This window comes from Zingiber officinale, chromosome 9B, assembly GCF_018446385.1.
Source record: "Zingiber officinale cultivar Zhangliang chromosome 9B, Zo_v1.1, whole genome shotgun sequence".
Lineage (NCBI taxonomy): Eukaryota > Viridiplantae > Streptophyta > Magnoliopsida > Zingiberales > Zingiberaceae > Zingiber > Zingiber officinale.
The window spans coordinates 52,613,763-52,685,851 of NC_056003.1; the positions used below are offsets into that span (position 1 = coordinate 52,613,763).

Consider the following 72,089-nt stretch of genomic DNA (forward strand, 5'->3'; position numbering starts at 1 on the left):
ATGTCTTTATGCTCGGGCGAGCCTTGCCCGGTTGAGCATATATGAACATGTGGATTCTCACTCGGCCTGCGGTCGGTTGGTTATGTGCTGAGGATCTTATATAGGGTCAAATTCCTTTATGCTCGAGCGAGCTTTGCCCAACCGAGCATATATGAGCACGTGGGTTCTTGCTCGACCTGATGTCGGTCGGTAAGATGTTGAGAATTATATATAAAGCTAAATGCTTTTACACTCGGGTGGGCTTTGTCCGGTCGAGCATATACGAGCACTTGGGTACTCGCTCGGCCTGGGCTCAGTTGGCTATATGATGAGAGTTTTATATAAGGTTAAATACCTTTAAACTTGGGCGGGCCTTGCCCGGCTGAGTCATATATGAGTGCGTGGGTGCTCACTCGCCTATGGTCGACCAGCAATATGCTGAGAGTTATATACAAGGCTAAATGCCTTTATGTTCGGGCGGGCTTTGCCCGACCGAGCATATATGAGCACATGGGCGCTCACTCGACCTGCGCTCGGCTGATAATATGCTTAGGATTTCATATAAGGGTAAATGTCTTTATGCTCGGGCGAGCTTTGCCCGGCCAAGCATACATGAGCACGTGGGTGCTCGCTCGGCCTCTATTCGACTGGCGATATACCTTTCCTATCTTTCTGGATTTGAATCCCTCCTTCGCTTACTCGATTCATTTAACATAACCCGTATCAGGAGGTATTGGAATTAGAGATACGCACTCCTCTGTCAGATTCTCTATTTCATTTGCCGCAAGCTAATTTATATTATCATCATTCATCTCATCTGATTAAACCTAGGAGGCTTTGAAACTTTCCCACCTTTCCCATAATCTATCTTCCAAGGTGTGGGAAAAAATTTCTATATCTTATTCCTCAAGCTCATATTCATGTATAATACTCATCTTAGGGTCCTCCCAAGTTGAGAGTAGATCCGAAGGCCTCTCATGATGGAAGTTTCATTCCTTTGTTTTATAGGCATCCATCCTACTCTATCGGACCCGCACGAGGTTCTAATCCCTATTCTCTCTCGATTGGATTCCACCAATCGGACAGGCTCTCTACGAACCCCACTCCAGGCTCTACCAGACCCACATTGGGCTCTCTACTGATGTGTATAAATTATATATATTTTTGGGCATTGTTTGACGCACATCTACTTATATTTTATGAATATAATCTATATTTATTGCACCTTATTTCATTATTATGTTATACTTCTACTCTTTTATTCGGAGATATATTCTTTCTTGTTTTAATTAATAGGATGCAAATTGGAGCAAAAATAGAGTGAAAATGCACATTAAAGCAACTTTAAAAGATCAAAAATAGAGGTTGTGCCAAGAGACATGGTTGTGTACCCCCTCCAGAGTAGACCCAGGGGCAGGTCGTGCCTATCCCCATAGATCCACATGGCAAGGTCATGCCTCTAATTTCTAGACAAAGATGCGGCTTGGTCGTTCCTCTTTCTTCCATCGAGTGCCATGACCTAGTCGTGCCTTCAGGCACGGCCGTGCTGCCCTCCTCCCATAGCTCACACACCATGGTTGTGTCTTTTAACATGGCTATGTGGCAGAGAAAGCAAGGGCCATGTGGCGTGAAGTCGGGATCATGTCATGCAGAAACAAGGTCATGTTGAATCCTAGGCAGACTAGCGACCAAAAGTAAAATGACTATAACTTTGTGCTCGATTGGAGTTACCGGTTGTTTCATATACCAAAATATAGCTAACTTCAATATCTACAACTTTGGTTCAGTCTTCAACATAAGAATCCATGGTCTAGATATGCTAAACGGTATGGTCACATTGTATCCTCTGCTGATACTGCAGACCCAACTTTGAACCATCATAACTTATAGCTCAGTTGGAGTCATGAGTTGATCTAACTATAAGAATATAGATAATTTCAAGAAATACAATTTTGGTTCAGAGTTAAACACAAGAAAAGCATATTTAAGGGGTGAAAAATCTATTTTGATAGAGCCCTATAAACCTGACAGATCTAGACAGTTTGAAGAAGGTATAAAATGGTCAAGAAACACATTCTTTGACTCATCCTTGGTTTGGGGCTTCATCTCCTTCCTTTGGGAAGGGTTTTCCCTCTAGAGGAAACCTATAACCTCCATCTTCGAGTCGTCGATGATCCATCCACATCCGGAGCAAGGAAATGCCTCCAAAGACGACGCGCTTCAAGGATAAACGCTCTTTTCTATCTATTTCCATATATTGAGTTATAGTTTGCTATTTTTTTTGTCCTTTGGTTGTATTCTCTTGTAATGGAGTAGATTCTCCAATTCTTAGGATGTGGAAAGTAGTTATGATGTGATGTTGATGTATGAACTAAGTATATTTCAATTTCCCTATTCTATGATATATTTATGATTGGTCTATGTGTGTTGTGCCCTGTATATATTTGACAAAATATGTATGTGGTGAATGCATGCAAATGTGAGGGATTTGTATTTATATTAAAGTTAACTGGACTAGATAATTGGGGGATCCTTAGTGACAAAGGATATCCATTCAATTGAACATATTAAGCCCTTAGTGATAAAAGGGCATCGATATTATCCCATTTTTTAGAGGCCTTGATATAGGAATCAATCCTTTTCTATAGAAATTCTAATTTGTGATATGATTAGAATCTCTATAAAAGTATAAGCATTGAGATTAAGGATATGAACATATTCTAGGGACATTAACTAGTATCATAGTGAAACTGAAATCCTAGAATCATTCCCCCAACTAACTCTTCTCCCTTGATCACTTTCTTTTTCTCTCTCAAGCTCACTCTCCTTCTCTCCCTCTCTCTCTCTCTCTCTCTCACAACCCTAGTTCTCAAGACATCACCCAACTTTTGACCATCTAAATAATTCACGATGAGAAATCAACTAGTGCTTAATCTACAGTCCCTGTAGATCATATTTTTATAACTTGACGATAAACCATGCACTGTGGATACACATCACTCTCGATTGGCTTTCATCGATCAGACAGTCTCTCTACGAACACCAGTTCCGGTTCTTTCAGACCCACAAGGGGTTCTAATCCTCATTCTCTCTCGATTGGCCTCCACCGATCGGACAGACTCTCTACAAGCCCCACTCCTGGCTCCGCCGGAGCCGCACTAGGCTATACTCCCCCATCCTCTCCCGATTGGCTTCAGCTGATTGGATAAGCTCTCTATGAGCCCCATTCTTAGCTCTACCGGACTCACATAAGGCTCTGCTCCCCATCCTCTCTCAATTAGCTTCTGCCCATCGAACAACCTCTCTATGAGCCCCTCTCCCAGCTCTATTGGATCGACACGGGGTTCTGCTCCCCATGCTCTCCCGATCAACTTCCGTTGATCGAACATACTCTTTACAGGCCACACTCCTAGCTCTGCAAGACCCGCACAGGGCTCTGCTCCCCCGTCCTCTCCCAATTGGCTTCTACCAATCAGACAGGCTCTATATAAGGCCCACTCCCAGCTCTGTCAGACTCGCATGGGGCTCTTCTCCTCATCCTCTCCCGATTGGCTTCCGCTAATTGGACAAACTCTCTCTGAGCCCTACTCCCGGCATTGCCAGACCTACACAGAGATCTACTCCCCATCCTCCCTCGATTGGTTACTGTCGATCAGACAGGCTCTTGACGAGCCCCACATCTAGTTATGTTGGACTTGTACGAGGCTCTGATCCCCGTCCTCTCTTGATTGGATTCCATCAATTAGACAGGCTCTCTACAAGCCTCACTCCCAGCTCTATCAGACCCACATGGGGCTCTGCTCCTTATCCTCTCCCGATTGGCTTCTGCCAATCAAACATGCTCTCTATGAGCCCCACTCCCAGCTCTGCCAGACCCACACGGAGCTCTACTCCCCGTCCTCTCCTGATTAGCTTCCGCTGATCAAATAGGTTATATATGAGCCCCACTCTCAGCTCTCTAGACCTGCACAGGGCTCTGCTCCTCATCCTCGCTCGATTAGCTTTCGTCGATCAAACAAACTCTGTATGAACCCCACTCGCGGCTCTGTCAGACCTACAAGGGGCTCTAATCCTCGTCCTCTCTCGATTGGCTTCCATTGATCAGATAGGCTCTCTATAAGCTCCACTCCTGACTCTGCTAGACTCATTGATATGCGTTGATTATATATGTTATTTTGTACTATTTGACGTATAGCTATTTATATTTCATGTTTATGATCTACATATTCTGCACCCTTTTTTCTACCATATTTCAGCATAATTATCATTTTGCGTCCAAAGATCTTCTTGGTGTCTGTTTTCATTTTCAAGAGTATTTATAGCAGTAAAGGATTTAGAATAAGCAAAAGGAGACAACATGAAGAAAACTCTGACCTAGCCATGTCTTCCCCTTGGTGTGGGAAGTGAAGGAGTGGAGTGCCCAAGTCAAGGAGTGCAACCAACAACCATTTCATAAACAAATTAGACCTAGCCATACCTTGAGGCACAGCCAGGAGAAGCTGCAGGAGTTGGCTATGTCAAATGGCATGGCCAAGGAACAAGTAGGTCATGCCAAATAGCATGGCAAGGAAGCAGACCCAGCATAAGTGAAGACATGGTCGTGCCTTAGAGCACAGCTAAGAGCCTGCCCTTGCTGATCTCCAAAGAAGAAATGGACTAAGTCATGCCTTGGGGCACGGTCATGCTTCCAAGAGTCAGAAAATTGTAGGATTAAAGAACTGGCCATGCCAAATGGCACGGCCCAGATAGAGAAAACAAAGTAGTCTCTATTTTGGTCGTGCTATTTAGCACAGCCAGACACCAAAGACAACGTTGACCGTGCCATATGGTGCGGCCTGGTGCCCAGAACTAGAGCCAATTTGGTTCTAGCCATGCCAAATGGCACGGCTAGATGCACAGATAGCGACTTGGTCGTGCCTCTAGGCATAGTCATCCCTTGCCTCACCTCTATATAAGGAGCACTTCATCTCCTTCAAAGGGGAGAAGAATCCTAGTCGAGAATGGGTGATAGAGGTCAAATCCTTGCACTCGAAGGCGTCATCTGGGCGATCCGAGACTGTCTTACTATTCCATCCTCATCGGTACTCCAAGATCTTCATCCAAGGGCTTCACTCGACATCAAAAATAAGTTTTCCTTCCCCTTCTTTAGGTTTCTCGAAATTCTTATGAATTTGAGTCTTTGGATTGTAGATCTTCTAATTATGGAGTAGATTTTTATTATTCTAGGACATAGAAATAATTATAATGTGTGAATGTTGTAAACTCTATTGAATTATCGATTTCCTTATTTGATGAAGCTTATATGACACTTGTTCTGTTTGATAAAATACTAGCAATTAGGCTTTCTTTATTAACATGAATTTATCTATCTAGATTGTATTTCTGTATACCTAAATCTAATTTCTGAGTTAGTTACATTGTTGTGTGTCTATGTCTTGGATGTGAACCTGAATTTTCATTAAATTGATGCATAAATTGTTGCCTCTTTTGAGTGTACGTTCTGATATAACTTGGCATAACCTTAGGATACTTCGTTAACATAGAGTATTTAAGGTAACTATCCTTCTATATGGACCGTAACCTCCTAAGGGAGAACAATTCTATGTATGGATAAGTCTATCACTTGACTTAATGGGATTCCCATAATCATATGCTATGCAAGTGACCTACATAATCTAGAGATGTACACCCAAGGAGACCTTGTGACAGGAGGTACTCTACTAAAAATCTAGACTCTCTATGTTACTTCTTCATTTGATGGCATACCTGATTATTGGCAAAGGAAATACTCCGATACACTGTCACAGGATGGTATTCGGTAGTAATTTAGATTATCCTGCAAACATACAAGTGGAAAACTAGGAAAGGACGAATTCATAGCACATCATTTACCATTACAATGAAACCCACGGCCTAGAATATTCTCTGAACTAAGGACTTCCTCAGTTATCTTCTTTTTCTATTATTTTTCACGTCTTAGTTAAAAACCCAAAACAAATGATTATCAATTGTTGTCTAGCTTAATTCGAAGTGTAAAATCAATTAGCATTTAATCCTCAGTTTTCGTGAGATCGACTATAAATGTTATTATTTAACGACGACCGTGCGCTTGTGGTTACGTACATCACACGCAAGAGGCTTTACTCCCCATCCTCTCTCGTTTGGATTTCACTGATTGGGCAAGCACTCTACGAACCCCACTCTTGGCTCTATCAGACTCACACAGGGCTCTGTTTCCCGTCCTCTCTCGATCGGCTTCCACCGATCGGACAAACTCTCTATGATCCCCACTCTCGGCTCTACCAGACTAACACAGGGCTCTGCTCCTTGTGCTCTCCCAATCGACTTTCGCCAATCCGATAGGCTCTGTATGGGCCCCACTTTTGGCTCTGCTAAACCCCCACGAGGCTCTGCTTCTCGTCCTCTCCAGATTGACTTTCGCCAATCAAACAGGCTCTATAGGAGCCTCACTCCAAGCATTGTCGAACCCCCATGGGGCTCACCTCCCCGTCCTCTACTGATTGACTTCCGCTGATCGAACAAGCTCTCTACGAGCCCTACTTCCGGCATTGTTTGACCCGCAAGGGGCTTTGCTCCCGGTCCTCTCCCAATTGGCTTCTGCCGATCGAGCAGACACTCTACCAGCCCCACTCCCAACTCTGCTGAACTCACACGGAGCTCTACTCCTCGTCCTCTCCCGGTTGGTTTCCACCGATCGGACAGGCTCTCTACAGGCCCCACTCCCGACTTTGCCGGATCCACACGGAGCTTGGCTTCCTATTTTCTCTCGATCGATTCCTGCCAAGCAAACTGATTGTAAAAGAACCAACACTAGCTTACTGGGTCGCGCATAGAACTCTACTCCCTCTCCTCTAGGGATATCAACACAGCCCATTTAGGCCTCATAAAAGAGTGGGCTCTCTACAAGGTGCTCATCCTTTAGCTAACAGCCCAATAGGCCTCCCGGCCCGTGACCCCATTTCATCGTTAATATAGCACATGAGTTTGTCAAAGAGACAAAAGATAGTATTGTCTACAGATACACAATATACCCTCCCAATACTAGCAATGTGACTATCGGATACCGTGTAAACATGATGATGAGAGAAGTTGACTGATAATAGGATAATGTCTTATTAAATATGGAAATTATGAGAGACATTATAAAAGGAGGTCATTCTCTGTTGGTACAAGTACGTGCACATATAGTGAGGCATTCTCTTACTTTTTTTATTTTGTACCACTACTTTGCTATCATTATTTTCTGACTTAGATCATCAGAATAGCTACACCAAATAGCCTTCTAGTCCGCCCACTGACTATTTTTCGTCTCCCCTTTGTAGTATTCAGAGATGATTACTGAAGTTCTTTAGCTTAAAGTTTTCTTCATAGTCAACTTTCACTCAACTCACCGACAGGCCAGGGCTCCCTGCTTCCAAATGGAATCAAGTTATGGCTTATTCAAGGTCAACCAATAGGAGTTCATGCCTAAACTCGACCCTCTTAAGAGGGAGATTAAACATAGATGCATGCCCGATGACATAAAGACAATACACAAATCTAAACTAATTATGGAGGTAGATCTTTTTGTGATATGTATATATTCATAACATAATGTATTTATCTTATTTAAAATTTAATCCTCTTATTATTCTTGTGAAATTAAAAAAAAACACAAATCTGAAATATATATATATATATATATATATATATATATATATCACGTGGCACATGCAGGTTTGGACAGCTAGATAATAAAATAAAATGAATGAAGGAGATGGTTGATACTTGATAGGTTAACAAGGTTTTGTTCCTTGAATAAATCTATGAGAAATGTATTTTACTCCCCCTTTTAAGAGTATAATTTTGATGGAATAAAATGAAAAGTGATAGGACCTGGCTTGATGAACTTGATAATTTATTGTATTTCCTTTTTTAATTTAATTTTTTGATAAAGTATGAGAGATTGCACATTTATAAGGCAAGCCCACCTTTGAGGTTTTTAAACTGGTTTAATAACATAATTGAATTAAGTCAACTTAAAATGAATTAAATATTTAAAATAATTATTTTGACTTAATTTATTTTTTTATGAATTTAAATATTATCAAATTCTTAATTTATATTTAGCTTGAGCTTGATTCGTTTAAATATTATTGAATTCTCAATTCAACTTATTTAATTGTTTAAAATTTTTACTTTAATTGACGATTAAGTTTGATAATTTAAATTTGTTTGTTTATTTTAAAAATAATAATTTTAGTAAATTGATAAGAGTTTTATTAATAAATATTGTTCACAAATATTGTTCCCAAATATTGTTCATAAATATTATTTATAAATATTTTTCATGAATATTAACGAACTAAACACACACACACACACATATATATATATATATATATATATATATATATATATATATATTCAAATTTATTTATTTAGTTTAACAAATTATTTAGTATTATTTATTTAATTGATTTTGTTTATATTGAACGAACAAAAATAAGTTATTATTAAATTGAACACCAAATTTATTCACAAACATTCAATTAATTTACAATTATATTTGAGATGATGCTTATCTCCCTACGGGCATAACCAATTTGATACTCGAATAATAAAATTATCATAGAGAGTAAGATTCAAATCTCATGAAATTCATTCGATAGAGAATAAATTCCACCCATGACCCATTTAGAATTTTAAGTTGTCTCACACATGTCCAAACAATCAGTGCATATCAGGTAATTTTGAGAGCAGGGACAAGGAAAAAGCTGCAATGGGTCATTCATATCCATGGACAAGACATTTTTAAAATAATAATAATAATATTTTTTTTTAATTTGTTTTTACATAGAACAATGATGTATATGACATCTTAGGGCCTTTCTGATTTAAGCTCAACTTTAGAAGCAGTAGGACCTCCATTGGTGTTTTTTCTTATTTTAAATTTTAATTTTATGTTTTTCTTTAAAATTTCTCAAAATTAAATGCAATCTTAAGTTTCATTTTTCCACGTAACAAACCTTGAGTGAAAATATAAACACAAATCAATTTAAAAAATAACTTGTAAAATTAATTGTAAATAAAAATTATGAACTATTCATCAAACTTAAAAATAAATATACAAATAAACAAAAAAAAATCTAAAATATATATATAAGTTTATAATATTAGACACACTAATTAACTAAAATTTCAAACAATTAAAAGCTCAGTAATATCTAGACAAGTCAAGCTAGAATTAAGCTCGAACTCAAAAAAAAAATTATAAATTTAAACAACGTGATTAACATACCAAACAATACAAATCTATTTAATAAATAACATATAAAATTAATTGTAAATGAAAATTATGAAATACTGCTCCATAAGCTCATGAACCATTTCTTATCAATCTTAAAAATAAATATACAAATAAAAAAATCACATAAAAGCAGATAAGTTTGTAATATTAAACACACTAATTAACCAAAGTTTTAAAATGTAAAAACTTCAAACAATAGACACACTCAGATTAAAAGCTCAATAATATCTAAACAAATCAAACTATAGTCAAGCTTGACTCAAAAAAAAAAAAAAAAAAAAAAAGAAATAAAGCAACTTGAACAACCGTTTGGTTTGGTTAATTTTGAACTCAGCTCAACTTAACTTGATTACCATACCAAACAATTGTAATCGACACAAGGCTTAATTTAGCTTAACTAATTTACAGTCATATGGCTTGCCATGGGCACCTATGCCGGTAGCCATCTCTACAACCAAACCAAAGTAACAGTTGAGTCCTAGGGAATCTTAGAAGAAAACATAATATCACAGAATTGAATGGCCATTAGTGCTTAACTCATCTCAACTTGAACAACCGTTTTAGCAACTTAACTTGATTACCATACCAAACAATTCTGATCGACACAAAGCTTAATTTAGCTTAACTAATTTACAATCCTATGGCTTGCATGAAGTAATCTTAGGGTTGTGCTCATGTCAATACCATGGGCGGGTATGACTGTAGCCATCTCTACGACCAAACCAATGTGACAGTTGGGTCCTAGGTAATATTAGAAGAAAACATACATAATTGAATGGCCATTAGTGCTTGGGACATGGAAAACCAATTCTCCAACAACAGAATTACATCTGGATGATTATCGCTTAGACATAAATAAGAACCATAGAAACATATCATAATTTACAGGTGGTCGAAACCAAAATTAGCTCATCAGAAATTTACTGACAAGATAAACAACTAATTTCAATCAACAAGTGTATATCCGCAAAACTCCAGCTAAAGCCACAGACATGGCAATTATCATCTTATAGTAAAAGAATATACAAAAGTGTTTGAGACGACCAACCTGACTGTGTACCCTTGGGAGCTGCTGCTACTTGAGTTCTTCACAGAGCATTACTCCACATTTTGCATTCACCAAACGGATGCATTTAGGGCTCCAAGTTAATGTAAATCAACATCTGTATGTAGTGCCAAGCAATAATCTGCATATTGTCAAAGTTAATTGTCTGATCAAACGTCTGTCCTTTGGAGCTCATCTGTCCTTGGGAGCTCATAATCTTGAGAATATAAGGTGATTGTGGTAGGCGGCAACGTAGACTCATCGGAAAATTATTGTTTTCAACTCATTGTCAGTATGCTGGCAGTGCAACTCTTAATTACCAAACCAATGTAGCTTCAAACTTTATCATGCAATGATAGAGTACACCAAGCAACTTATGGTTCCAGGGACTCAGCACATATCTAACTGCTCGATGCAATGCAGAATAGACACTCGACTCAAAACATATATCAAGTCTTATGCAAATAAACATTCATTCGTCCCCATAGTCCTTTGCAAAGATCTTGATTCTCTGTTTGAGATTCTGCACAAATTCACAAGAGTTTAGGGGCGGAAAACTGTTTTGATCTTAGAGATAGATGGGATGGAGGAACAGAGAATGTCAAATGAACGGATGCCTTAATCAATGGTAAAATCGCACCTTCAGTTCTTCATGAAGCAATGTGAAGACCCTTTTCATCTGTTTGTTCCTCTGAAATATCAAAGGCCAGAACAAATTTAGTGCTAAACCACACCATTTCTAAAGAAAAAAACACATTTATTCCTTGTCGTTACAAACTAGCAAGAGTTACATTAGTAATACAAGGTAGAAAGCTAGATAAAAATCAATAGATCAATTTATATGGACATCCATTAGCCACTCCATATGCAAATAGCAGACTTGAGAAAAAGATCTTAAAGAGCCTTCCATAAGACTAACCAAACCAACAAATGTGCAGCATGACAACAGAATCCCTTCTCCCACAAACAAATTCAAGATTTCATTAAGCATGATACTACAAGATTGGCATAGATTATGTTGGGATTCAATGCTTATTGTGGTTTCTAGCATTCTGTCATCTTGACCAACAACTAAAAGCATTGATTTTTCTTAACTGTTAACAAAGCAAAGATCATGATTAAGCATAATTTCTTTCAGAAATATTTGACAACTTCTCAAATTATACAAACAGGAAATTGACAAAGTACAAGAAATCTACCTCACAATAATGGTGATACATATCTCTCAACTTCTCAACAAGATTATTATATTGCTTTCTATCTTGTTCTTTAGCAAATTCAAGGTCATTGCCAATTTGAAAGAACTGATTCCTGCATTACAAAAAAACACAACATAAAAATGAAAGCATTCATTCCACAGAAGCTTTGCTCATAATGGACAATTAAGAGAATTTCAGGATACTTAAGCAGTTCCTTAGACAAAGTTTACTATGAAGTGGATAGTTATGAACCACAGTACCTAATTTTCTCCAAGTTCTTATACAAGTAGCAGTATACTTCGTATTTCTCTTGGAACTCCTGGACATAAAGCTCATACCTGCTTCAATTTATTAGTCAAGAAAGAAAGAATTTAAAAGCAGCAAATAGATGAGTGCAACCGGGATAAATAAAACTAATATATAAATTATTAAAAGAATGCAACCTCATGTCAAGGTAAATATGATGGAATGCAAAATATTAAAATATTTACTCTAACAAGGACAAGAAGACTGAATTTTCCATCTTTATTTCCTAAATTGGAAAATAACATCAACAGTAACAAAAGATCTTGACTTCAACTATCTTCACATTCCGATGTCAGACACTTCCCATTATTTTAAACACCTAAATGAACATTTTTCCTTAAAAAAAATCATCCTATTTTTAGACATTTATTAGCCACAGAGTAAGCAACCAAACACACTCATATCTATGGAGAATCTGAAACTACACGTAAAATTACTGTGACCCTCATTAAGTCAAGAAACCTGATATCTAAATCAGCTCCAATTTAAGTATAGAGTAAAAATTGTAGCTCTGTAAGTAAGAATTTATGTGGATGAAAGGAAGTATAAATTTTGCATGCATGGAATAAGATGCTGATTTTTTATAGTAGATGTCTATTACTTTCAATTTGCACATACAGCAAATGAGATGCTAATTCTAACATAATTACTATAATTGTTGATTTCATTACTTAAAGCTACAATAGCAAGAACTTACTGTGAAAAGTCCTTTATTGGGCCCTTGAGTTCTGGTTCAACTTTGTCATATTTTGAATAATTTGAATTATCATCGTCAGATGAAGAATCCCTCATATTCCTGTCATCATTCATCATCAGAGCATTTCTCTTACTTTGTTCTGAGGCACTTGATTTCTGCTGTCTCTCACCATTCAAGTGACAAGTCAGGCCACCATTCTTGTTATCAGGCTGTGAGAACATGCTAGCACGAATTTTTTTGGAAGCATTTGTAAAATTTTCCTGATCAATTCTGTGGCCCATTCGCTTTCCATTTCTTGCAGCTGTTTCTGCAGGAACATCCCAGTAAGGAACCTCAGAATCACTGTTATCCAATCTTGGCAATTCATGGTTGAGGATAGTTGCTCGTGGTTGAGGCTTTCCAGACTCAGCTGAATCAGAAAAACGCTCTGTAGGTTCTCTTCTTTGAAGCACACGATTCCCTTGACCTGCACCTTTAGGACTTGGTGATGGCTTCTTTGAACCAGAAAAGGTATTCATCATAGCTCTTCCCTTGTTGATTTCAAAGTCTGAATTAGTCATACCTCTTCCCTTGCTTATTTCTAAATCTGCACCATCATTAGTACTAGCTTTGTTATCCAATGTCTTGAAAGAACCTATTCTATCCAGTTGTCTCTTAACCTCCACAGACTCTTCAGCAAGCCCTGGAATCTCACGAAATTCACCCAATTCCAGATCTGAAATCTCTCTTCTGAGCGAAGGTCCCTTGGTGCCTGAACTTATAAACTTTTCAGCCGCAGAAGTTTGCTTACCAAATTGTCCGTTCGTCACACCTTTTGGAAGGTTTCTCTCCCTTGTATCCTTGACACCACTTCTTGTATCCTTCTGCACTTTTACCTTTAAGTTAGATAGGTTTTCACAGGAATGGAAATTCTTATCCATGTTATCTCTACCAACTTCAACATATCTGTTTCCAATTTTTTCAGTGGCTCTGATAAGTTTTTCTTTTAAATCTGAACCTTTCTTCTTACTGAGTTCTCCAATTTCTTTACCAGGATGATCAACATCTAAAGCAGAAGCAAAATCAGGACTTGGACTCACACTACCCAAGTTTTCAGTTGCAGCAATTCTTCCATAGTTATCTGTATTCTTTCCACCCTGCAAAATATCATCTAACGGCATTGAATTATAACCATTAGGCTTGGAGCCTTCGGGGGATTCATGCTGCATATTATCAAATAAATTAGCAACTTCTAATTTTCTCAAAGACATTGCTTCAGCAGAGCTTGCAGTTTTTGCCCTTTTACCACTTCCTGTTCTCCCTTCAGAGTTTTGTGAATTGATAGTCTTTCTGGTCTTATGTTTGGTAAATTTTCCACTATTGTCTGATAGATCATGATGAGGCCTGTCTTTCATGATGGTTTTCCTGTCATTGTTGCTTGACTTAAGGATTGGGTCATTTACATTATCAAAGGAATAATCACCAAATGACATTTGCTGCTTTTGCAATTGCTTTCCATCATAATGTGAAGTAGAGATTCCTTTAGCAGAGATATGAATATTTTCAGCTGCTTCAGGATTTTCAAAGAGTTCAATGTTCCTATGAGGAGAGCAATCACTAGGATTGACTGCTTCATTCATCTCATCCATTCTATTAAGTTCATTCAAATCAAAAGGTATTGAAACTTCAGCTTCTTGATCAATTCTAATCTCGTTTTTCTCATGATCATCTTCAGTCACTGCTTTATGCACATCCATCTCTCTTTCATTGTCACTAGAAATTATATCAACATCAACATCAGATACCTCCTTGCTGCTGGAATCATCACTGTCACTGTCAGAACTGCTAGCCTTACTTTGACTACCACTGTCACTTCCACTGCCACTGCTCTCACTCTCACTGTCGCTATCACTTCCGCTTTCACTGGAGCTGCATGCTCGACCTTGACTATCATTGTCAGCCTTGACATGTTCGAGAAAGAGCTCCTGAGCACTTCCTACCATGTCAGGATTCCCAATGATATCTAGTTCTTCTTCCAGATTCATATCTGGACTTTGTTGTTCAATTTTCTCATTTGAGAATTTCTCTTCATGGACTACCTCTACGGCCAAGGTCTTGTCATGTGGGGTGTTAGGAGAGCTGCAAATGAATGGGAAATTTTTGGTGTAAGTAGCTAAAAGATAAGAAATTACACAGGATTGCCAAGTGTATTATAAGGGAATTTTCTTGGAGTAACAAAAGAAAAGACAATGAACCGTTATATAGAATAAGTAAGAACGACGTACACCACAAGGTACAAAAGGTCAAGTATGGAGCATAAAATTCTCAATTTAGAGCCTGTATATTGCCACAAACTAGAACCTGTATATCCACAATTATAAAGATTCCCAGAAGATGACTAAGCATACAGTACAACTGCTATTCACAATATGAGACCTGAATATTGCCACAGTGCATGACCGGCATCAGTATGTTTTCCTAGTGTCTCAAAACTCATGATCATAAAGGCATGGACAATCAGGACACAAGGGTGACATGAATAATGAAGGAAATATCGCATGATCTGGTGCGTAGGCAAATGCTTTCTATTGGAAATACATTAAAAAGAAGCACCACTAACCATTTGGAAGAAGGGATCACTGAGAATCATGTTTGAAAAATCAAAACATGAAGGTTACAATAAAGAGTAATCATGACCGCTTAGATTAAAATGTAATGATAACCGTAAAATTAACCATGTTTCGTGGAAAATAATAAGAAAAAGGTTAAATAGCAAAGGTGTTGAGATACAAGTAAGATTACCAGGAGCAACAAAAAAAAATAATATGTAAACATTTGTTAACAATTAGAATTAGGTGTATCCTCTCAATAGAGGATTAATCCAATGAGATAAAATAAGATTAGATGTTGTAAATGTTGATGCAAGAAGTACCAAATCATCGAACCCAAGTTTTGATAAAGGGTTCAAAGTTAAGGGTTATTGTGGTTCTAATAAATCTGAATGAGTGTGCAGGAAAGTCCTAAGTGAGCTTAGGCAAGGTAAAATTCCTAATAAATACTAGGCAGGTGGAAAGCCCTAGTTGCGGCTAGGCAAGAAAGTCCTGGTTCAAGAGATTGGGCAGAAGTCTTAGCAAGTCGAAAACATCAGCCGAAAAATCCTGCTAGTCGAGGACAGTAGGTGAAAAACCTGTAGGTCGTGGACACCAGACAGAAGACTAGATTAGTCGTGGACAGGTCGGGGATTGAACATCTAGCGGAAAGTCTTTAAGTCCAAGATACTGAACAAAAGTCCAAACGATCTGAGGACCGATTTGGCATCAAGTAAACTCTCCTGAGAAGAGTAGGTAAGGATGCGTTCCCAATTGAGGGAACGGTAGGCATCAGATCGACCTACAGTTTCACGGGAAATTCAAAAGTCAGAACTAGACAGTCCCTAAACTGTCAAATTATCTTTATTTTGACTGTACTAACTCTTTGAACAGGAAATATTATTTGTGTTCGACTAACATTGGTTGCAGGAGCAAAATTGAGTTGGCCGAAGCCCTCTGCGTTTGAGGCGCGGAGACACCTCCTGTGTGATGGAGGCGCATCGGCGCAGAGATGCCTCCGCGCAGATCCAATTCGAGGATAGACTCTGCTTCAACACTTGTCGTGTGGACTCGAGGCGCCTCCATCCAAACGGAGGTGCCTCCGATCAGATTAGAACCGGGCTTTTCGACGCTAATCCAGATTAAGCTAGAGACGCCTCCATTTGCTTGGAGGCACCTCAGTTCACCTATATAAGCACACTGTAGAACAGTGTTTGAATGCAACATTTCAAGCGACAACTTCTATGTTCAAACGCCCACCGCGCTACTCTGACTTCTGACTACAACGCTGCGACACTACTCCGACAACTGCGCTCTACATCGAATTTTCATACTGTCGGTATAATTTATATTACGCAAACTTGTAATCATTTTTTATAAGGTCTTTGTAATCATCGAATTATTAGTGAATTACCCAATGAAAGTGATCATCGATCGCGGGCCTTCGACTAGGAATCGTCATAGACTCCGAACCAAGTAAAACCAAAAGTGCTAGTTTTTTCTTATTTCCGCTGCTTTTATTACTCTTGAGTATTTTTATGAAAAATGTGAAAAAGCCACGAGTGTTATTCACCCCCCCTTTAGCGCGCTTTCGATCTTACAATTGTGTATCAGAGCGGGACCGCTCTGAATCGGTGTAATCATCGTTTGAGTAAATTTTTTCGTGGTATTTTTAAGTTTTTCGGAGTCGATCAGAATCGGTGCTATCACCCTTTCCGATCAAAAATTTTTTTAATCGAGTTTTACGTTTCTAGAAGTTGATGTCATACCACTTGAGCCATTTTTCACCTTTTCTTCTCTCACACTACTAATCCAATTGTCTTGGTACATTTGTCATGTCATTTTTTTTTTGTGAGCATTTTTTTTTAAATGGTCCATCAAGAAGGTTATAGTATCGCTTGCCCGCCTCTTTCCTCCAGTGAGGATTTCGGCTACTGGAATATCCGAATGGACTACTACTTGAAGACAAAGTGGAAATGTGGATCATCATTCAAACAAGGTTTGCATTACCACTCGATAGTGAAATGCGAGAACTAGACCCGCATATAATGAAAAAGGTCAAGACCGACGACAAGCCACTCAAACTCTCTAATACGGCCTGACCAAAGAGGAACTGAATTGAGTCGGTCCGTTCATAAGTACAAAGGACCTATGGGAAAAACTAATCAAATTACACGAGGGGACTTCCAATACAAACGTAATTAAACGCTACTTAATTTTAAATAAATTATATAATATTAAAATGTAGGATGATGAATCGGCGAGTCAATTACACACTCGGATCTAAGACTTGCTCAACGGTCTCCACGCGATCGGACAAAAGGTGGAGAACCGCGACATTATAAGGTATGAGTTAAACGCTTTTTCGAGGAATACTTTATGGGCATCGATGGTAGATGCGTACAAAGTTTTCAAGGATCTTTCATTGATTAAATTAGATAATTTATTTTCGGAATTTGAATTACACGAACAGACTAATGCACTTCCGGTGGAAAAAGGTATTACTTTGGTTGCAGGTACAAGTAATACGAAGGAATCAAATAACAAGTACCGAACCGAACCCGAGTCTGAAGGAGAATCGGATTCAGAAGACAACAACGAAATCATTGCCAAGCTCGTGAACCTGGTTCGAAAATTGTACGAAACAAGAAGGGGTTCACCAAACGAGAGATCAAGAAGGTGATTCAAACGAAGACGCAATTGAGTCCAAATACGAGCACAAAGGCCAAGTCAAAAGTCACCTATTACGGATGTAACAAGAAAGGACACCTCAAGTCAAACTGTCTGAATTTGAAGGAAGTCAAGAAGCAATGGAAAAAGAAGGCGCTACAAGCAATATGGGATGAGTCTTCAGAAGACTCCAACGAAGAACACAAGCAAGCAAGCTTCCTCGCACTTCAGGCCCGAGAACGAGTTGCCGAAATCGAGTCCAAAAACAAATCAGAAGCCAAGTCCGAGCAAAGCCACATATCTGTATCCTTTTTCGAATGACCAAAAAACACTGTAAGTTCTCCTCTAGTAGATAAGTTGTATGATTTAATAAATTATTTGATGCACAAGTTAGTCAAATCCAATGTCCGAGTCAAGTCACTCCAAAAGGAGGTAACAACTCTTAAGGAAAAGACTAACCCAAGTCCTTTGAACAAGCCAATTTAAATTGAAACTTCAACTCAAGTCCAACAACTTGCAAAAAAAATTCCAATTCGAAAACTCAAGTTAAAGAACTTAAGGACACGTTGGGACTATTCACTTTGGGTTCCAATAACCTTGATCTAATTCTTGGAAAACAAAAGGTCATATACAACCGATCTGGACTCGAATACAAGGCCAAACATCGATTCAGATCTTGTCTTTAGTAAATCGAACCAATAGAAATCTAGTGCATGGGTCTCCAAGTCTATCTTGGCTAATCAAGTTGGACTTAATCAATATTGGATCTCCAAGGATCAAATATATTACCTTGATAGACCTTATCAAGGGTATGATTCAAGGGGAGTCATAGGGATGTAAATGAACCAAACGGTTCGCGAGCTAGTCGGGGCTCGATTCGATAAAAAACTTGTTCGAGTTCGTTCGTTTATCTTATCGAGTCAAGCTCGATCTCGATTTCAAGCTCGACAGTGTTATCGAGCCAAGCTCGAACTTAAGGATATTCAGCTCGCGAACATATCCGTTTAGAGGCTCGCGAGCTCGGGCTCGAGCTCGACCCGTTTAAAGGGCTTGAGCTCGCTTAAAACGAGCTTGGCTCGCGAACATGTGTTGAGTTTATATTATTTTAGTTGTTAGGTTGGTTAAATCTTCATTCAGATGAGTTTTTGAGCTCGCTTAATGAGCCTACAAAACGAGCTCTAAAACGAGCCAAAAAATGAGCCTGAGCTCGCTTAACGAGTTAAGCTCGTTAACTATGATAATCGAGCTAATAACGAGCCAAACTCGAACTATTCGCGAGCTTGGTAATTCCAAAACGAGTTGAGCTCGAGCCTTGTGATAAAAGTTCGATTCGAGCTCAAGCCGAGCTCGAGCCCAAATATAACTTAAACGAGTCGAACTCGAGCATAATATTGTTCGGCTCGATTCGGCTCGTTTACATTCCTAGGAAGCCAATAGAAAGATCATCTTTATTATTAGATAGATTTGCTTGATTTACTGCTTTCCTTATTTCTGCCTAGATTAGGATGGTTAGATAAGGACTTAGGCTTAATTGACACTTGACTAATTAGATCAAGCATTTTTAGAAAGAAAGTTAAATATGTAATTTCCTTAAAAGATTTTGTCTAGAAGTGGACATTGCTCCAATACACAAGAAGGCTCTGTGCCTCGTTATAGCCTGGAAGCAGATTATCAAAATGGATATTTAACCGACTAACTGTTAAATATAAGTCTAACTCAAATATAAAGGATTTCAAATTAAATCAATAAAAATAAAATTAATAATCATCTCACAACATACATAAGAATCCCTATTTAAAAATTTAGAAAAATGTGAGATGTGGATTTAGGTTAAAATTAAGAATTAACTTAACTTAAACTTGACTCAACTCAAACAAACTCAAACTTAACTTAACTCTAACATACTCAAACTTAACTCAAATATACTCAAACTTAACTCAAACATAATCAAACCTAACTCAAACTTAATTAAATCTAGTAACATATCCATCTCACACAAAACACATAGGAGTAACAAGATTGATCATCTAGATTGGGTGAGATGGAACATAAAGAGTTGAAATCAATCAATCTATCTTATAATCTATTTAAATTGGATCCAAATCAAATACTTAATGTGTAGAAATATAATGATTTGAACCAATGAATGTTAGATAGTGGATGTTACAGACACATGACTGGAGACAGATTGAAGTTTACCAAACTAAAACTCAAGAACTTAGGATCAGTTGCATTTGACAATAACAGAAAACTTAAGGTGATCGGAATAAGTAATATTGAACTGAGTTCCGATTTCATTATTCGAAAAGTTTTATTAGTTGATAAATTTAAGTTTAATTTACTTAGCATAAGTCAACTATGTGATTCTGAATATCTAGTAACATTCTCAAACTCTGAATGTGTAATTAAGAATATCAAAAATTTTAAAATTATAGTTAAGGGAATTAGGAAAAATAATATTTACACAATTAACCTATCAACCTCCTCACTCAAGTGTCTATTGACACAACAAGAAGAAACCAAGTTCTGGCACAGAAAATTAGGTCATACTCACATAAGACTCATATCTAAAATGTGTCATAATGGTTTAGTTAGAGGTCTATCAAAAATTAAGAAATTTAGAAAATATAATCTAATACTTGTCAACAAGGAAAATAAACCAAATCAACCCACAAACCAAGAAACCTAAATCAAATCAACTCAATACTTGAGCTCCTACATTTAGACCTTTTTGATTCACACGAAGCTAAGTCACTAAGCGGAAACCAATATTGCTTAGTAATAATCGATGACTACTCAAGATTTATATGAGTAAAATTTTTAAAAACCAAAGATGAAACCTTTGAAATTTTTAACAATTTCTGCAAATTAATAGAAAATGAAAAAGGTATAAAAATTAAAAGAATAAGCGATCATGGGGGGAATTTGAAAACCATAAATTTACCAAATTTTGTCAAATAAATGGATATCACCATAAATTTTCATGTCCTAGAATCCCTCAATAAAATGGACTAGTGGAAAGAAAAAATAGGGCATTACAAGAAGCCGCTAGAACCATGTCAACTGAAGATAACTTAAGTAATCAATTTTGAGCGAAGGCAATAAATACAGCATATTATATTCAAAATAGAATTTTGAAATATATTATAGTAAAATACCCAACCTAAATTATCTAAAAGTATTTGGATATAAAGTACACTTATTAAACACTAAAAATTACTTAGATAAATTTACATCTAAAACAACAACTAATATTTTCGGTACTCCACAACTAGTAGGGCATATAAAGTCTACAATAAAAGCACCCTAAAAGTTGAAGAAACAACCAATGTAATCTTTGATGAAGAAAGTAATCCATCTAACTTAATTGATGTAAATAATAATCGAAATACTAGAAACATAGAAGATGATGAAATTAGACCTGACTCAAGTGAATCAAATGAACCAATTGCTAACTCTAACATAAGAACACCTAGGGTAAGATCCAACCACCCAGTTGACAAAATTTTGGGTGTCCCAAACTTAGGAGTTCGAACTCGATCATCCTATAGAAATTTAAATCAAATAGCCATTATCTCCAAGATTGAACCCAGGACTATAGAAGAAACCGTAACTGGCCCGGATTGGACAATTGCAATGCAAGAAGAACTAGCTCAATATGAAAAAAAAACAATTCTGGAAACTAGTATCTAAACCTAAAAATAAATCCATAATTGATACAAAATGGGCCTTTAAAAATAAACTAGACGACAAAGGAGAAATTGTGAGAAATAAAGCCCGACTAATAGCTAAGGGGTTCAGCCAAGTAGAAGGGCTAGACCATAAGGAAACATATCCACCTGTAGCTAGACTTGAATCCATTAGGATGCTGCTAGCTTATGCAGTACATAAGGGATTCAAGTTATTTTAAATGAACGTTAAGTCTGCATTCCTTGACGGATTCATAAAAAAGAAGTTTATGCAAATCAACCACCAAGATTTGAGGACCTAGACCACCCAAATTATGTCCTTAGGTTAAAGAAAACATTATATGGATTAAAACAAGCTCCTAAGGCTTGATATTATTTGTGCAATCGACCTCCAAGGTTTTAATATCTGACAAATATATTTAAGTATGTTTAACAGAGCTTGCTCATGGAAAGTCCTAGTCATGGCTAGGCAAGGGTGGGAAGTCAACCAAGTGACTAGCCCTAACTGCGGTTAGGCAAGGGAAGTCCTAGTTGTAGGCTAGGCAAGGGAAATCTCGGTATATCGTGGAAGCCAGGTGGATTCAATAGGTCTGGAGGACCTGATCCCTGAGTAGCCGAATACTGATGCAAGGAAAATCTCGGTAGATCGTGGAAGCCAGGTGGATAGGTCTGGAGGACCTTATCCCTGGGTAGCCGAATACTGAGTCTTGGTGAGCGAAGCCAGGTGGAGAAAACCCTAAGGGGTGGTAACCTTAGGTTCTGGTAAGTGAAGTCAGATGGTAAAAATCCTAAGGGGAGATAATCTTAGGTAGCGAGAAGTCTTAGAGGAGTAAACTCCAAGCAAGGTTGATCAGACGACCGGACCAGCGGATCTTGGTGATTCTAAGTTTAGTTTTACCATAGCAATCTGTATTACTATTATTGCTGCTGGCTAATTTAGTATTGCAGGAAAGGCCTTAGTGAATCAGGTGATCAGACACTGAGCAGAGAAAGTTCAAACAAGTTTGGGGGACCAATGTTTGGCAGGTAAGTTGAGGTAAGCAACTGGAGGAGCGATAGTAAGGTCGTGTTCCTGAAAGGAATAACCTAAGGTCGCTGATCCAACTGAAAAAACCGGGAAGGTTTCCAAGTTGAGATCAAGACAGTTGAACTGTCTATTATTATTACTCATGCATTTATTATTACTGTGCTAATATCTGTTTTGTAGGATTATTGTCTAACATTGTTTTGCAGGTTCAGCCTGATCGGTCGATCGAACCAGATGATCGGTCGACCGAACAAGGTCAACTCAGAGCAGGTACAAGTTCAGACTAAAATAGAGTTCGATCATAGCTTAATCGGTCGACCGAACCATATGATCGATCGACCGAACCCTGATGACTCAGCACACTTCAGATCGATCAGAAACAGAAGGAAAGCATGCTGATCGATTGACCGAACACATGGATCGGTCGACCGAACGATCATCACATTAAAGCACAGTAAGTGTGAATCTAGGAAAATCTCGACGAACAGAGAAGGATCATGTTCGGTCGACCGAACCCTTAATGATTAGTTAATGCCGAAGATCGAATCAGCATCATATCTCAGCAAAGATGGAAGGGAGCTAGTTCGGTCGACCGAACCCAGGGATTGGTCGACCGAACGTCGACGGTTCTTATAAAAGAGAGCTCGAGGTCCAAGGCTGAGTAATGCTGTTTGGTTCGAAATTAATCACTGTGCAAGATTCTGTTGATCATGCTACTACTCTACAACTCGCAAGCTACTCCATCCAGAAGTGCCGACCAAGCTTCGTCTTTTATTATTGTCGGTATATTTATTTAATCTTGCATTGTACTTAAACTCTTACAAGATAATAGGGTGTTACTATCTTGCATATTGTACACACTACTTCTTTCCGAGGTTTTCGGAAAGAAGAGTTTTAGTGGATTGCTCATCGGTGCGGTTAACGATCGCGGACCTTGGAGTAGGAGTCGACCTAGGCTTCGAACCAAGTAACCGAACTGAGTATTTTAATTTCCGCTGTATATTCTGATTGTCCTTAAAATATGAAAAGAAAAGTTTTAAATGTGCGATATTCACCCCCCTCTATCGCACTCTTTCGATCCAACATATATGAAAGATTATCAACATACCTAATATCTAAAGAGTTTAACCAAGTCCAAATTGACTCAACCTTATTTGTTAAAACCTTAGAAAAAGATATCGTTATAGCCCAAATTCATATAGATGATATTATTTTTAGCTCAACCAATACAAATTTCTTATAACAATTCATTAAATTAATGGAAAATTAATTTGAAATGAATTTAGTAGGTGAATTTAATTTTTTTCTTAGGCTTACAAATTAAACAAACCAAAAAGGGTATTTTTGTCTATCAAACAAAATATGCTAATTAATTAAAAAAATTAGAATGAAAAATTCTAAAAATATTAATACCCCAATGGCAACTAATGTAAAAATCGATTCGGACTCAGAAAGCAAACAAATACTTAAAGTATTATAGAAGTGCAATAGGGAGTATGTTATATTTAACTGCAAGTCGACCTGATATTTTATTTGTAGTTAGTATGTGTGTCAAATACTAATAATGTGCAAAAGAATCACATTTAACAAATATAAATAGAATAGGACTAGCACATTTGACTTAGTTGGGTACTTTGACTCAGACTATGCTGGGTGTAAACTAGATAGAAAAAGTACAAGTGGCAGCTACCAATTTCTAGGCCAATGCCCAGTAAGATGGTACAATAGAAAGCAACATTGTATTGCCTTATCCACTATTGAAGTAGAGTACATAGCTATCACTATTGAAGTAGAGTACATAGCTATAGAGGAACGTGTAACTCAAATTTTATGAATGATTCACACTTTAAAAATTATCAATTAGAATATAAAAATACAAAAGTCTCAATTAATAACATAAGTTCAATCAACTTAACAAAAAAATCCAATACACCATTCAAGAACTAAACACATAGAAGTCAAACATCACTTTGTAAGGGATCATGTAGTTACTATGTTGAGTCTAAGTCAAATCTAGCAGTTATCTTCACTAAACCCTTACCTGAATTTGAGTTCAGTACCCTTAGAAGACAGTTAAGAATGTGCATCATAAAATAGGTTGCTTTAAAACTTATTTTTAAGTTTCTAATTTCTGCTTTAAAAATATGTTTTTCAAAATTTCTAGTTTTTAGAATTAATATATTTTCAACTTTAAACCCTGTCTTTCCAAAATCAATGTTTACAAATTGAGCTATGGACTTAGACTAGGTTTTTCCCTAGAAAGCATGAACCAATAGAGTTAAGCAACCAGCATCTCACAAGCACACTAGGACCAAGGTTTAAAATTTCGACCCGTGCCGAGGTTTCGGTCCGGGACCGAAATGGTTTGGTTTCAGTACCATATCGTACCGATATAGTTTCGGTATTTTTTAAATATAAAATATATTAATTAAAAACTAACATATTTAACATAAATATTTAAAAAATAAACAAGATAAAAAATAATCTTTTTAAAAAAAAAAGATATGAAAATAGATAAATAAAAATTTTATTATAATTTTTAAATTAAAATAAATAAAATATAAAATTAATTAGATAATTTTATTAAGGGTTTAATAAAGTCTCTTTAGATTATCTCCACCATAACTAAGAGTTGATTAAAAAAATTAACCTAAGTTTAATTATAAAAAATTTGAAATCCGACACCACTCGCGAGCCCACACAACTTCGGTGCTGTCGCAGGGTTGCGCGACCAGCCATGGCCACGGGGATTGCATGACTCCTTGGGCGCGACCACATTGGTCGTGTGACCCCTCTTGATCGCATGATGCCTCCACGGCGACAACAGAAGGGGGTTATGCGACCTCTCCGCTACTGTTGTAGGGTCGAGCGACCCCTACCACGGGGTCACGCAACACGTCGCACTTGTCGTGGGTCTGGTGCTGGGGTCATGCCGATGTCAGTCGCCGAGCGGAACGAGATGTCTCGCCCGTTTCAACCGTTTCGGCACGGCACTTTAAACCATGACTAGGACTACCTTGCTTGGGATTGAAAATACTTATAATGGTGCGAGATGTTTAGGACCTTGTTTGGACTTCAGAATGCTTATGTCAGTGCATTAACATAAATCTAGACAAAAAATACCAATGTAAATTGATCAAGTTAAGTCATCTTTCTTAGTCAAACTAGATGAATTACTTACTTAACTTGACTAACCAAGTAAACACCACTATCTTCTGATAGCTAGCTAGTAACTAAGGGTTAGACATTTCTTTTAAGAAAAGTAGATGATTATTTTAAATATTTTCTTAATAAAAATTACTTTGATTTTTGCATGCTTGGACTCTAGGGTTATATTCATTACATAATTTATCAAATTTTTTTTCCTTAAACAAAATAATTTTTTAAGCACTTATATCTCTAAATTGTTTAAATCCCTTTTCAATTAAGGCATTAATTGAGGGGGAGTTCTTTACATTTCTTTTACAAATTATTTTTGATATATGTCAAAAGGGGAGAACAAGATTAAAAGTTAAATTAAGATTAAAATGCTAGATTAAACGCTAAGTTTTTTGTCTTTCTAAACCTAAATTAAGTTTTTTTCAAATATAGTTTTTGAAATCTAAGTACAAATATAGTTTTTGAAACCTAAGTACTTTCTTAAAGTAAGTTTTTTCAAAAGCTAAGTACTCTTTTAAGTTAAGCTTTTTTAAAAGGGGGCTAAGGTTTTAAAAAGTAAGGAGAAAAAGAAAATTAAAGTTCTTAAAAAAAAAAACTAAGTTCTTTTTCAAAAGCAAAGTTTTTTTTTTTAAATTAAGTATTAAAAAGCTTAAGTATTTTTAGAATAGAAGATTTTAAAAGTTTGATGATTTTCAATGATTTTCAAAAAATTTCAAAGTTAAGTGTTACTTTTTAGGGGAGCTTAAAGTTAAAATATTTGTTTGGAAAAATCTTGAAAAGCGTTTTGTTTCTATACTTAGAAATTTTAACTTTGAAAAAAAAAGCAATTGAAAATTTTTACTTGTATAGGTCTTTAGTTATTCTTAACTAGTAATGTTTTACTTAACTTTGAATTATGTTGTTATAATCAAAAAGGGGGAGATTGTTGGTGCAGAAAAAATCAAATGATCGAACCTAAGTTTTGATAATGGCAAAGGGTTAAAAGTTAAAGGTTATTGTGGTTCTAATAAATTTGACTGAGTGTGCAGGAAAGTTCTAAATGAGCTTAGGCAAGATAAAAGTTTAAGTGAATACTAGGCAGGTGGAAATCCCTAGTTGCGGCTAGGCAAGGAAGTCCTTGACCGAAAAACTGGGCAGAAGTCATAGCAGGTTGAGAACATCGGATGGAAAATCCTACTAGTCGAAGACAGTAGGTGAAAGACCTGGAGGTCGCGAACACGAGGTGGAAGACTAGACAGATCGAGGATCGGACGTCCAGCAAAAAGTCTTAAAGTCTTAGATGCTGAGCAAAAGTCCAAATGGTCTGGAGAATCAAGTAAACTCTCTTGAGAGTAGGTGAGGACGTGCTCCCCGTTGAGGGAACAGTTGGGATCGATTCAACTTAGGGTTTCACGGAAAATCCAAAAGTCAGAACCAGACGATCCCTAAATTGTCAAATTATCTTTATTTTGACTATGCTAACTCTTTAGTGCAGGAAATATTATGTGTTCGACTAACATTGGTTGCAGGAGCAAAATTGAGTTGATCGAAGCCCTCTGTGTTTGAGGCGCGGAGGTGCCTCCTTGTGTGATGGAAGCGCCTCGGTGCAGAAAGTGCGGAGGTGCCTCTGTTCGAGGAAGCGCCTCCGCACAAATCAGATTCAAGGATAGACTCTGCTTCGCCTGTTGCGTGGAACTCAAGGCACCTCCATTTGGATGGAGCACCTCTAGTCAGATAAGAACTGAGTTTTTCGACGTTGATCCAGATTGAGCTAGAGATGCCTCCAATTGCTTAGAGGCACCTCAGTTCACCTATATAAGCACAGTGTCGAACAATGCTCCAGTGCAACACTTCAAGCAACAACTTTTACGCTCAAATGCTCGCCACGCTACTCGGGTTTTCAACTACAACGTTGTGATGTTGCTCTGACAACTGTGCTCTATATCGAATTTTCATACTGTTGGTATAATTTATATTACGCAACCTTATAATCATTTTTTGTAAGTTCTTTGTAATAATCGAATTGTTAGTGAATTGCCCTATGAAAATGATCGTCGATCGCGGGCCTCAGAGTATGAGTCGTCACAAACTTCGAACCAAGTAAAACCAAAAGTGTTAATTTTTTCTTATTTCCGCTGTTTTTATTACTCCAAGTATTTTTACGAAAAACATAAAAAAGCCACAAGCGCTATTACCCCCTCCCCTCCCCTCGCGCGCTTTCGATCCTATAGTAAATATTATTTGAAGAACAAGAGAAGGTGCAATTAGATCAAAGAAGATATAGCTAGATGTTTACATCAAGTATAAAACGTGGTGCTAAGACTAGGGGGAGGCAAACCAAAGAAGATTTTGTTTGAAACAATAAAATGAAAATTGGATGGCCATAGATGTTTTTATACATCACTAAAAGTTTCATATAATCAACTCTAAAGTAGTTGAACCTTATCGTCAGTTGGTGTTGCTGCTTAACCAAACCCCCTTTCAGATATTTTCAAAATGTGATAAAATTGCAGGGAGAAAAACTTATCATTAGTTGCAGTTTTTATTCAATATCAACATTATAAGATACTGATAATGATAAGGAAATTGGCGTTATTATCCAACAATCATGAAATGAAAACCTTTCCTTAAAGGAAGATTATTGCAAGAGCCACATGGAAACTTCCAAAATAGATTAAACATTATACTGAACCTAATCTAGTTTGACAAACTTTGTTGATTGTGAACCAATGAGTTTTGAAGCAACACAGTTCTCATTTAGCTTTCCATTAGTTGCCAAAAAAGGAAAACCGCAAAGAAAGGCATGTTTGTTATTTCTTCACTAAATTATTACTTGAGAATACAATGATAATAGTCTCTTTAAGTAAATTCACAACATGAAATCAGTCTGTCAAACGATAGAAAATGGTGATCCCAATATAAAAGGAAATTTCATCAAGAAACAAACTCGAGTCTACAAAAAAAAAAGCAATTGAACAGAAGATTGACGACTATGCTTCAAAAAAGGGGTTTCTTAGTTCATAGATCCTTAAGATGACGCGGTTGCTTCAAAAGATCCATCACTAAATTGTGATTCTTTTTTACCTTTTCTTTGTGAATTATAAACTATTTGTAACCCAAACTAGTGAAAGATCAAAATTTTCCATTAATATTGTATTTTAATTAATAGACCCATGATTGTTAATGAAGCAAACAAGTAACCAAAGAATCAATTGATTGCAAAACAATTTATGAGATTTACCTCCCAGAGTTAGGTGCTTGTAGATTGATGCTTTCCAACTCCATTCCAGATTTCAAAAAGTACCTCCCTGGAGCTTGAAAAGTTGCAATCTGTAGAAAAAGGTGACATAACAAGTAGTTCGTAGATGTAAATGCCTGTGTAGACAATTGATCTTACATCTTTTATGATGCCTTCAAACTTCTTAGAAGAGGTTGACAGTCTCTCTCCCACTGCTTTCTCCAAAGCCTGGAAATCAAATTATCCAAATAAGATACTCAATGTCCAATGAGAGGAATTTAATATGCTGTCTAAATTTAAAATAATAAAACAAAAAACTAAAATAGCTTCAGTAAAGCATTTTTTAAGAAAGAACAGCTCAGTGCACGAACATCCCACCAATGCGAGTGGGAAGGATCAAACATTGGTTTATTGTATGCAACCTTAACTTGCATTTTGCTCAAGGTCACATAGCAGCAACGTTACCATTGCTGCCAAAGCTCCCCTTCTAGTAAAGCATTTAAACAAAAAAAAGAAAAAGAATGATTTGTGTATGATTTTAATTGACTTTAAAAAAGTTATGATAAGATCAATTGTTGTGGTGGGGTAAGAACGAAATGTCAAATTGTATTATGCAATAAAGAACATGTGCTAAGTAGCCACTGATGTTAAAGTTACTAGGAGAATTGCTAATGATTTTGTTGTAATTGCAAGTTTACATCAAGAACCAACTCAAGTTTCTATCATTTTGCATTAGTACTAGATGAACTCACCAATTCATACAAAATAAACCTCCTTCATATGTGTTATTGATAGACTATTAAGAGTATTAGGTTAATTGGGTTATTAGTGTTAGTCTCACATTAAGATTTTGGATATTAGATTTTTAGGTTGAGTCTATAAATATTATGTAAATATCTCTTTAGAATATATGAAATACAACATCTTCCCCCAAAATTAGCATGGCATTAGAGCCTCTCATTATGATCTAGGGTTTCCAAAATTAACCCCTTGAGGGGAGGACATTGACAATGGCAATCCAAGCCACTTTCCACATCTCATTATGGTCAGGCAGCAAAACCATACAGAGGATAAAGATTGCCTTCTATTGTTCACTTATATAACTAAATGAACAAACCAAAGTAACCTGGTTAATTTAATAGAATTTATTCTATGTTAGTATATATTAATTAACATAACATTAGTTGTGCACATAACCAAACAAGGTGAACAACTGGATATCACAAACTCCCAATGAAAACAAACTGTACCACAAAATTTAGTTTACTAGATATGATACTCCTAAAACTAGAGAAATACTAGCTCGCCAATACCTTCTATCTTCTAGCTGAAACACTTGCCCTCACCATCAAGCACCAAATTCAACAAGCTACAGTCCTTTCAAACAACCAAAAGAACGTTTCCCTTGCCATCACCCCTACAATTCCTATCCTCACCATTTCCACACCTCAAACAGCAGTCCCCATTTTTTTATACACTGATACAAATTAAAATAAGTCAGATGAGCAAAATTTTGCAGTACTTGTGAGAAAAAAAGATAGCTTTGTGATGGAAAAGGAGACGAGATTGAACACAAAGCAGTGGTAGTTAATCAAATTTGTTGTGTGGTGTACATGTTTGCTTCATTTAAGAGGTTTATACACCAAGATTAACCGTGACAACCAACAGGAGATTTCAAATGGAATAATACAACCAGAAATCATAAGATGTTTTAGTACCAAATGTGGTTAAATTAGTATAAGCAAAAATATATCTACCTTCAAGTTCATTCCCTTGGGATTTTTTGAGAGTGCAGTGATCAGACGGTGACGCAGATCCATTGAATGGTCAACAGTATGACCTGCATCATGCCCACTTGTATCGGGTTTAACGTCACTCTGAACCTTCCGAGGTAATTCCGTTTCAAAGTTCCCAATTTTTTCTTTGTTTAGATTTGATGAAGCAATACCATCATGATGATGTGAATTATTGCCAGTTCCAAACGATGAAGCAGATGTGACAGGCAAATGTTGCTCAGGAGGTGTTGAAAGTGGGGACACTGGAACTCTGCCCTTGCTATTGTTTGAACTAGTTACAGACTTGAAAACAGATCTGGAAGGACCAATGTTGGAAACTGAAACAAGGCAAAAAAGAATCAGCATCAAAATGTTTGACAAGTGTAAGAAATGGTAAGATAGCACAGCTACGGGAAAATCTGAATTTTGCTAGTGGTTCAAATCCACCTGGATTTGAGTCAACTTTCCGGTTTTTGAAAAACTCTTTTTGTTTCCAATTCATCCTTCGCATGCTACCTAGTAGAAGGGGGACCAATATGATACATCAGTTAAGACCAGCATCGAAGGTGCACCTAAACTGCAAAAAGTTATCTCAAAGAAAAAAAAAACATTTGAAGTATAAAAATATCAATCAAGATTAAAAATTGCTCTAATGCTTAGGCACATAATCAAAAAAAAAACACAAGCTGTGTTCAACTTACCAAAAGTCGGAAAAAAATGAACATTTGGAGAAAAAGTAGTCTAGTTGGAATTGTAACTGTATGGATTGTTTTTTCTAGATTATTTGTATAAATAGGCTAGGAAAAGTATGCAAGTTTTTCTGGAAAATGATGCACATGCGCTGACATAGATAAATATGCTAGGAAAAAGATGAGCATAGCTAAATTAAACTTGAAGCTTGAATTCCAGAGAAAAAAATTAGAAACAAACATTTAAAATACATAGAACAAATATTGAATATGTCCCGGTGCACGAAGCTCCCGCTATGCAGGGTCCCGGGGAAGGATCCATTGTACGCAGCCTTACCCTGCTTTTTGCAAGAGGCTGTTCCAGGATTCGAAACCGTGACCTTTTGGTCACAAAGCAACAACTTTACCATTGCGCTAAGGCTCCCCTTCCAACAAATATTGAATATGTAATTTCAAAAATAAGAAAAGAATCAATGAAATACTCAAGATGGATGACCATGAAATAATTAAGAATCAAAGATATATAAGTTAAAGAGTTCTAGGTATCTTGGATCTATTACTCAAGAAGAAGAGGAGATTGATGAGCAATGAGGATATTATTAATAGAATAAAGATTGGGCAGAAGAAACGAAGAGGAGCTTCTGAAATTGTATGATCTTTGCATTCCCTTTATGCTCAAAGGAAAATTTTATTAAAAAAATGGTATGAAGATCAATATGTCGGGCTGAAAGCCTGAAACAACACATGTAGAAACTTAGTGTAGTAGAGATTGATAATGGTAAGAAATATTATGAAGTTACTGAACGGATAAATAAATAAATATTAATATTCAGTAGTAACAAAGTGTAGCTTTAATAGATAATAAAATGTGAGAAAATAGGTTAAGACGATATCAACATATTCAAGGATGACCATAAATTTTATATTCGTGAATTGAATCTCTTAGAATGAAGCTGTAAGAGATAGAGGGACTCTAAAAAGAATACTAGTAAATTTAATAAACTTAATTCAATTAATTTGAATATTGCAAGCAATATAACCTTGCATAGAGCTCAATGAATGAGTAACATACATGAAGCCAAGCCCAAACATTCGGACAAATATGGCTAAATAATGATGATAAATTGACGCAGGCATTTATACACAAAAGTCATTATTCGATGAAACAGCCATGCCTTGTTGGATACAAAAAGCATACTTATTGGTAATAACTACAAAATAGATGTGGCTTCATGCAGTTTTCTCCAAAATCGAAATGAAGGAAAACATAGAATTCAAATGTGGAGAAAAATCTGAAGATATTTTCAAACATCATATGCCTATGTCATTATCATAAAGGCAAAAATGTGGTTCCCAGCTCAATCAAGGCAAGATAAAGCAAAGAATAATTCATTAGCAAGAAGAAGGTGAACTATTACTTAGAGAACTATGCTTCAATGAGCAGTAGAACAAAAAGGAATGACAGACAAGCAAATAGCATTAAAACAAAGCGTAAATTACATAAGGCCAAGACAAAATTAAAATGATGTCAATAATAGAAGAGTAAGCACTGACCCTCAACTGCAGCAGCAGCCATTGATTTGGCCTGATTTTTCACAGATGGATTTGCAGGGTCTAGCACTATTGCTCTGTAAGTATAAAAGGCAATCAAAATGTCAACAAGTTTCTTCACACATGCAGAAGGATAAAAGTGGCATAAGGACCCAATTTAATGGTTAAGTTACCAGATATTCTTGCTTCTTCATATACAATCACAAATATGAAAGAAAAACGTTTTGTTGATATAAAGTGTCAATGACAAAGAAAACTTAGTAAAATTCAAGAACTGTGATTTTCCAAAAAAATTCATGACCGAGCAATTAACACTAAAAAACCCATAACAAACATTCCAACCTAAGAAAATGTCTAAAAAATTCTAATAATAAATCAGCATAGTTAATATCAGGAACTTGTATTTTATCCTGTTGTTATATAAAAAATTATATCTGATAATGATGCTTTGCAATTGCAGTATTATAACACTTATATTAGTCCCTGAGTTTTATAACTTGAAGATAGATCTTTAAACTTAGTGCACTTTGCTTCGAGTTTGGAGCACAGGAGCTCAAGAGAATGGGCTCCATGATGATCTATTTGGAAGGATTTAGAGGAATACCATCAGGGTTTAAATTGATTGGATTTCATGTGTTTAAAATAATGCCTTGAAACCAAGTTTCAAACCTTTACATATCGAGTTATCGACAAAAACTATGAATTAGACAAAATTCATTAAATAGGTAATGTCCTCACATATATTCAATAAACTAGGAAGAAAAATTAGATCACCTTCAGGAGGGTAAGATCCAAATTGGAGATCATTCACTAACTTGGCAAAAGAAAGTCATTTGGATTAGTGGAAGTGCTAAATGTAGACAAAGATGATGTTCTTATCATCCAAAGTAGCATCATGCCAATTCCAAATAGACCCAGATGATTCCTTAGTTTTGACAATTAGAAAAGCTATCTAAGAATGCCAAAAACATACTTTCGCGATTTTGATAAGCGTTCAGCCTCCTCTGATCGCATTTTGACATGGTTTTTTGTGGACTCATCTAGGATTCGTTGAACAGTCAGCTTGCGCCATGCAGCACCACTTTCAACAAGTAATCCATGTCCATTCTCACCACTTCGATGTTCTTCATATATATCACAAAGATCCCTAAGTTCTCTAGACCATGTGAACCTGAATTCTTTGCCTCCAACATCAATTACCTGATGCAAAGAAGCATAGTTCAGTAAATAAATTTAATCAGAGCAAATGAAATATAAGAGGCGTTAACATGGTGTCATAATAGGATATTTCAATTGCAACTAATTGTGAGCTTCTTATATCCATAGTTCCATACCAATTAATCAAACTCTTTAAAAATTATTATATGTTGCACAGACATAACGTAAATTTAGTGTCTATAAGAGAGGAAGTACTCAAATTCAAGACACACTTAAATTCACATTTTTATGCACAATCCATTGAATCAACTGGTGATAAATATTCTATGGAGGATGTTCAAGGTCTCATAATCACGTGTAAAATAGAAGCCTTGCTCATGTCACTCATAGGCATGTAATCTTTGATGGCCCATTACTACTATCTAATTAAAATTAAGTTGTAATAGTTAAGGAGAGGAATTTTCAATTAAATCAGCTCAGATGCATGGTAAATGGCATGCTACAGAATCAGTTCACAAACAAATTTCTAGTAGAATGAACTAATATACATCATAAATGCCATGGTACTGAAACAGTTCATATCATAATAAAAGATTTATGACAAAGCAGGTGCACCAACCAAGTAAAAGAAACAATTAACAAAGCTACAAAATATGTCAAACATGTTAAAATAACTTTGCGTTGGCATTGTTTCAGTTAAAATAATTGTTCATGAGAGAGCAGAACACAAAAATTTCATCCGATGCTGATGTCGGTGCCAGTTGACAAACGGAACTGTAAAATTTTGCTGTGACGGCATGGCACGGTATTTTACACCATGTTGTTACCCTTAGCTTTTGTCACTCATGGCTATGTATTCTTTGGCCCATTACTACAATCTAACTAAATTAAATTGTAACAGTTGAGGAGAGGAATTTCTAATGGGATCAGCTAATGAACATTTCAAATAGCATCATAACCAAATTTCTATTGAAATCAGCTAGTATACATCTTAAATGGCATGCTACAAAAACAATGCAGATCACAATCAAAAAAGTCCAACAAAACAGCTGCATCCACCGTGTAAAAGGAACTATGAACGAAAATACATAGTATGTCAAATATGCTAATGTAACTATCTGGTGCCATTGTTTTAGTTTCAAGATCATGTCATCCTCATCAAATGGCATTGTTTCAGTTCCATGGTTATGTTGTATATAATAGCATTAGATTGACAATAACAAAAGGGTTAGTTAATCCTGATCATTGTAAGACGGTTGACAATAGTACACTGAAGAAATGGACAATGTTAATCGACTAGAAGTTGGCACTTATCCAGTCAACTTGGTTAACAAGAAAAAACCATTATAGTGCAAGCTGGCTCCATCTAATCACCTTAACCACGTGGCGCTCCATTATTGAGAAAGCTTCACTTTGAGGTCAAGAGCTAAAAGGAGACATGGAAAGGGGTTTTTGGATTCATGCTATAGTGACTTAAGGAACTTTGGAAATGTCCATAGCCACTTTGGTTCACACCTAATTGCTTTCCAACCGTCTCAACTACAGTTTAATAGTTATTTCATTTATTATCCCTAGGAATCCTAAGTTCAACACCCAAGACAGATCCCTAAACCCAAGCATAACTCCAACAATAATCATCCGTCAAGGTCAACAAACCTTGCCTAAGTTCCCTGCAATTTGATAAGCTAATAGAATTCCCATACTTACTTCCATCAAGCTCTTCTCATCTCAGTCAATTCAAGGCAAGCTTCCCCAACAAAAGTCTGAGTCAGGACTTGTGGCTAGTAAGCTTTTATATCTATTATAGTTTCATCAATAATAGATTGGGTCATTTGTGGCGACTGAACTAACAACCTGTCGAAATCATTTCAATATGCCGGAAGCAAGATTACCTATTGACGAGGGAATTCTATAGAACTTAAGAGATAGGGAGAATCTTAAGTACAACACAAATATGAAGAGATTAAAGATATGAAATAGTGGAACAAAAAGTGATAATTTTCAATAGATTGGGCCTAATTACTGCTCTCGGGGGGTGCTAGTCAATATCCTTGTCAAACTTTAAGACCGGATAGACCAAAATCAAGCAGTAAAATGTCATACGGTTGTTCTCCACCTTCCCAATTCAAAATTCGCACATATAGCAAATTATTTTATAAACCAAATAGAGCTTACGTTTCCCTCAGGATTATTCAAGTTCGGATCGAACTTGATTCTGGCAACCCCTCCCTGTGCCTCGACGCGCCTGATTTCATCAACCAGGTCAGGGGTAAGGCGTATGATCGCGGCGAAGTCAGGCGGGCCTCCGCCAGATTCGAGGCTGAAAGTCTCCTCGCGAGAGGGCGGGGAGGGGGCAGCCGATCCCCTGCCCGGTCGACCCCTCCCAACGCCTGCGGAGGCGCCGATCGGCAAGCGACCGCCAGGGGCGGTGGCCGGGCGGTGGAGAGAAGAAGAGGGAGGAAGGGAGCGCTTCACGTTCCCACGCCCAGCTCCGCCACCCCTCCCGAGCTTAAACATCTCCGAGGCGGGAGCTACTTCGCCGGAGCAGATGGGATCGGAGGCGGAGGCGGAGGCGGAGGCGGAGGGTGGTGGGAGAGACTGTCTTTTAGGGAAACAAAACGACACGAGGTCTTCAGTTCTTTTATTTTAATGCTGGAAATCGTTAATTATATATCGACTCTGCGATGTAACACAACGTGCGATCATCCAGCCAAGTAGAAACGATATTTTAACATCGGCCCTTGAGACTAACAAATATCAATTAAAATAAAAATAAATGAATTTATTTGGTAAAAGAGTACTCTAAGTTTTTAGCGCAGTCAAAAAGTAAATAAAAAATCAAAAGAGCACTTTAATATATTTTCCATCTCAAAAATATTCTTATTATAACACTAAATATAAGTAATAAGCAATATATGGTGACTACCATAACATGTAACACCATAACTGCTAAAATATCGTAAAAATAAATTAATTCAACTTAGAGGTATAAATAAGTTAAGTCACATATTCAGGTTTCAATTCTAAAAAAATTTATTCGAGTGTGTTTGATTAAATCAATATATTGAACTCGAGCTTGATTTCGAACTCAAAAATATTATCAAATCAAGTTCGAATTTAATAGTATTTGGTTCGTAAACTCGTGAATATATTCATTTAGATGCTTGCGAACATATTTGTTAACAGGCTCACAAACATGCACGTTAAGATATATACATAAATTAAATATAATAATATCTTAAATGAGCTCAAACTAACATTGTTTAACTTTTAAATGAGTTATTTTTTAGTCGAGTTTGAGTCGTTCACGAGCTATTTAATTTTACTAATTATGAATCGAGTTCGAGCTTAAGAATTAAAGCTCAAATCAAACTTGAGTTGAACTCGAGCCTCCTACTATTTGACTGGGTTGTGTTCGATTACATTCGTAATTCAACTTAATCAAATTTACTATAAAACAATTACATTAAAAATAATATTTTATCAACTTTATTAAAATTATTAAAATTTGATCAAAATCATTTTAATTGGTTCAAAATTACTTTAAAATTTGATGTAGGAGGATCCAAGCTTTAAGAGATCATAAATTTTAACTCGAGTTGAGTTACGAAAACATAATATATCAAATCGAATCTCGTTCATTAATCTACAATTGATTATTAGGTGTAACCCGTAATGACCTAATTTTTGGCTAAAAAAATAACATTTAAAGTCTTTTCGGAGGCTCCAAACAATTTTTGTCATTGTTTTAGGGTTATTTTTATCTTTTGCATTGTTAGGATTTTAAGACTATTGGACCTTTGTTTAGTTGATGTTAGGGGATTATCTTTTATTTTGAATCAATTTTATTCGATTAAACCTAGAGATGACGTGTCTGCATTTTGACAATTTCTTGTATTATCAAAAATTCCTCTATGAAAACCAACCTCCAAAATATCGTTATTTTATCCGGCACCAGTTGATATCAAAGCGCATCAGATTCATGGTCATGGTCATGGTCATGGTCATAATAGGAAGGTTTCGATTAAGGAAACCTAGTATCGTGATCATAGCGTTCAGGATGTGATGATTGAGGATTTACATAGACAAATCTCAAAATTAACCCAACGTTTGATGACACTGAATTTTAAAGATCGTGAGATCATTGATTATGATTCTGAGTCCACTTTCGAAAACTCATATCACAATCATGTTAAATTTTGGGAACATCATGGTCGAGAGGAATAATATGAAGACCTTAGTTTTCAAGTTGACATGCTCGAGTTTTTTGATATGTTATAAGCAGAAGGGTTCGTTGATTGGATTAACGAAGTGAAAAGAATTTTTTATTATAAGAAAGTGTCCAATCGTGGGAAAGTGAAACTAATTGCCTTCAAACTTAAAGGTCAATCGAGCATCAATGTGGTTAGAGCACTTACGACAATCATGAGACAAACAGGGTAAAGTCAAGATCACTTAGTGAGAGAAGATGAAAAAAAAAGATGAAGGATCAATTTTTTCCCTCCAGTTATACTCAAACTTTATTTTAGCAACTTCATGCATTGAGGGAGGTGCAAGATCGGTCGATGATTATATAGAGGAGTTTTACCAGTTGATTTTCCTAAATAATCTATCTGAGACAAGGATTAAATGGTGACGGGATATTTAGGGGGGTTGCACCAATCCTTATAAGATGTCCTCAATTTTCATTTATTGTGGATTATTTCGTAGGCCTACTAATGTACCATATGTTCGATTGAGACGCACGTGAGAGGGGGTAAATCACATGGTTTTAGAAAACTAAGTTTTTAAATTTTGAAAAACAAAGTACGCAGCGAAAAATCAAACACGAAAAATAGAAACAAACACGGTCGATTTTATTTGGTTCGAAGCCTTCGGCAACTCTTGCTCCAAGACCCAGGTCCCGTGGACTTATCGATGGACAATTCACTAAATGCCTCTTCCAGAACCGCTGAAAGAGGTGATCGAATATGTGAGCTAGGGACAGTGTAACAGTCTACACTTCCCCTTTTTAAAGCTTGCGTAGAAGCTCGTGTAGGAGTTGATTCTAATGGCTTGGGTGAAACAGATAAAGGGTATGGAAGGCGCCTTCCATAGCCTTGAAGGCGCCTCCCATATGAGAAATTTGATCCCAAACATCATGGTTCTTATCTACGACGAAGTCTAAAATTTATCTTACGGAAGGCATCTTCTATAGCACCAAAGGTAACTTCCATAAACAGTGCGAAGGCGTCTTCCAATGCTTGAAGGCCCTCGGTCACTGTTCACCAAAGACTTTTTATGCTTTTTTTGTCCTGTAAAATGTGTTAGTCCAATAACCTGCAAGATAAGTGTTAGCATAGTAATAATAATGAGTAGTAATTAGACTCTATCTTCCTGAGACCATGATCAAGTAAAAGTCTCAATTTAGATTTCTAAAATAGACCTAAATTGGACTAACGCCTACTGCCCCTTCAAATAGGGACACATCCTCACTTGATCACTATCCTCCAGTGACTTACCTTTACTTTTTTTTTTCAAGTGTAGAGATACCTTCCGGAATCAAATATCTAGACTTCGGGAATCAAACATCCTGACCTGCAGGAATCACATATATAATCTTCTTCAATCTGGAATCGCACATCCCGACCTACTAGAATTGTACATCCGGTCTTCTCCAATCAGGAATCGCACATCCCAACCCTTACTAAAATCCCATATTTGGACTTCAACCTGTCAGGAATTAAACATCCTGATTTGCTGAAATCACACATCCGATGTTCAACCAATCAGGAATCGAATATCCTAACTAGGGTTAGTTAACCCTGTGGTAACAAGGTTAGATCACAACACATCTAAATTTAACTTATTTATCATTCATCAAAACTCAGGTTTAACCATTGGTGTCAACTGCACCAACAATCTTCTCCTTTTTGATGCAATGACAACCTGGGTTAAAGTTAGAAAAAAATAATGCAGAAGTAATAGAAACTAAGAGCATTTTTAAAATTAAGGATTTTAAGTTTTTAGTTTATTTTTCTTACTAACTCTCCACCTTTGACATTCATAAAAAAAAATCATGCTAAGTATATCAAAGTATTGAAACACACAAATGAGTATAATCTTTTCATAAAAGTTTGCAAGTTTATCGTAGGGATGAGTTTAGTGTAAAAAAAATTTCGGCTTAATTTGAAAGAAATTTTTAAAATTTATAGTAGGTTTTGAAAGGTAACTTCTACAAAATAATTTTAAAATTTTAAGTTTTAAAGTACCAAAAGTAGTTTTCAGGATCATTACAAACTAACTTTTCAAAATATCAGAAGAGTGGGTTGCAAAGGTACTTTTCAAAGCAATTTTCAAAATAAGCTTTTTTCAACAATTTAAAAAATTATAAGGATTCTAAAGATTTCCAACATTTCAAAAACAATTGAAATGACTTTGCAAATTATCATTTCAAAATATTTTTTAAAGTAGTTTCGATATTTTCTCCAAGTAGAATAATAACTTTGGAAATATTTACTTTGCAAAATATTTTTTTTAAAAAAAAATTATCAAAGTGAAATAAAAACCTTTGAATAAAACTTTTCAAAAAATTTCAAAGTGTTTTCAAGAAATATATTTTTCAACTTGCATTTTGCAAAGCAGATAGTTTGAAAAGGATTTTTTTTTTTACAAAATAAGTATCTTAAAAATAATTTTGAACGTATGTTGCAAAATTTGAAAATAATTTTGAAGATGATTTTGAAAATCATTTTGAAAGTATTTAGAAAAGGAAATAAATAGTTTGGAAAATTATTTTTAATTATCCTCCCAATGAATCAAAAAAAAACTTTAAATGTCTAATCGTTAATTACTAACTAATTATCAAAAGATAACAGTATTCACTAGATTAGTCAGGTTAAGTAAATATAACCAGTTAGTATTTGACTAAGATGGATTACTTAACTTGATCACTGTGATTTTGGTATTTTTTTACTTAAACTTGTATATTGATGCACTGATATAAGTATCCTAAGTCTAAGAAATTTGTCTATGCATCTCACACCTTTCTAGGTTTTGGAATCCACAATCAAGGTAGGCCTAGTGTGTTTGTGAAATACTTGATTCCTAGATCTATAGGAATATGCTTTCTATGGACTTGATCTAGACTAAGGCTAAAATCAATTTTGAAATTATAAGGAAATGGAAATTTTTAGAAAATATAAGTAAAGAATTTTTTCTAAAATTTATAAATTATTTGAAAAATTATTTTGAAAATAACAGTTCTAGTCTTCGTGCACATTCTTAGTCGTCTTCATAGATTACTAAATTTGGATTCTAGTAATAGTTTAGTAAAAATGTCAACTAAATTTGACTTGAACTCCATAAAGTTGAGTTCAATGTCTCCTTTAGTGACGTAATCTCTAATAAAGTGATGTTTGATTTTAATATGTTTAGTTTTGAATGATACACCAAGTTTTTGGTTAAGTTAATTAAACTGATATTGTCAATATGGATTTTTACATTTTTTATATTCTAAGTTAAAGTCTTTTAATGTGTATATCATCCATAACAGTTGTATTATACACTCACTCATTGCTATGCACTCAGCTTTAATAGTAGATAAAGTAATATAGTGCTACTTTCTACTAAACCAGCTAACAAATGATGATCCAAGTAATTGGCATCCACCACATGTACTTTTATGATCTAGTTTACAACCGACATAGTCTGAGTCAGAGTAACATATTAGTTTAAAATTAAATGTTCTAGGATACCAAATCCCTACATTTGGTGTGCCTTTCAAATATCTAAAAATTCTTTTTACATTAGGTAGGTGAGATTCTTTAGCACATGTTTAGTATTTAGCACACATACTAACTGCAAATAAAATATCATGTCAACTTACAGTTAAGTATAAAAGGTTGCCTATTGCACTTCTATAATATTTTAGATTTACGTATTTTCCATTTCGATCACTATCCAATGTTGTGTTAGTTGCCATTGGTGTTTTAAATTTTTTGGTATTTTCCATTCTAATTTTTTTTAAGTAATTCCTTTATGTATTTTTTTGATAAACATAATTTCTTTCATTAGTTTATTTAATTTGTAATCCTAAAAAATAGATTAGTTTACCTACTAGGCTTATTTCAAATTCTCGTTCCATTAAGGTTATAAATTCTTGTAAAAATTCTGAGTTCGTTGAACCAAAGATTATGTCATTTGCATATACTTGTGCTATGAAGATATCTTGTTTGAGTTATTTTACAAATAGAGTTCAGTCAATTTAACCTTGATTGAACCCCTTGGAAATTAGATAGGAGGTTAACATTTCATACCAAACTCTAGGTGCCTATTTAAGACCATACAAGGCCTTTTTTAGTTTAAACATGTGGTCAGGATAATCTAGACTCTCAAATCTAGGTGGTTGACTTACATACACTTTCTCTTTAATTAGCCCCTTTGGGAAGGAGGATTTAATATCCATTTGATAAAGTTTAAATTTTTTATGGGCTACATAGCTTAATAGCATTCTAATAGACTCAAGTCTCGCTACTAGAGCATATATTTTATCGTAGTCAAGTCCCTCTACTTGACTAAACTCTTTGACAACTAATCTGTCTTTGTTTCTTATAATTTCCTCATTTTCACTTAGTTTATTTCTAAATACTCACTTGGTTTCTATTACCTTTTTATTTTCAGGTAGTGGTTCTAAGTCCAAAACTTTATTTCTTTCAAATTGAGCCAATTCTTCTTGCATGACTATAATCCAGTCTGGGTCAAGTAGGATGTAATATACGGAAAATAAATAATAAGGTTAAATGGATGAATAACCTTAACGGAATTTTTCAGAATTTTTAGAAATTTTATGAAAATTTTTCGGAGCTCGTATGACAGGTTTTGAGGGATTAATCGGCAACGCGGGAAAAGCATGTTTAGGCTACCCCATTTAAGTGAGGAAATGTTTTATATATATAAAACATTTCTTTTATTTTTCTTTCCCCAAATCGTTGTTTCCTCCTCTCCAATCGATCTCGAACGCCTTCTTCCCGTCTTCCTCTCATTCTCTCTCGCGGATGAATCGAAGACGACAGGAGTACCTTCGGCGATCGTCGGTGTCGCCTGAGGAGGAAGCCGCCTGAGCTCAGATTCGCCCGACGCCTTTCGTCTCCGGGCTATAGACACCGCATCGCGTCTCCTCGTGACCTCGCCTCACTGCCATCACCTGATCACCGACGCAGATTAGGGCTTGGAGCACAGAGGTGAGGAGCTAGCTTCACCCAGATCTTGCGACGTCTAGAGCACGAGCCAGTAACAGGGACGATCTTTCTTCTTTCCTTAATGCTCACCATCGCTGTGCCCTAGCTCATTGTTCGATTCTCCTTTCTGCTCGTCGCCAAGAATTTCGCCTTGCCCTAACGGTGATCTTGGAGGTAAGCCTTTAAATCTAGCTGTGGATTTTAGGGCTTAGATTTTCTTCTCTTACCAATCCTCCTCTATTCTTGATCGTCATCTTCTTTGTGGCTGATTTAGGTCACGGATTTGAGATGTTGGGATCAGTGAGGTGTGCTTGAGCTATCGGGCAGAGGCTAGAAGGGTTGTTGCTTGATCAGTGATCCTCCTGCTTGATCCGATTGATATCAGTAAGGTTCAGTGAGGTAATATTATGTTGTTGCAAGAATTGTGATTTCAGGTATTGAACTCAACTTGATCTGTTCCAGCATTCATTCAACAATGCTTGTGAGTTGAGGTAAGGTGTAGGAATTTGATACATGTTGTAGATGATTGTTGGATAGGTTAGCAAGAAATGTTAACTTAGGTTTATGTGTTAAGTTAGGTGTGATTTGAATTAGTGTAGATGGATGTAGGGATTGATTTAAGGTGTATTGGATTGATTAATATATTGTGGATTATATTTGGATCTAGAAGGAGTTGGATTAAGGAATTAGGTAAATTATTTTGATTAGGGTTTTCTTCTAATTTGATTGGGGAATTTATTTAATTATTTGCTACCTATGTAATTAGCTAAATATAGTATGTGATCGCAGGACTTTGTTTCGACGCGAGCGTCTAGACGCGGGATTGATTTATCTGACATGATCGACAGATAAAGACGGATATTTCTTCCTTGGTCTTTATGTAGTTTCCTTTTGAGCTTACTGCATGGTTATTATTCGATGGATTAGGTTGTTTTACCTTATATCATGTTTGTTTGTTGCTTTCCTACTTGATACTTATGCTTGATCTTTGAGGTTTCTAGTTATATCATATACAATCTCAGCTCTTGATTTCTACTCTGCTGCGTATACACGTGTAGAGTATGTATGGTAGGGAGTGTCTGGTTGATTGAATTACCATGCTGATTGTGCATGTGATGTGGATTGTACGTAGGATGGTATGTGTTATAGGAGTCATCATGTTGACCGTACATTTGCATATTGTATGTATACACGTATTTGTTATATACTTTTGAAGGAGTTGTGTCGATTGTATATTGGTTGTATATACACGTGTTTAGTGTGTTTATACTAGAGGATACATGTTGATTGTACTTATGTTCTGTGTACATGTGTTTGGTGGGATTATTGGAGATTTTTGGTTGATTATACATATGTAGTTGTGTATATATGTTTGGTGGGATATATAGAGGGATCATGACGATTATATTCATGTTGTGGGGTACTGATAAAGCGAATCTGTCACATCCGCTAATCAAATTGTACAAATGTATATATTCACTGAACCCCTTAATTAAACAATAATGTTGTAGTAACGAGCCCAGGATCAATCCGAGGAACCAACGGTAGAATGTAATTTATGATTGTCTTTTATTCCTATTTTTTGGGGTTTTCGATATAAAAATGGGGTTGGGGGTTTAAGCTTTAAATCTAAATCTAACAGAGGAAAAACACAGCAATTAAGAAATTAATCTAAAGCAAGAGTGAAACATAACTATGTGCCAATGAACAAATCATTACGCATTGTCACACTACGTTGTGATAAATCCATCAACACACATCAAACTAAGGATGAAATTACGAGACTCAAATAAATCTGATCTAAAGCAAGATGTAAACCTAATTTAGCACTTAAATACTAAACAATTAACCAAGCACAAATAAAACTTAAACTAAGCTTCAACAAGGAAAGAAATGCTAACTACTTGCATAAAAATATAACGAACATTAAAAGAAATCTGTCTAAGCTATAAAACAGTAAGAAAAAGAACTAAAATGAAATAAAATGGTAAACCAATCCATTCTCACAATCAATTCCACAAGTTTCACACTCAAGCCGTCACACAAGAGTGCCAAAGTCGAAACCACCCAACTTTGGACCTCAATGGATTGTCTCAGTTGCGTATCAGCTCAAGGAAGGTTCAACAACACCGACGGACCACCCCCGACGAGCTGAAACAACCCTAAATCCAAGAAAATGCTGAAAATCTGGAAATCTGCCATCCTTGACCTCTGAATCTGGAATGGGAGCTACGGATTGCGAATTGTGGTCGGATGAAGCTCAACAACGCCGGAGGACCACCGCCTAGCGTTTCTGATGGGAATCGGAGCTCAGATTTGGAAGAACACCTCCAAATCTGAGGTGAATAGAGGTATCGAAGAAATGGAGATTGCGCCGGAGGGAACACCCAAATCGGTTCCAGAGAATCGGGATGAAGCTGCTGGGACGTCCTTCACCGAGGTTGAAGCTCAAGAGAATGATCGGAGAAGAGAAAGGGGCCGAAATCTGAAGAAAACCACGCCGGGATGAAGCTTCTGCACGCTGTAGAGTCGACGAAGAGGAATGCTACTGTAGCTTCTCAGATTTAAATCAGATCTGGATCTGAACGGACGGCTAGGAGCAATTTGGAGCTAAATCAACGGTGAAAGCTTGCCCAAAATCCGATCCGAAGGTACTGATCTTGATCTAGAGTCTGGATCTACCCTCCCTTAGGTCGGATCAATCAAATCATCACTGGATGGCCCAGATCTACTGATCTTCAATGAACGACCCAGATTAATCCGGCTGGATCAAAGGCTAGATGAACTCAGATCTGGATTAAAACTTCTGGATTTTCATCAATGGCTCATATCTGCTCCCCATTAGGTTGGATTGGCCAGATCTTCAACGGATGGTCTAGATCTGTCCTATTCTTGATGAACGGCCCATAATGCTCCAAAGCTTGATCTTCTTGTTTGAACTCCGATTTGAGCCCAATTTCGATCCAAATAGATTCAAATTAAAGATCCTTTGATGGCTACAAAATAAGAATAAAATATTAGCATCAAATAATATAAAAATAAAGTAATTTGCAATTAAGTCCAAAAATACACACAATGCAGAAAATGTGATGTAACCATGATTTTAACCTATGAAATCAACATCAAACCATGCATATATGAATCAAAATAATGTAGTAAAATCATGGTTATCAAATCCCCCACACTTAGTCTTGAACGTCCCGTGCAAGTAAAGAAAACTCAAAATCATCTCCATAGAAAATTCCCTAGCAATATCTAAAAGATAGTAAAAAGAATTTAACTAAGACCATCTAAAGATTACTACCAATCATGAATACAATCCAAACAATAATCTGTAGGTATGGTAGTTTCAATCCAATCGAAAACATTAAGCAAGTTGCATCTCACAAGGAATTTACCTAATCTAGCTCTCACACTCAAACATGTATACGTGGAGCTCACTCAATGTCACTCACAATATTTCACTACCATAAGCTTGCTTATTTTCTAATTCTCCATCACTATAAACATAGCATACATGAATCCAAAAGGAATTTATCATGAAGAATTGAAATGGAAGCAAAAAGAACAATGAAAGTGAATGAAAATGGCAAAAGAAAAGAATTTAATGAAGAAAAAATGAGAAGATGAGAGTATTGGAGGAATATACTTGATGAGTTGACCATTTTGATGTGAAAAGAGATGAATACCATTTGTTTTTATCAATTCAAAAGACCAAGCTAACCTCCCCTTCAATTTGATGACTATCCAAAAATTTTGATACTCTATCTCCACACTTAATACTCTTTTATTTTGCCACTGTTTTTCCTTTCTTCTTCACTATTTTTGCACTTCAATTTCAGCATTTTGAAACTCAAATAATCTCAAATCAACTTATGAATAAGAACTTCCTCCCCCACACTTAAAACATTGGCCGTCTCAGACAATAAAACACACCATAGAATCAAACAAAATAATCAATTTTGTAAGGTGCTACTGTTTTTGTAAATAGAATCTAGATTCTAACATATGCTGCCACAAATTCTGCAAGGAAGGTCTTATAGGACTTCAAGGGCTATTATTGTCTTAATGAAGTACCAAAACAAAACTCCATGCACTAGATAAAGAAATCACCATTCCTTGTTTTCCTTTTCAAGCCACACAGATTCTGTATTCCAGTAGCCACAGATTTTTATTTCTTTCTTTCATTCTGCAGATTTCATCTTCTTCTATCTCTATTTTTGATTTTTCATACTCGAATTCATTATATCTGAACTTAATTGTTGAATTGCTGAAATGCATTAAAGAATCAATTTAATCCGAATCCAGATTTCAGATTGGTCATAAGAAGCTTCAAAATTCACTTGTATCTAAGCAAAACAACTTCAAAAATTGTCAGATCTTGATTGGTAGAAATTGGTATAACTTATTCCTGATTCTATAAGCTGAAATTCTGCAATTTCATATAGAATACAAATAGAATACAGAAATAAGAATTTCCATAATTGAATACGGCTCAGATTTCCTTAACAGCAATAGCAACTCAATCTTCATCAATTCTGCAATTATCAGAATCTGAAATTTAAGTAACTCTGCCATTTCCTTCATATTGCACAGAATGAGAATCAATAGAATTCAAGAATGCCAAAATCAGATTTCTACCCCAGAACTTGGTATCCAGTAGCAGCAATTTTAGAATTCAGACATGTCTATGGCTGTAGTCACTACCTTTCCTCCTACAGAATGGCTTCAGACTCTACAAAGCAAAGGTAAAGAACCAGCAACAGGCCTGAAAACAAAAGGGACTAATGATATAGAGATTGATATAAAACTGGCACACAAAAAAATAGATTCCAGGGACTGCAATTTCTGAATTCTCAATTTCTTATAGTGCAGTTTCCTTTGCATCTTCACTTCAGTGTCCCACTTGAATTCTTTTCTGATCAGGAATCTTCATCAAAAACTTGGCACAATGTTATTTCTCACATCTTCTATCAAAAATCCAGATCCTATCTAAATGTTTCACCGAAATTGAGTTCCAAAATCCTCTTAACAGAGCCAAATTAAGTTCTAATATAACTCTTTGTGTACCACTCCACTTCTATAATTTTTTTCAATATGCAGATTCTGTTCTTTACTGCTGTTCTCTGCATATTCAATTTCATCAAAACAGAGGCAATTTGGTGGAGTGGTTACTGCAAGAATCTAAGGATTCAGGTTAATGTCTATTTCTGATTTCTGATTTCCTTGCTCCTGATCAGCAATTAGGTTAAATTCTTGTTTCTTTCTCTGCAGTTCTTTGCATTTAATGGAACTTATATTTTTTTTCTGCATCCCAATTCCAGCATACCCTGATTTAATCGTCTAAAACATGCTTGCACATTAACACCATTTCCAAATTTTTGCACTTGAATCTTTGTGGCTCTTATTTCTTCTCATGAAAAACTCTCACACAATATAGCACAACTAGCTGCCAATCCACACCTTTATAGAAAGTCTTGTCTTTGTATCAACTCTACTCTATTCAGTCACCAAAAATCTCAACACTTTTTCATCTTACTTCTTAAGATCCCTATTAATGCAAACTCAAAAGATTTCCACATTTCAGCAACACTAACTCATTACAATTCGTTTCCCAAATTTGGCACACAAAGGCCCACTTCATTCTGCAAAATCTGCATTTCCAGGTTACTGATCTCTATGATTTCCGGTTCTTTGTTAAATTACAGATCTGAAGTTCCATTCCTTGAATTGAATATCACTTCACAACCCAATCAACCATCACTGTTTCCTTTATTCTTCTCATTCAACCCAAAATGCAGCCTTCAATTGCTTTTAAGTGTCACTGCTATTTCATGCTTTTCAGTAATTGAAATGAATCTTGATAGAAGCTGTTGATGCCAAAATCCCATTTGCTGCTTCACGATACAAAACTCCATCCAAGCTTCTCCTTTCTTTGATGTCATTTACTCCCTCCATTCCAAAGTTTCTGGATTTGCCAAGCTTTCAACTCTTTCAGAACTTCACACAAAATTCTGAACGTTTTGCTCCTTTTCACTTCAAGCTTGATCAAATTATCCCCATAGAACTTTACAACCAATGAATCAAATAGCAACTTGAATTCAAACCTTGTCTCAGCTTATAACATCAATTAGAAAGTTTCTGCACTTCAGAATTTCAGCACATTTAGGTTTACAGAAAATTCTGCATTCTTTCTCCATTTCTGTTAACTCAGTTCCCTTTTTCCAGAAATTCTGATCAATTGGAAAGAAAGGTATTGGAAAGCTTTTCTTAACATCATTATCAGCAAGGTAATTTCAGCTTGGCTAGTGCAGAAGCAGTAAGTATCATTGATATATATGCACTAGATCCCAAAATTACAGCTCTGAAAATTTCAGAATTCACAATAGATTCAATCATCAAATCTGCACTATCAAATTTCCTCTTAGTTAGGTGTAAATCTCACATAGTTTAGAGGTCAGTGCCTAATTAAATCTGCCAATTCGGTTTTCCAAACTTCATTTCCAGAAGTTTGAATTCAATTATCACTGAATAAACAAGAGATTCATTTAAGTTTCTCATGGATCAGAAAAGTGCAACAAAAACTTGGCACGCTAGCTTTTTCCTTAAAACCTCTAGACTGCTGAAAAACATGGTTTACAGACACAAATAGCAGTCATATACCCAATTCCCAACTTTATTAATAGCAACAACTTTTTATCTCAGAACCTTAGAGCTCAACTTCCAAAGATTTCAGCAAATCTTCAATTTCTGCATATTTTTTTTTCAATGTTGCTACTGATCTTCCCTTAAGATTCAAGCTTCTTCATTTCCAATAATTCCCAGTTACAGTCACGTCAATTCAACATTTGTTACCATCTACTCCTATTTGCTTCTAGCTACTTTCAAACAGCATTTCTGCCATTTTCCAGTCCACTTCAGCGCTCTTCAGTTTTCTAAATTCTTGTTCCTTTCAGCATCTCAGAAAGTGTAGTATACATGTATACATCTGTTTATAACACCACTGCATTCTCAATTGGTTCTTCACTGAATTTCGAGATTAACAATGCTCAGTTGATACAGCCTTGATATTTCTACTGAATTCTGTTCTCTGAAATTAATCAGATTTCAGTTTCCTCATTTGTTCTGCTTCAATTTACTTTTCACTTCCATTTCTATTAAACTTTTGAATCAAAGTTTAACCAGATTAGCCTTATCCTTTCTCAGATTTGAATTCATTCCTGTCCAGTATCCTACTGTTTCTAGCTGTAGAAACATTTCTCAATTTTGGTCCAGACTTGTTACTGCAGTTTCAGAGTCAGATTCCTGAACATATTGAGACTTCAACAGGTAAATAAAAGTGTCATCAAAATTGTTTCCAATAGCACAATGCCTTCAAATGCTTCCTTAACTAATTAACAAGTTAGCTCTACTAAGTTGATACATAATTATCTGTTTCAACTACTGCTAACAGCAATGTGCTGGTTTTCCCTTCCTACATCCTTAGTATCCTCATAGAAATTCTGCACTCTACACTATCCAGTTAATTCATCATCCTGATCAATTGGAATTGTAACTGTCAAATGCTGTCCTTCATTCAACATCTCATAAATTCAAATTTCTTGTCAAAAATTGAAAATAACAACTTCCAATTAAAAATGTAGTGTGCCAATTTTGCTTCTCCAAAAATCTGAAAACAGAGAAAACAGGTTTTCAATCTTTTGAAACTCAAGCAACTAAATTCAGATTCTCAACCAACAACTTTTATCTTAGAATTTATTTCGAAATTCATCACTTTGATAAACTGTGAATCCATATGAATGTCCCTTTTTTTAGAATTTAGAATCCAATACCAGCTTCCAATTTCAGAGCTTTGCTTTCTGAACTTGTAAACACAAAGAATTTTGCTTTGAACCATGAAGAGTTAAGCTTGATCAAAGGATTGCAGCTTGATTCCATTCAGTGCTCACAGTCTGTTTCTGGAATACATCCACCATCAACTTAAATACAGCTTACTTCTATTCAATTCTAGCCCTTAAATTCAGTCCTCAAGATTGCAACGGAATACACTTCCCCCAATCTTAAAACTTTGTCCATCTAGTCGAGCTAACTCATCAAGCAATTAATCCAAAACTCTCAACAAAATAAAAGTAATATGACAAGCAAAGAGAATTAAGAATTAGAATGCTAGATAAGAATGTTTCAAGAAAATTGTGGAGAAAGAAATGGGAAATCATGATGGAACAAAAATGACAAAAATCCTTCATTTCCATGCACACATATGATATTGTGACTTTGAAAAGAAACTAAGCAAGTTCTAAAGTTTAATTTGCTATGAGTGCATGCCACACAAAGATAAAATAGTGTTAAGGCTTAAGGTGGTCCTCTCTAGGTATTTTTATGCAATCTAACTTAATTAATCAATATGGAATTCATCACCATTTTAACCAATATCGTGTAAGTAGAGTATCTAATCATGTCAAATGACCTAAAGTTGATGATCAAATTTAAGAAACTTTTACCATCTTAAAAGTATCACTAGAAAAATTCATGGAGAATTTTATTCAAATGACATGCTATTTATACCAAACTAAATGCAAAGTATGGAAGCAAATGTGGAAATAAAATGTAAAATGTAAAAACAAAATGCAAATGCAAAGTATGAAACCAAAAAAACGTATAACGAATTTATTAGAGAAAAACTAAACACAAAGTATGATTCAAAATGCAAGAGAAAGCAAAATTGGAACTAACTCCCCTTTAATTCCCGGTGGTTGAAGAAGATTTAGAAGTGTTGGTGCGGTTAGCACTAACGATTTAACCCAGGTTTTGATGAATGACAAATCAGGTTAAGTTAGTTTATTGTTGTCTAAACACTCTGATCGAGTGCGCAGGAAAAAGTCCAGACAGGTCGACGGGCTGACCAGATGTCTGGCACGAAGCCCAGCTAGGTCGACGGGCTGACTGGATAGCTGGCAAGAAGTCCAAGCGGGTCGACGGGTTGACCGGACGCTTGGCGAGAAGTCCAGCTAGGTCGACGGGTCGACCAGATAGCTGGCGAGAAGTCCAGACGGGTTGAAGGGCTGACCGGACGTCTGGCAGGTAAGTGAGGTAAGTCACTGGAGGGGAGTGACTGCGAGGACGCGTCCCCGGGAAGGGGACATTAGGCGTTGATCCGGCTTAGATCCATTTCAGATATCTAAGTCGAGATCATGACTAGATTCTGGTCTCGGAAAGACGGAATCTAAGTCATACTCTTTGTTATTACTTTGTTGAACTTTAATTGTGCTAACAATATGTTTTGTAGGATATATATTTGCCTCGGACTAACTCTATTTTATAGGAGAAGGAGTTCCTGAAAATAGGAGGTCCGGGCGCCCGGAAGGTATCCAGGCGCCCGGAGGTCCAGGCGCCCAGAAGGGATCCGAGCGCCCGGAGGTAAGTTTTATCCAAACTCGCGCGTCGCCACTTGGAGCTCACTGGTTGGACCTGCCACGTCTCACCAGGGTGCCTGGAAGGGATCCAGGGCGCCCCGAGCTTCATATAAAAGATGGGGCGGAGGTAGAGATCAAATTATCAACTCAGAACTCTCAGACTGCTTGCTCTACTGCTCTACGCTCCTGCGACGCTAACGAAGATCCGACAATATATTCCTTTCCTGTTCTTTAATTCTTGTCGGTATTTTCTTTATTTTGCTAGCATTACTGTACCTTAAATTGTAATCATTTTCGAACTGCTAGTAATTGCCCAACGAAAGTACTCACGGAGTACGGACCTTCGAGTAGGAGTCATCACAGGCTCCGAACGAAGTAAAATTCATTGTGTTAAATTTTTTATTCCGCTGCGTTTATACTCGCTATTTTTCGAATCGATATTCACCCCCCCTCTATCGATGTTTCACGATCCAACAAGTGGTATCAGAGCAGGTACCGCTCTGATTTGGTGCAACCACCAATCAGACAGGGGGTGAAAATATTTTTACGCTTAATTCTAATATGATATTATTATTATTAATTTGGGAATTTTTTTTCCGTTGCAATTAGATCTATATTGGTGTAACACTAATTTAGATATTCTTATTATTTTTTCCCGCACTGCTAATCCAAGACCAAGTCTTGGGATATTCTTTTTCGTTGTTTACTTGTGTGCAGAATGTCTCAACTAGAAGGCTTTAGCACAGTACATCCTCCCCTATTCAACGGGGATGACTTCTCGTACTGGAAGAAAAGAATGGAAGTATACCTAAAGACGGATTACGATCAGTGGTTCAGCGTTATAAAGGCCTACCGAGCTCCAACCGACAACTCCGGAAATCCACTAGACACGGAACAGTGGACTCCGGACATGAGGAAAAAGGCATCGACAGAAAACAAAGCGATCAATACGCTACACTGCGGCCTAACACGAGAAGAGCTGAACCGGGTCGGACCACATCAGAATGCTAAATAATTGTGGGACAAACTGATCGAGTTGCATGAAGGAACAAGCGACGCGAAGGTAACAAAAAGAGACCTACTTTTAAATAAAATATTTAATATAAAAATGCAGGAAGGGGAAACGGCAAGTCAACTGCATGCAAGAATCAAGGACGTCCTCAACAGACTCCACGCGATAGGCCACCAGATGGAAAACAGAGATTTAATAAGGTACGCACTAAATGCTTTTCCTCGTAATAGCTTGTGGGCATCAATCGTAGATGCCTACAAAATTTTAAAAAATTTATCTAAATTAAAATTAGACGAGCTTTTTTGTGAGTTAGAATTACATGAACAAACTAATGCTGGAGTCGAGGAAGGTATTGCTTTATTTGCAGGCTCATCCAAAGAAAAGAAGAACAAGCCTGAATCTGAAGAAGATTCTGATCAAGATACTGAAGACGAAGAACACTGGTGAACCTGGTAAGAAAAATGTTCACCAGGAGAAAAAGAAGCTTTAGCAAGAAGGACCTTCAAAAGATCAGTTCTCCCTTGGAACAAAAGAACGTGACGTGCTTTGGATGCAACAAAAAGGGGCACTACAAGAACGAATGTCCAAGACTGAAATTCGACAAACTGAAGCCAACCAAAAAGAAGGCCCTCAAAGCAACATGGGACGACTCCTCGGACGAATCGGAGGGAGAAGAGCAGAAACATCAGAGTCATCTTGCGCTGATGGCCCGCGAAGCTGAAATGGAAGACGAGTCAGAAGATGAAGATAGGTCTGAACCCGAATCAAGCCACGAGTCCGTACTCGTTTCCGAATGCCCGGATGAGGTACATTTTAATTTAAACAAAAAGTTTTTTAAAATTATTTCCTGCTTAAATAATAAGTTAATTAAAATAGAAAATGAAAACAAATCACTCCTTGAGGAAAATCAAGACCTCAAGGAACAAATAACAAATTTAAATCCAACTCAAGATCTAATACTTGAAGAGAATTCATCACTAAAATCAGAAATTAATAACTTAAAAGAAATACTAGAAAAATTCACTACAAGATCAAAAAATCTAGACTTAATCCTGAACAATCAAAAAGCTTGTTATAATAAAACTGGACTTGGATACAAGTCGAACTCAAATAAAACCTTTAAGTCATTAATAACCCAATACAAATCAACCAATCAAGCTTGGGTTCCGAAAGCGTGTTTGACCACGCAAGTAGGAATGAATCAATATTATATACCTAAAGAAAAAATACATTATATAAACTCGAATAAACTAAATCAAAAACCAAAACACAAATCAAAGAAATCAAAATTTAAAAATATTAAAACTCAACAAAATATAAATGATCACAAAGTTAATTATAACTATAAAAGGAATCGACACAAACTTAAAACGAAAATTTAAATGAAACACCAATAATTCAGGGGGAGGCTCCAGAATAGCTGGCACCGCCAAAACTAACTTACCCTACAGGGTAACCTAAACAAACTAACCCGACAGGGTAATTAGAATTAGTTAAAAAGAGACCAAGTTTAGCTTGAATCATGGTACTGGTGAAGTTTTTGGATGATAGTACGTTAGGGAAGCTTAGGCATCGCATGTCTAAAAAGATATGGTTTCTATCTGGTGCATTTGGCCAAGTAGAACTAACCGAAGCTACCCTTAAATGAATCCTAACTAGTTAGACCAAGGTTTAGTACTAAGCTCCGTGGATAGGACTATTCGGAAAACCTCGAAAGGTTGGTTACTTCTAATGACGTCCATGTGACACACCAAGCTTAGAAGTTTATCCGAAAAATGCCTGTAAAATATCGGAAAATAGGCGAATATTAATAAGGGATTTTTCTGGAATTTTTGGTAATTTTTCTGGAATTTTTCGGAGCTCGTATGGACGAGTTTTTGGGGATAAAACGAGGTTCCGGAAAAGCCTGTTTAGGTTACCCCGTTTTAACGAGAAAAAGTTGAATTTATTTATATTCTTTTCCTTTTCTTTTTCTTTTGTTTTCGCCGAATTCTTCACTGTTTCCTTTCTCTCCCGCACGACTCCTTCCCCCTGCCCTAACTGCACGAGCGTCTTCGGTTTATTTCCTCCGGCGTTGTTACTCCTCTTCATTTCCTTCTTCCCCGAGTGCACCAAAGCCTTCCCGACGCCGCTGCCCTCTTTGGACCGGAGCAGCGTCAGCCGTGCCCTAGATTGGGTTGTGCCACCGCCGAGTTTGCTTCGCCGACCCTTCTCCCGTGCCCTAGCGCCGAGCCGCACTGCCGCCGGCGACGCACGGAGCACTGCCTCACACCTTGGTGCCCTAGCATCTCCGCTGACGCCACTGACTCCTCTCGGCCGATTCTTTGTGCCGGCGACCGAGCCTCCTTTCCTCTCCTCGCGGACACCTGGAGCCGCCGGAAATTGAGAAATTCTTCGTTGTGGTGGAATTAGGTCACGGTTAAGGTAAGGCAGTGATGAGAAGGTTAGGGATTTGAGGATCTTGATTGATCTCGGATTAGTTTCCTGTTCTGTTGGTTTGATTTGTAGGTTGTTTAGTAGTAGGATGTTAACAAATTATGTTTGATCTGTGATCTTCTTACCGACAGCACTCAAACCAGCGTCACCAGTGGGTTGGATCAAGAGCAGAGGTTTGAATCAAGGTAAGAAGTAGAGTAATTGTTACATGTTGATGAGTTAGATTCATGTATTGGATTAGGAATATATTGGATTAATCCATGTTTAGGTATGATCTTGATACCTATTGATAATTTATTCATCATTAGGTTGTGTAGAATAATTATGTTATATGGATTTAGGTTTTGGATTTTTATCAAAAGGGTTGTTTGGGGTTAAGGTAATTAACCCTAATTAACCATTAGAAAGGTTGAGGGAAATGGTTTAGGGTTTATCCCTAAATTTCTATTTAGGATTTATTTAGCTGTTTGTTTGTATTCTAGCTAAATAAAAAGTAAATGTATTTTTGTTCACACAGGGCTCTGATTCGAGACGGTATCTCGACGTCGGATTGGACATTTCTTATTGGAGGCGGGTACTTTTGACTTATGTCATTTGATATACATAGTAGTGAATTTAACAAGTTGCATTAATTATGTCCTTTATTTGTTTCGGTTAGTCACTACCCAATATATGATACATGATTGATTGATTGCTTGATTTACATCCCATGTATATTTTATTTGTTTATACATGCTTATAGGGGGTAGTGATATACCATGTTTCACCATGTTCAGGACCTAGGTTTTTATACCTTCTGTGTACCTTTGATTTGATATGATTCGTTGACCTAGGGTGCACTATTCTATATATATGGATTAGGTCAGGATGTTTTTATGGTTATTGCCATGTACCATTTGCATGATTGCATGCTGTGCAATAGTCCGCTTCATTATTGTTGAGCACATCGCCAGTTACATGGATCTGCACACAACACCACTCATGGGTTAGTGGTCGATTTAGGCAGAGTGTGTTGCAGCAGGGACTCTGTTAGGCACCGTTGGTCCGCTCATGGGTAGTGTGACACAACGTGTTATCCGACAGGGATTCCTCCCCGTCATCGTGTACCGGGAGTTGAGAGCATTGCACTCCCCCATTTATGATTTAGGGTAGGAGGATAGGTGTTCTCCGACAGCATCCCGTCCACTCGGTCAATCATCAGGAGTAGTGACGACAGAGTGCACGGTTGTCACAGCCCTACCCACTCGACATCACTATTCTGTGAGATGATCGACTGGCGTCAGGGGTGACCAAGATGCATCATTGGCATCATATGCATGATGCATTTATTGCTTGTGTTTGTGTTTGCTGCATTTATATGCTGCATATTGTTTGGATACCTATGTTTGACATGCATACAGGATTTCCCTATCCCTCGGACTGTTTGACCTTATACTCAGGTCCTGGTTAGTACAGTTTCTCTCCTGTTTACTTTAGATGCATTTTTATCTTTCTTATATCAGGAGACTGTACGCATGATTAGTGCTAGGTGTTATTTTCCTACTTTGTATATCAATTGTACCTGCTGAGTGTTGGACTCACCCCGCCTCCATTGTTGATATTTTCAGGTTGATGCTGTCAGGAGAGAGTTCCAGTTGCTGGTCCCTGAAGACCTCGAGGATATGATTGGTTTTCTTTTGGTTTCTTTTCTGTTCTAGACTGTTTTGAACTTGTTATGTTTTGGATTATTCTACTTATGGACATTGTATGGATTTTATTATTGCGATGGATTTGGATTTGGATTTTATTCTACTACATGCCTGGCTGGACGGCAGAAGAGGTGAGTTCATCGGATTTGAGCTTTACGAGTGTAGTGGAGTAGAGTTGATTTCGAGTCAGGGTATTATCTTTTTGTTTACTTATATAAACTGTGTGGTGATGGTTTATTTTGTTGTTATTATTCCAGCCTCATGTGGCTGAGGTATTTAGTGCTTGTAGAAAAGTTTCAGATTGTCCACCTTACAGGGGAGATGCTGCCGAAATTTTCTCGGACAGGGACTCCTCTGGGGCGTGACAATTTAGTGGTATCAGAGCTAGGTTACGATCTTTTATTTTCGTATTTTTGATGTTTGGGATAACCTGATACCAATTTATTTACTTGGTATCAGAGCGCCAAGTTTGGCGATACTTGTTGGATTTTTGTATTTTGGATTTTTGAGATTTATCTGATACCAATTTATTGGTATCAGAGCAGGTTACGATACCTGCTTTTGGTGTTCTGGATTTTTGGATATCTATTTCGGTTATGTTTCAGATTTCCGTTTCGGATTTATATGGATTTCCGGCGATTTTCTCGTTCGGAATTTTGAGGTCAGAAGTTGGGGACTGGACAGCGATGGAACATCTCCAGACAGCAAATAGGTATGCTGTTTATTTTATGATTTTTATACTTGTAGTAATATCTGTAATTTAATTTAACAGATATGAGACGATCTACTCGTATTGCTGCGAGACGTGGTGCTGGACGACCACGTGCGAGGACCACGGGATCTCTGGATATGCCAGAGATGCCCACTGTTAGTGAGCCTGTCAGTCAGGGACAGACTCAGCATGCTGCGGGCACGTTGGGCTCTCAGACCCCGACGGCTCCTATAGAGGTACTTACCTCGGTTGTGCCGAGCGTACCTATCCCTACAGTAGTTCCAATACCATCAGAGGTACCATTGGCGTACCCGACATCTGCTCCAGCGCAGCCTACAGCGTATTCAGTACCACCGCCACTTGGATCTACAGTGTACCCGACACCAATAGCACCTGTGCCCCCAGTGCCTACAGTAGCAGCAGCTGCACCATATCCGGTACCATTACCTACCGTACCTTCAGCTGCGGCCACTTATGTTCACCCGGCAGTACCACCGACGGCTTATGCTTCAGTATATACAGCAGCACCGGGAGTTCCTCCTCCGGTTTATTCCGCGGTACCACCTGTAGTATCAGCTCCAGTGTTTCCGCCAGTTCCTGCAGCCGTCCCGACACAGCTCACTGATATTGTCGCTGCACGAGCTAGGATTCCAGCATTGGCTGAGTCGATGAAGACTCGTTTCACTCTTTTCCACGGAGATCTCGATCCGAGTATGGCCTTGACATGGATAGAGACGATGGAGCAGACCTTTTTCTATATGGCTTGCTCCGAGTGGGAGAAAGCAGAGCTGGCTGCCTACCATTTACGGGATGAAGCTAATGCCTGGTCGATTACTCAGCGTTCTATTATTGGTGAGCGTAACGTCACGTGGACCAGGTTCAGAGAGGCTTTTGAGAGCCGCTTCTTTTCACTGTCTTATCAGATGGCTCGCCGACAGGATTTTATGAGTCTGAGGCAGAACAACCACTCAGTGACCGAGTATAATACTGAATTCCACCGGTTGGCTAAGTTTTGTCCAGAGTTAGTTGCGGAGGACAGAACTCGCATGATGCAGTTTATTCAGGGACTGGATGGTTATCTGCATGTACGGCTTGCCGGTTTAGGGATCACATCTTACTCTGATGCACTGGATCGAGCTTTGATGATAGAGTTAGCTCAGCAGACAGCATATCCGGATAGGAAAAGGAAGCATACGGGTCAGACATCAGGGCAGATCCAGCACACACAGGCGACAGGACAGCATCAGAGTAGTCGCAGACGGTCAGGTCAAAGTTCTTCTGGGGTATCTAGTAGGCCTCAGAAGTCAGGGTGGTCTTCTTCAGGACGTTCCCGGTTTTCTCAGCAGAACCGGCAACCACCTCTCAGTGATACTCATTGTTTCAGATGTGGATCCAGAGATCACCTCACCCCAACTTGCTCTCTGGGACAGTCAGTTTGCTTTTATTGCAAACTGCCTGGGCACCAGAGCCGAGATTGTCAGCTGAAGGCTCAGCACACGGCTTCCGGAGGGTCAGGTCAGAGGGGACAGTCTAGTCAGTCAAGGGTATATCGAGGAGGGCAGAAAGCCCAATCTTCACATCGTCAGCAGGGGATAGCTTCACCTGCAGCAACAGCATTTGGCATGCTTGGACAGGAGTACTCTAGTGCTTCTATAGCACCCCAGAGTTTTGTTCCAGGACCTTATTATCCGACTCAGGGGCAGTACCAGACTCAGTCCCAGCCAGCTGCACAGTATCAGTCACCATCCTCTCAGTCTTCTCTGGCACATTGTCCAGCAGCGTCTCAGTGGCAGGCTTCTGCCCAGCTGCAGCAGCCGCTGGCAGCGTTACCACCTCCTCCTCCTCTGCCAGAGACTGGTCGTGTTCATGCGATTACTAGAGAGGATGCTCAGCAGGCCGACGGATCCGTTTTCCGCGGTACGATTTACATTTATGCATTTTCCGCTGATATTTTGATTGATACTGGTAGTTCACCTTTTATATCTCGTACATTTATGCGGGAGATTGGTAGATTACCTACTGCTAGACTACAGCGGTTGATCGTCTCCCTACCGTCCGGTGATACTTTAGATGTCACCCAAGAGGTCAGAGGTTGCCCGTTAGACTTTGGCAACATGACACTTACGGTAGATCTTCTAGTATTGGAGATGATCGAGTTTGATATCATTCTTGGCATGGATTGGCTGTCAGTATATCATGCTACCGTTGATTGCCAGACGAGGGTGGTCACCTTCCGGCCTCCGAACCAACCCTCGTGGAGTTTCACTGGCATCAGAGATGACGGCATCTCGATTATTTCGGCGATTCAGGCGCAGAAGCTGCTGTCTCACGGCTGTCATGGTTTTCTATTATCTCTGATTAGTACTGAAGACAGCAGCAGTTCGCAGCTCTCCGACGTTTCTGTAGTCCGAGAGTATCCAGATGTATTCCCTGAGGAGCTTCCTGGTTTGCCTCCCAGAAGGCCAGTGGAGTTCACTATTGAGCTGATTCCGGGAACCTCACCGACATCGAAAGCTCCGTATCGTATGACACCGAAAGTGTTGAACAAGCTGAAGGTTCAACTCCAGGAGCTTTTGGATAGGGGATTTATACGCCCTAGTGTTTCACCATGGGGTTCTCCAGTATTATTTGTCAAGAAGAAAGACGGTACCATGAGGTTATGTATTGACTACAGGCAGCTGAATTCAGTGACCGTCAGAAATAAATATCCATTACCACGGATTGAGGATTTGTTTGATCATCTCAGAGGTACTTCAGTGTATTCTAAGATTGATCTGCGATCCGGATATCATCAGCTGAGAGTCAGAGACTCAGATATTCAGAAGACAGCTTTCCGTACCAGATACGGTCATTATGAGTTTTTGGTAATGCCATTTGGGCTTACCAATGCTCCAGCGGTGTTTATGGACTTGATGAACCGCATTTTTCTTGAGTATCTGGATTAGTTTGTTATCGTTTTCATTGATGACATATTGATCTATTCGCATTCCTAGGAGGAGCATGCACAACATCTTCGTATGGTCTTGGAGACTCTTAGACGGCATCAGCTGTACGCGAAGTTCAGCAAGTGTGCATTCTGGTTATCCTCAGTCGGTTTTCTGGGACACGTGGTCTCTAGCAGAGGTATTTCAGTTGATCCTCAGAAGATCGAGGCTGTCACCGGTTGGGAGCAGCCGAAGTCAGTTCAGGAGATTCGCAGTTTTCTGGGATTGGCAAGATATTACCGACGTTTTGTCGAGGGTTTTTCGCATATTGCTATGCCGTTGACACGTCTTACCAGGAAAGGCGTGAAGTTCACGTGGTCCGAGGATTGCGAGACCAGCTTTCAGGAGCTGAAGCGGAGATTAGTGTCGGCTCCAGTTTTGGTCTTACTTTCTGGAGAGGATGGATTTGTACTCTATACCGACGCTTCTCTACAGGGTTTGGGTGCTGTTCTGATGCAGCACGGTAGAGTAGTCTCTTATGCTTCTCGTCAGCTGAAGGAGCATGAGAAGAACTACCCAGTTCATGACCTGGAGTTAGCCACCATCATTTATGCATTGAAGATTTGGCGTCATCACCTGTACGACATTACATTTGAGATTCTCACTGATCATAAGAGTCTCAAATATATTTTCACTCAAAAGGAGCTTAATCTCCGACAGAGGAGATGGATGAAGTTCCTGAAGGATTACGATTGTACCATTAGCTACCACCCGGGAAAAGCTAATGTGGTTGCAGATGCAAGCAGGAAGTCTAGAGGGACTTTGGCTTGTCACCGAGTTTCAGTTACAGACTTGATTCAGGGTTTCTCCGAGTTAGACCTTGAGGAGCAGGGACCGACAGAGCAGGGTATTCTTGTTTCCATGGTTGCTCAGTCATCGATCAGGACGAGGATCCGAGAGGCCCAGGCTGGTGATCAGCATTTGCAGTTCATTAGTAGTCAGATAGCTTCCGGGCAACAAATCGAGTTTACACGAGACAAGGAGGGTGTTATATACTTCCGAGGCAGATTATGCGTACCTCAGTCTCATTCGGTCTTATAGGAGCTACTTCAGGAGGCACACCGTTCTCAATTTGCGATCCATCCAGGCGGGACCCGTATGTATCGAGACTTGAGACGTTCCTACTGGTGGAACGGTATGAAGAAAGACATCACAGATTTTGTAGCTAGATGTCTTGTCTGTCAGCAGGTGAAGGCTGAACACCAGAGACCTACAAGATTACTTCAGCGGATTCCTATTCTTGAGTGGAAGGGGGATCACATTACTATGGACTTTGTGGTAGGATTGCCGAGAACACGACAAGGCCATGACGCGATTTGGGTAATCGTTGATCGATTAACCAAATCCGTGCACTTCTTAGCGATCCGGAGGACTGATCCCTTGGATCGATTGGCAGATCTGTATTGCCGAGAGATTATCAGACTACATGGTGTTCCGTTGAGTATCATATCAGATAGAGATCCACGGTTTACTTCACGTTTCTGGCAGAGTCTGCAGCAGGCCATGGGCACACAGCTCCGTTTTAGTACAGCTTTCCATCCACATACAGATGGACAGTCAGAGCGGACCATTCAGACTTTAGAGGATCTGCTGAGGTCATGTATTATGGATTTCGGAGGCAGTTGGGAGGACCACTTGCCTTTGGTAGAGTTTGCCTACAACAACAGCTTCCATTCGGCTATCCAGATGGCACCGTTTGAGGCGTTGTATGGTAGACCTTGTCGGACACCCGTCCTCTGGGATGAGGTTGGAGAGGCCTAGTTGTTGGGACCTCATAGAGTTCAGCAGGATGCAGAGTTGGTCCGTACTATCTGACGGAGGATGTCAGATGCGTAGGACCGCCAGAAGAGTTATGCTGATCGGAGACGCAGACCACTAGAGTTCTCTGTTGGCGACCATGTATTTCTGCGAGTTTCACCCACGAAAGGGGTGAAGAGATTTGGCCTCAGAGGTAAGCTAGCTCTGCGGTACATTAGCCCTTTCGAGATCTTGGAGAGGATCGGAGCGGTAGCTTACAGATTGGCACTACCACCGTCCCTGTCAGGCGTGCACGATGTATTTCATGTATCCATGCTGAGGAGATATGTACCCGATCCGACGCATGTGCTGGTAGATATTCCAGTTCCAGTTCAGCCTGACATTACTTATGAGGAGGTTCCGGTACGGATTCTCGACCGGAAGGAGCGTCAGTTGCGGAACAAGACTATTCGGCTGGTTAAAGTCGGATGGCAGCATCATTCGGACGAGGAGGCTACTTGGGAGCTCGAGGATACAATCCGAGCTCGTTATCCTCATCTTTTCACTTGAGGTATGTGATTTAGTATACCGTTCAGCATTCATACTTTCTATATCTGTCGTAGTACTTGCTGATGGTAGATAACGAAATTTGGGGGACCAAATTTTTATTAGTGGGGGAGAATGTAAAATATCAGAAAATAGGCGAATATTAATAAGAGATTTTTCCTAAATTTTTGGTAATTTTTCTGGAATTTTTCGGAGCTCGTATGGACGAGTTTTCGGGGATAAAACGAGGTTCCGGAAAAGCCTGTTTAGGTTACCCCGTTTTAACGAGGAAAAGTTAAATTTATTTATATTCTTTTCCTTTTCTTTTTCTTTTGTTTTCGCCGAATTCTTTACTGTTTCCTTTCTCTCCCGCGCGACTCCTTCCCCCTGCCCTAACCGCACGAGCGTCTTCGGTTTATTTCCTCCGGCGTCGCTACTCCTCTTCATTTCCTTCTTCCCCGAGTGCACCAAAGCCTTGCCGACGCCGGTGCCCTCTCTGGACCGGAGCAGCGTCAGCCGTGCCCTAGATTGGGTTGTGCCGCCGCCGAGTTTGCTTCGCAGACCCTTCTCCCGTGCCCTAGTGCCGAGCCGCACTACCGCCGGCGATGCACGGAGCACTGCCTCACACCTCGGTGCCCTAGCATCTCCGCCGACGCCACTGACTCCTCTCGGCCGATTCTTTGTGCCGGTGACCGAGCCTCCTTTCCTCTCCTCGCGGACACCTAGAGCCGCCAGAAATTGAGCAATCCTTCGTTGTGGTGGAATTAGGTCACGGTTAAGGTAAGGCAGTGATGAGAAGGTTAGGGATTTGAGGATCTTGATTGATCTCGGATTAGTTTCCTGTTCTGTTGGTGTGATTTGTAGGTTGTTTTAGTAGTAGGATGTTAACAAATTATGTTTGATCTGTGATCTTCTTACCGGCAGCACTCAAACCAGCGTCACCAGTGGGTTGGATCAAGAGCAGAGGTTTGAATCAAGGTAAGAAGTAGAGTAATTGTTACATGTTGATGAGTTAGATTCATGTATTGGATTAGGAATATATTGGATTAATCCATGTTTAGGTATGATCTTGATACCTATTGATAATTTATTCATCATTAGGTTGTGTAGAATAATTAGGTTATATGGATTTAGGTTTTGGATTTTTATCAAAAGGGTTGTTTGGGGTTAAGGTAATTAACCCTAATTAACCGTTAGAAAGGTTGAGGGAAATGGTTTAGGGTTTATCCCTAAATTTCTATTTAGGATTTATTTAGCTGTTTGTTTGTATTCTAGCTAAATAAAAAGTAAATGTATTTTTGTTTACACAGGGCTCTGATTCGAGACGGTATCTCGACGTCGGATTGGACATTTCTTATTGGAGGCGGGTACTTTTGACTTATGTCATTTGATATACATAGTAGTGAATTTAACAAGTTGCATTAATTATGTCCTTTATTTGTTTCGGTTAGTCACTACCCAATATATGATACATGATTGATTGATTGCTTGATTTGCATCCCATGTATATTTTATTTGTTTATACATGCTTATAGGGGGTAGTGATATACTATGCTTCACCATGTTCAGGACCTAGGTTTTTATACCTTCTGTGTACCTTTGATTTGATATGATTCGTTGACCTAGGGTGCACTATTCTATATATATGGATTAGGTCAAGATGTTTTTATAGTTATTGCCATGCACCATTTGCATGATTGCATGCTGTGCGATAGTCCGCTCCATTATTGTTGAGCACATCGCCAGTTACATGGATCTGCACACACCACCACTCATGGGTTAGTGGTCGATTTAGGCAGAGTGTGTTGCAGCAGGGACTCTGTTAGGCACCATTGGTCCGCTCATGGGTAGTGTGACACAACGTGTTATCCGGCAGGGATTCCTCCCCGTCATCGTGTACCGGGAGTTGAGAGCATTGCACTCCCCCATTTATGATTTGGGGTAGGAGGATAGGTGTACTCCGACAGCATCCCGTCCACTCGGTCACTCATCAGGAGTAGTGACGACAGAGTGCACGGTTGTCACAGCCCTACCCACTCGGCCTCACTATTCTGTGAGATGATCGACTGGCGTCAGGGGTGACCAAGACGCATCATTGGTATCATATGCATGATGCATTTATTGCTTGTATTTGTGTTTGCTGCATTTATATGCTGCATATTGTTTGGATACCTATGTTTGACATGCATACAAGATTTCCCTATCCCTCGGACTGTTTGACCTTATACTCAGGTCCTGGTTAGTACAGTTTCTCTCCTGTTTACTTCAGATGCATTTTTATCTTTCTTATATCAGGAGACTGTACGCATGATTAGTGCTAGGTGTTATTTCCCTACTTTTTATATCAATTGTACCTGCTGAGTGTTGGACTCACCCCGCCTCCATTGTTGATATTTTCAGGTTGATGCTGTTAGGAGAGAGTTCCAGTTGCTGGTCCCTGAAGACCTCGAGGATATGATTGGTTTTCTTTTGGTTTCTTTTCTGTTCTAGACTGTTTTGAACTTGTTATGTTTTGGATTATTCTACTTATGGACATTGTATGGATTTTATTATTGCGATGGATTTGGATTGGATTTTATTCTACTACATGCCTGGCTGGACGGCAGAAGAGGTGAGTTCATCGGATTTGAGCTTTACGAGTGTAGTGGAGTAGAGTTGATTTCGAGTCAGGGTATTATCTTTCTGTTTACTTATATAAACTGTGTGGTGATGGTTTATTTTGTTGTTATTATTCCAGCCGCATGTGGCTGAGGTATTTAGTGCTTGTAGAAAAGTTTCAGATTGTCCACCGTACAGGGGAGATGTTGTCGAAATTTTCTCGGACAAGGACTCCTCTGGGGCGTGACAATGCCTATTTGTAGAGACCAAAGCTAAAACTGAATCTAACACAAGTTAAACCAAAACTCCATAATTAAAAATCCAATCCATCTCACAAAATCATAGGATTCCCTGATCGGGTGAGATGACTAAGGATCAAAATCAAATTTCAAATTAAATCAAATTAAATTAAATTTTGAATTAATCAAATTTTGAATTAAATAAATTAAATTTCAAATTAAATCAAATTAAATTAAATTTCAAATTAATCAAATTTCAAATTAAATAAATTAAATTTCAAATTAAATAAAATTAAATTTCGAACCGAATCAGTTAAGTTAAATTTTGAACTAACCAAATTTCGAATTAAAAAACCAAAATGAATTACGATTAATTTACTTTTAATTTTAAAACCAAATTAACTTTAATTTTTTTTTTAAATTATTAAATTAATTCTAAAAATGATTTTAAATTAACTTTAATTCCTACTAATTGTAGGAAAGCAAGTGGATTTTGGACAGTGGTTGCTCCAAACACAAGATTGGAGATCACACCAAGTTCACTCAACTCACTTACAAAAGCTTAGGAACAGTTGTCTTTGAAAACTACGACAAACTCAAGGTAATCAGAATAGGTAATATTGAATTAAAAATAGATTTCATAATTACAAATGTTCTACTTGTCGAGAATTTTAAATATAATCTCCTGAGTATAAGTCAATTGTGTGATACTAGGTATAAAGTTAAATTTCTATCCATAGAGTGTTTAATCAAATATCTAGATAACCCTACTATAAGTCTAAAAGGTTTTAGAAAAGAAAACATCTATGCTATCAACTTAACCACCTCTTCAATTAAGTGTTATTTAACACAAAAAGAAGAAACTTGGTTATGACATAGGAGAATGTCTCACACCAACTTTAGAAATATAAGTAAATTAAATGGACTAGTGAGAGGCTTACCAAAATTGCCTAACCTAGATTCAACCATATGTAATGCTTGTCAACAAGGTAAACAAACAAAATCCACTCACAAGCCAACCAATCAGTCACAAACCAACTCAATATTAGAACTTCTACATTTAGACCTTTTTGACTCCCATGGAGTCAAATCCATAAATGGAAACTTATACTTTTTAGTAATAATAGATGACTATTCTAGATTTACTTGGGTTAAATTCTTAAAACATAAAGACGAAACTTTTAAAATCTTTACAAACTTTTGCAAACAAATTGAAAACGAGAAAGATATTAAAATTAAAAGAATCAGGAGTGACAACGGGGGAGAATTTAAAAATCATAATTTCAACAAGTTTTGTCTTAAGAATGACTACCATCACGAATTTTCGTGTCCTAAAACCCCCCAACAAAATGGAATTGTAGAAATAAAAAATAGAACTTTACTAGAAGCCTCTAGAACTATGTTAAATGAATATAACCTACGTAAATATTTTTGGGCAGAAGCTGTAAGTACAGCCTGCTATGTGCAAAATAGAACAACATTAAATAAAAGACACAATAAAACCTTCTTTGAAATATTCTATAACAAACAACCCAACATAAAATATTTTAAAGTATTTGGATGTCCAGCCTACATCTTAAATACTAGAGAACACTTAGGAAAATTTACCTCTAAAGTAGAAAATGGAATCTTTGTAGGATATTCTCTAAACAGTAGGGGTTACAGAGTATATAATAAAATTACGCTAAAAATCGAGGAAATCACAAATGTAAAATTTGAAGAAACCCAAGAACAAGCTCAACTTCAACCTGTTGAAAATGATAATTCTGAAGAAACCAATCAATCCCTAGATCATGAAGAAGATGAACACACTCAAGCAAATCAACCTCCTAGAACTATAAGAATCAACCCTAACCATCCAACTGATCAAATAATTGGTGACCCAGACCTAAGGGTTCAGACCAGATCATCCTTTAGGAACCTAAGTCAAATTTCCCTGATTTCAAAAAATTGAACCCAAAACTGTAGCTGAATCCCTACTTGATCCAGATTGGATCATCGATATGCAAGAGGAACTAGCTCAATTTGAGCGTAATGAAGTTTGGGATCTAGTACCATCACCTAAAGATAAGAAAATAATAGAAACAAAATGGGTATTTAGAAACAAATTAAGTGAATCTGGGGAAATTACTAGGAATAAAGCTAGGCTAGTTGCCAAAGGGTTTAGTCAAGTTGAAGGACTTGACTACGATGAAACCTATGCCCCAGTAGCCAGATTAGAATCCATTAGAATGTTACTAAGTTATGCAGCCCATAAGGGATTCAAACTATATCAAATGGATGTTAAATCATCCTTTCGCAATGGACTAATAAAAGAAGAAGTTTATGTAGGTCAGCCTCCTGGATTTGAAAATCTAGAACATCCTGATTATGTTTTTAAATTAAAGAAAGCATTATATGGACTTAAACAAGCACCTAGGGCATGGTATGAAAGGCTGACATCCTACTTAACATCCAAAGGATTCAACCAAGGTCAAATTGACCCAACCTTGTTTGTTAAATTACTAAAAAATGACATATTTATAGCACAAATATATGTAGATGATATAATATTTGGTTCAACTAACTCCGACTTTTTAGAAGAATTTATCAACCTGATGGAACAAGAATTTGAAATGAGTTTAGTAGGAAAATTGTCATATTTTCTAGGATTACAAATTAAACAAACAAATAAAGGAAATTACATTTATCAACAAAAATACACTAAAGAATTACTTAAAAAATTCGGAATGGAAAATACAAAAGAAATAAAAACACCCATGGCAGTAAACACAATCTTAGACAATGACCCAAATGGAAAAGATCTAAAGTATTATAGAAGTGCAATAGGCAGTCTACTCTACTTAACTGCAAGCCGACCTGATATCCTATTTGCAGTTAGTATGTGTGCAAGATACCAAACCTGTGCTAAAGAATCCCATTTGACTCAAGTCAAAAGGATTTTTAGATATCTTAAGGGAACAACAAACATAGGAATTTGGTATCCTAGGACCAATGACTTTGAATTGATAGGATATTCTGATTCAGATTATGCTAGATGCAAATTAGACCGCAAAAGCACAAGTGGTGGATGTCAACTACTAGGCCCATCACTTGTTAGCTGGTTTAGTAGAAAGCAACATTGTGTTGCACTATCTACAACTGAGTCAGAATACATAGCCATAGGAGAATGTGTAGCCCAATTATTATGGATGATGCACACCTTAAAAGATTTCAACTTAAAAATTACAAATGTAAAAGTTTTAATTGACAATATTAGCTCAATAAATTTAACAAAAAATCCAGTGCATCATTCAAGAACCAAACACATTGAAATCAGGCACCACTTTATCAGGGATCATGTTACTAAGGGTGACATTGAGCTCAAATACGTTGAGTCCAAGTTAAACTTAGCTGACATATTCACTAAACCACTCCCTGAAAATGAATTTAGCCATTTACGTAGAAAACTAGGAATGTGTCTAATAGACTAGGAGTTTCAAATTTCAAAAATATTTTCAAAAATGATTGTTTTCAAATTATAGGATAAAACATATTTCGTTTTCAAAACTTTCCTATTTTTAGATTTTTAAATATATTTTTAGCCTTAGACTAGTTCAAAATCCTTAGAAAGCATGTACCCATAGGACTAGTTTTGAGCATCTCACCAAAACCCTAGGCTTACCTTGCTTGTGTTTGACGAACATAGAAAGGGGTGAGATGTATAGGCCACTTGCCTAAGACTTAAGATGCTTATTTTCAGTGCATCGATATAAGTCTGGGCGTTAAATACAAAATATACATTAATCAAGTTTTAGTTAAACTTAACTTGACTAACCAAGTAAAAGCTGCTATCTTCTGATAAGTAAGTCAGTAACAAACTGGTTAGACATTTGATTTAATGTCAGGTTCAGGGGGAGAAATAAAACTACTTCGGTTTTTTCAAACTTAAATTTGAAAACCAAACTTTTCAAGTATGTTAAACCATGTTTTTAAAAAAACTAGTACTGGTATCAAACTTTGAAAATTTGATTCTGAAAAAAGAATTTTTTTTGTGAAAACTCCTTTGTTTTAAATTATTCTACTTTGAATATTTTTAACAAATACTTTCAAAATTTTATGTCAGGTTCAGGGGGAGAAATAAAACTACTTCGGTTTTTTTCAAACTTAATTTTGAAAACCAAACTTTTCAAGTATGTTAAACCATGTTTTTAAAACTAGTACTGGTATCAAACTTTGAAATTTTGATTATGGAAAAAGAATTTTTTTTTTGTGAAAACTCCTTTGTTTTAAATTATTCTACTTTGAATATTTTTAGCAAATACTTTCAAAATTTTATGTCAAGTTCAGGGGGAGGAATTAATTAAAATTTTCCCTTTATTTAAAAATATTTTAAATTTGTGTTTGAAAACTTAACTTTGACCTTAAAAACTGTACTTGAAAAATTAGCTATCTTTCAAAATTACAAAGTTATAAATCAGTTATGTTTCAAGACTTAGTTTTTTTTAAAAGAATAATCTATGTTTTAAACTCCCCCAGATTAACTTGACATTATTTCTTACTTTGATGTGTATGCTTAATTTTCTGAAATCTATGTGTATGCTTAATTTTCTAAAATCTATGTGTATGCTTACTTAATCCATTTTTTTTTTGATGAATGCCAAAGGGGGAGGGTTAGGTGATTAAGTTAGCTAAACTAAATATTTAAAAATACAAACAAACTTTAAAACCACATGTTGTTTCTTGCATATGTTTTCACTAACTTAACCAGGTTGTCATTACATCAAAAAGGGGGAGATTGTTGGTGCGGTTAGCACTAACGATTTAACCCAGGTTTTGATGAATGACAAATCAGGTTAAGTTAGTTTATTGTTGTCTAAACACTCTGATCGAGTGCGCAGGAAAAAGTCCAGACAGGTCGACGGGTTGACCAGATGTCTGGCACGAAGCCCAGCTAGGTCGACGGGCTGACTGGATAGCTGGCGAGAAGTCCAAGCGGGTCGACGGGTTGACCGGACGCTTGGCGAGAAGTCCAGCTAGGTCGACGGGCCGACCAGATAGCTGGCGAGAAGTCCAGACGGGTCGAAGGGCTGACCGGACGTCTGGCAGGTAAGTGAGGTAAGTCACTGGAGGGGAGTGACTGCGAGGACGCATCCCCGGGAAGGGGACATTAGGCATTGATCCGACTTAGATCCATTTCGGATATCTAAGTCGAGATCGTGACTAGATTCTGGTCTCGGAAAGACGGAATCTAAGTCATACTCTTTGTTATTACTTTGTTGAACTTTAATTGTGCTAACAATCTATTTTGTAGGATATATATTTGCCTCGGACTAACTCTATTTTGTAGGAGAAGGAGTTCCTGAAAATAGGAGGTCCGGGCGCCCGGAAGGGATCCGAGCGCTCGGAGGTCTAGGCGCTCGAAAGGGATCCGGGCGCCCGGAGGTAAGTTTTATCCAAACTCGCGCGTCGCCACTTGGAGCTCGCTG

General features: G+C 37.5%; 1 protein-coding gene across 1 annotated transcript; it reads right to left on the reverse strand.

Annotated features, from left to right (window-relative positions):
- Nucleotides 1-10,127: 10,127 nt before the first annotated feature.
- LOC122023010 (dentin sialophosphoprotein-like) lies at nt 10,128-43,349 on the reverse strand. Its single transcript, XM_042581111.1, has 13 exons — nt 43,231-43,349; nt 36,214-36,676; nt 33,854-34,080; nt 32,884-32,957; nt 31,088-31,156; nt 30,623-30,978; nt 29,025-29,093; nt 28,869-28,957; nt 12,537-14,654; nt 11,794-11,871; nt 11,534-11,645; nt 10,975-11,025; nt 10,128-10,857 (listed from the first exon to the last, which is right to left on the reverse strand). Exons 1-13 carry the CDS (start codon nt 43,347-43,349, stop codon nt 10,807-10,809), a joined length of 3,876 nt encoding a protein of 1,291 aa, XP_042437045.1. The 3' UTR covers nt 10,128-10,806.
- Between the last annotated feature and the right edge of the window lie 28,740 nt (nt 43,350-72,089).

Bases quoted from the DNA above. Each gene is read 5' to 3' on its own strand.
- LOC122023010 (XM_042581111.1), bottom strand. From the start codon at position 43,349: ATGGTGAGCATTAAGGAAAGAAGAAAGATCGTCCCTGTTACTGGCTCG. The intron at 30,979-31,087 runs GTGGATTTGAAC...GCCTTGTTTCAG, and splicing joins GAAAGTTGACTCAAATCCAG to TTTCCAACATTGGTCCTTCC. The intron at 11,026-11,533 runs GTAGATTTCTTG...TTGATATTTCAG, and splicing joins TGTATCACCATTATTGTGAG to AGGAACAAACAGATGAAAAG.